This window comes from Pangasianodon hypophthalmus, chromosome 3 (genome assembly GCF_027358585.1).
Source record: "Pangasianodon hypophthalmus isolate fPanHyp1 chromosome 3, fPanHyp1.pri, whole genome shotgun sequence".
NCBI classification, from domain to species: Eukaryota; Metazoa; Chordata; class Actinopteri; order Siluriformes; family Pangasiidae; genus Pangasianodon; species Pangasianodon hypophthalmus.
Genome location: NC_069712.1, coordinates 34,556,113 through 34,620,237, shown reverse-complemented (window position 1 = coordinate 34,620,237; position 64,125 = coordinate 34,556,113). Strand labels below are relative to the sequence as shown.

Sequence of the window (64,125 nt, the reverse complement as noted above, 5' to 3'; positions counted from 1 at the left end):
AGCACTTAACCAGATAACACTAACACACACACACAGACACACACACACACAAAGTGCTTTATAGCAGAGCAGTACTGACAGACTGAACACACAGAAAGGAAACAAATCTGAACATAAATATGATTTATTACTCGAGATAGAGACACTGATATAGAAATAAATTCAGACTTAAAGACAGAGATACAGAGATAGACGGAGAGACAGACAGAGAGAGAGAATCATAGGCAGGCAGAAAAAAGGGAAAAGAGAGAGACATAAAGGGAGCAAGAAGGACCTAAAAAGAGAGAAAAACACTCTCACAGAGTGAAAAAACTATTCATTATGTGAGAGTGTTTTTCTCTCTTTTAACTCTCATACTGAACACACAGTGAACACACACAGTGAACACACACAGTGAACACACAGTGAACACACACAGTGAACACACAGTGAACACACTCAGTGAACACACTCAGTGAACACAACGTGAACACACAGTGAACACACAGGGAACACACAGTGAACACACTCAGTTAACACACACAGTGAACACACACAGGGAACACTCACAGTGAACACACACAGTGAACACACTCAGTGAACACACTCAGTTAACACACACAGTGAACACACACAGGGAACACTCACAGGGAACAGTCACAGTGAACACACACAGTGAACACACTCAGTGAACACACTCAGTGAACACACACAGTGAACACACACAGGGAACAGTCACAGTGAACACACACAGGGAACACTCACAGGGAACACACACAGTGAACACACTCAGTGAACACACACAGTGAACACACACAGGGAACACTCACAGGGAACACACACAGGGAACACACACAGGGAACACTCACAGGGAACACACACAGGGAACACTCACAGGGAACACACACAGTGAACACAAAGTGAACACACAGTGAACACACAGTGAACACTCGCAGGGAACACACACAGTGAACTCACACAGTGAACACAAAGTGAACACACACAGTGAACACACACAGGGAACACTCACAGTGAACTCACACAGTGAACACAAAGTGAACACACACAGTGAACACACACAGGGAACACACACAGTGAACACACAGTTAACACACACAGTGAACACACACAGTTAACACTCACAGTGAACACACACAGGGAACACACACAGTGAACACACACAGTGAACACACACAGGGAACACACACAGGGAACACAAAGTGAACACACAGTGAACACACTCAGTGAACACACACAGGGAACACACACAGTGAACACACAGTGAACACACACAGGGAACACTCACAGTGAACACACACAGGGAACACACACAGGGAACACTCACAGTGAACACACACAGGGAACACAAAGTGAACACACAGTGAACACACAGTGAACACACTCAGTGAACACACACAGTGAACACACACAGTGAACACACACAGGGAACACACACAGGGAACACTCACAGTGAACACACAGTGAACACTCGCAGGGAACACACACAGGGAACACACAGTGAACACTCGCAGTGAACACTCGCAGGGAACACACACAGGGAACACACACAGTGAACACACACACAGTGAACACACACAGTGAACACACACAGGGAACACACACAGTGAACACTCGCAGTGAACACTCGCAGGGAACACACACAGGGAACACACAGTGAACACTCGCAGTGAACACTCGCAGGGAACACACACAGGGAACACACACAGTGAACACACACACAGTGAACACTCACAGTGAACACACAGTGAACACACAGTGAACACTCGCAGGGAACACACGCAGTGAACTCACACAGTGAATACACACACAGTGAACACTCACAGTGAACACACACACAGTGAACACTCACAGTGAACACACACACAGGGAACACACACTCAGTAAACACACAGTGAACTCTCATAGTGAACAGATTTAAGCAAGTGAATAAGGCACTCATTGTATTGAACCTGATATTTTATGCAGTTTATTTAAATTTGCAGGACTGAAACTGAATTTAGCAAGATCAGAATTTTTAAAAGTGTAAAAATTTCGAAAACACAAAAATTTAGGAAGTTAAGAAAGATGAACGGATTCAGAACTGAAAAAAGCCATATTAATATTGCATACGCGTTTGAATGTTTTAACCAGCATCATGTACAACGTGTGAATGGAGTCAGTACCTTAATGGAACATCTCAGTAACTCCATGTTATTTTTATTGTTATGGTTGTTAAAAGTCATCGCTAATCCCAGAGCACGCTGTTACCACGGCGATGGGCTCAGGGTTAAAGTGATAAATCAATAAATCATCATCTTTCACCATCAGCAGCTCAAAACAACCTTCACTCGACTCAAACGTCTCATTACCAACCAGAGTGTCGGTCCCTGGAGAGAGAGAAAGAGAGAGAGAGAGAGACAGAGAGAGAAAGAGAGAGATAGAGAGAGAGAAATCTGATGACTAGTTACGTGTAATGACTGTGTTGGTGAGTGAAGCTCGTTTAGTGCTGAAGTTTAAGGTTGCAGGAAAACGGCTCAACAGGTGGAGTCTGTCTCACACACACACACACACACACAGTCATTAATATCACACACTCGCTGCTGTTTACAGAAACTTTTATTTACATACATTTCAGCAATAAAAATTAAGACACAATTTCCTCGTGTCTGTTAGTCATGTGCTGATAATCATAAAGCTACAATATCACCATGGCCCACAGTCCCCTCAGGAGGCTCCCTACAAAGGCAGCATGCTGATGCAGAGATAAAGTCTGTCTCTACGTGTTTATTAAGGATCCTATGTTTGGACATCAGTGTGTTCTCAGAGAAAACAATCCCATAATCAATAATCCTGATCACTGGACACGTGAGACACAGAAGACATTAATTAATCTATCCATCTGATTAATATTCATAACCTGGATCTTAATCTAAATATTTCATCACTGATTATTATTAAAACCGATGATCACAGTTTACAATAGTTTATCATGAGAGTTTCGCTCCATGTTTATATCTTCTGATTTTCTCATTATAATTTTAAACAGACATCGTCTGTGTCTCTTTCCACACCATCATCACTCGCTCACTTCTCTGCTCAGACACAAGCACCTCAGCTTTTAGTGAGTTAGCCGTGAGTTAGTGACTAGTGTTACTAGCTAATTGACTAACTAGTGCCTCATTCTTTTATGCTCTAGCTCTCACTGGTCAGCAGTTTAGCTGTAAATGAACCTCAGCGGCATCATTTCTCCAGTGCTGTCACACCTCGTTTAATTATAAAATGTCACTCACTAGTTACCTAGTTAGTTTCACTTTACCTAAACATGGCTCAGTAACTAGCATCATGATTTTACTGCTAACCAGCACAAACTGCACTGTCAACTCAGTAACATAGCAGGCTAGCTAACTAAGGCTAATCAAGGCTAACCAGCGCATTAAAGGAGGCTGCATAAAAGTTACATTAATTAATTAATGACTTCCAAAAGTCCTTTAACACAAACAACACTGTTAGCTTTGAGTAATTCACTGACACTGAATTTGTGAACAATATCCTCAAATGGTTCACTTACATTTGTAAACGACTCCTCGAGTGATTCACATATTATGCGATTGTTTACAGTGAGAAAGTCACATGATGCCCTCAAAGTAGGACAAAATGAGGAGGTTCCTCAGAGATTTCCCTCAGAAGTGCACTAAAGCTGCCTAAACATGCTGCCTACCTAGGGACACTACCTTCTAATTCCAACACAATGTAAACACACGCTCATTAACACACTCTCATTAACACACTCTCATTAACAACATGCTCATTATCACACACTCATTAACACACTTATTAATACACACACTACTTAACACACTCTAACATACACATATACATTAACACACATGTACTAATATACACACACACACACACACTCTTTTAACACACTTATTACTAGCCTCATTAACACATGATAAATAAACAGATTAACACACAGCGTGAATAAAGTGGTTTAATGTTCAGTGTCAATAAATTGTAGTTTTCCTCCAGCACGGTGAGTGTGCACTCTGTGTGTGTGTGTGTGTGTGTGTGTGTGTTTATCCATGAGATGAGAAGATGGGCCGGCTGATGGTGCTGTTGGTCGTCATGGCAGCCAGTTCCCACCTGCAGGAAACACACAGTGTACACTGAATGAAAGGCACACTACACTTATTATTAGGCTTGTGTGATATATGATATAATCGTCGATATTACACACAATATTACACGATATTACAAACAATATTACACAATATTACTGATTATATTACCAGACCTGCCAATAATTACACATTTTGTTCGAAAACATCACCAGGAGTGCACCAGTGTTAGAGTGTAAAGGGTTAATGTATTTTTAATCCGTTAGCCCGCATGTTTTATCTTTTGTTTTTGTCTGCGGAAGTAAAACCGAGTTGAATAAATGCCACAGCAGCGCTCTCTCCTGACTCAACACTGTGAAGGAAAAACACACGAAAATATGGAAATGACCCCAAAGTGGCAAAACGTTTAGTGCGCTCCGGCCCTGGAGCTCTTCGAGAACGGAGCCTGAGCAGGAAAGGTAATTAATGATGAAAATTAAAAAGTGATCAAACACTGTTTTGTTTTTTTCTTTTTGACCGGCGCTTTAGCGTTGAGCAGCGTCATCAGCGAGCGGGCATTTTGACACATTCCTCAACCCACATTCCACAAACACAACATCACACAAACACAACATCACACAAACACATCACACAACCCATCAGTAAAAATATTATTCTGAAAATGTACCGTTATGTTTTTTTTTTTACTGTTTAATGCACATTGCTGCAGACTCACTTAAAACTCCTCCATCCAGCTGAGTGTGTGTGTGATGGCTGCAGTTCTCCAGAGTTCAGCTGCTCACATTATTACACACTCCCCTACTCTCCTTACACCTGAACACGGTGGAATTGCGCACTTTACTGTATTTATTTATAACGGCTCTGGAGAATTAAATTGTTTATCATGGTGTCATCATCACCATCATCATCACCACCATAATAATAATTATCATCGCCATCATCATCATCACCACCATAATAATAATTATCATCGCCATCATCATCATCACCACCATAATAATAATTATCATCGCCATCATCACCACCACCACCACCATCATCATCATCATCATCACCATAACCATAATAATAATAATAATAATAATAATAATAATAATCATCACCATCATCATCATCATCACCATAACCATAATAATAATAATAATAATAATAATAATCATCACCACCATCATCATCACCACCACCACCATCATCATCATCATCACCATAACCATAATAATAATAATAATAATAATAATAATAATAATCATCATCATCATCACCACCACCACCACCACCATCATCATCATCATCATCACCATAACCATAATAATAATAATAATAATAATAATAATAAAAATAATCATCACCATCATCATCATCATCACCATCACCATAATAATAATAATAATCATCATCATCACCATCATAATAATCACCATCACCATAATCAGCAGCAGCACCATCATCATCATCACCGTAATAATAATAATAATAATAATAATAATACCATCATTATCACCATAATAATAATAATCATCACTATCATCACCATGATCATCATCTGTTTATTGTTGCCAGAGATTTCAACTAAGTCAGTGCTCTCTAAATTCCATCAGCAGGTGGACTTTGCAGTGAGAGGGGAGAAGACGCTGGATCTTGTTTACACAAACATCCAGCATACAGACCGCTCGTCAGACGCTCCAAACCGGTTCGGTTTGAGGCTCAGAATGACGTGACGGCGAGGAAGACCACTCCTCCTCCCACGACCAGGTGCTGTGTCTAACCACGGCTGACGTGAGAAAAACTCTACACAGAGGTAACCCACGGAAGGCTGCTGGACCAAATACATTCCTGGCAGAGTGCTCAGAGATGTGCAGACCAGCTGGCGGATCTTCAACATCTTCCTTCCAACATCGGGGTCTCTCTTCCCTCCATCAGAGACATTTACACCACACGCTGCATCATCAAAGCCACCAGCATTGTGGACGACCCCACACACCCCTCACACACACTCTTCACCCTGCCATCTGGCAAATGGTACTGAAGCGTTCGGGTCCTCACGACCAGACTGTGTAACAGTTTCTTTCCCCAAACCATCAGACTCCTCAACACTCAAGAGACTGGACTGACAACACACATGCATACATATATATACACACACACACACACACTCAACTGAATACCACTGCACTCCCTTTGCAATTTTTGCATATTTCTGTATTTACTACCAGCATTTTTTGCTGCTACACCAATAACTGCTATATCCATATAGGTATAAGTTTATCTACTGAATACTATATCATAGTTGGTATGTATCATAGTTGGTAATCTATTATATCATTATTCTTTTGCATTACCTGTTATGTACCTGTTATATCAGACACTTTCATACTAAAACTGTGTACTGGTTGGCCCTGCACTGTCTCTTACTGTGCCTATTGTCCTGTTTTAGTAGTTATTGTACTGTATTGTGCTGTTTGCGTCTGCACTTTATGTAGTAATGGGAAGTAATTATGTAGTTCTGTGTTGTTTTATGTAGCACCATGGTCCTGAAGGAACACTGTTTCATTTCATTGTGTACTGTACTAGCTGTATGTGGGTGAAATGACAATAAAGCCACTTGACTTGATCATCACCACCATAATAATAATCATCATCACCACCATAACAATAATAATCATCATCATCATCAAAATAATAATAATCATCATCACCACCATAATAATAATCATCATCACCACCATAATAATAATAATCATCATCATCACCAAAATAATAATAATCATCATCACCACCATAACAATAATAATCATCATCACCACCATAACAATAATAATCATCATCACCACCAAAATAATAATAATCATCATCATCACCAAAATAATAATAATCATCATCACCACCATAATAATAATAATCATCAACAAAATAACAATAACAATCATCATCATCATCGTCACCATAATAATAATCATCATCACCATCATTGTTATTGTGGTTGTGAGTATCAGTTATTTTTCACTGACATGTTTCCGTTTCTGAGTTTGGATTTTGTGTGTGTGTGTGTGTGTGTGTGTGTGTGTGTAATCTGATCTCTGACTGTGACCTGATGAAAGGTCAAGGGTTGAGGTTCAGATTGTTATCTCTGGCTCTGATTACACACACACACACACACACACACACAGCAGGCACAGGGAGTAAGTGTGTGATGGTACAAGGTGCTCTGGGGAGCAACAGGAGGCAATGAGTTCCCTAACCACAAACACACACACTTAACACACACCAACAACAGAAAGGTGTGTGTGTGTGTGTGTGTGTCTCACCTGATGTCATGTGGCAGTCCTGATTGTTCCAGACTGTACTGAATCACAGCTAATTTGCATAAAGTCTTCAGATTTGGACCTAAAATTAAAAATATCAAAATTAGGCTCAAAAACTGACATTTACACTACTTCAGAGTTACTTGCTTTAGAAGTTATGTATAACATGTATAAATATGAGAGATATCAGTGTGGCTCAACTTTCTGCTCAAATTTTAAAAAAAATTAAATTACACAACTACATTAACAGAGCCAGCAGGACGTCTCCTTATATTGTTATAAATTTATACTTTAAAATAATATAAATTCTTTTCTGCAAAAATTTTATTTTTAAATTTCATTAACCAAAATCACTATCAGAGATCATTTTACAAAAATCACTTTTCACTTTACTACGTGAACAACATACAAATATCACACTGTAAGAAAAACACCATTCAAAACACTCAGCTATTTTATTTTACAACAATTTGTTCTCTTTTTTTTCTCATGAGAACATGAAATTTATTATACACACCAAGCAGCCATGACATTATGACCATCTGCCTAATATTGTGTTGGTCCCCCTTTTGCTGCCAAAACAGCTCTGACTCTGAGGCATGGACTCCACTAGATCCCTGAAGGTGTGTGTGGTTTCTGGCACAAAGACGTTAGCAGCAGATCCTTTATGTCCTGTAAGTTGTGAGGTGGAGCCTCCATGGATCAGACTTGATGTTCAGCACGTCCCACAGACGCTCAATCGGATTGAGTTCTGGGGAATTTGGAGGTGAAGTCAACACCCTGAACTCTTTGTCATGTTCCTCAAACTGTTCCTGAACAGTTTCTGCAGTGTGGCAGGGAGCATCATCCTGCTGAAAGAGGCCACTGCCATTAGGGAACACCGTTACCATGAAGGGGTGTAACTCGGTCTGCAGGAATGTTCAGGTAGGCGGTACGTGTCAAAGCATCCACGTGAAGGCCAGGACCCGAGGTTTCCCAGCAGAACATTGCCCAGAGCATCACACTGCCTCCACCGGCTTGCCTTCTTCCCATAGTGCATCCTGGTGCCATCTCTTCCCCAGGTAAGTGACACACACGCAGTCAGCCTTCCACACGATGATACACAGCAAGCTGCACTGCACTGTGTGTTCTGACTCCTTTCTATCAGAGCAGCTTTAACTTTTCAGCAGTTTGTGCTACAGTAGCTCTTCTGTGGGATCGGAGCAGACGGACCTTCACTCCCCACGCGCATCAGTGAGCCTTGGGAGCCCATGATCCTGTCGCTGGTTCACCGGTTGTCCTTCCTTGGACCACTTTTGATAGGTTCTAACCACTGCACACCGGGAACACCACACAAGACCTGCTGCTCTGGAGATGCTCTGATCCAGTCGTCTAACCATCACAATTTGGCCGTTGTCAAAGTCTCTCTAATCCTTACACTTGCCCATTTTTCCTGTTTCCAACACGTCAACTTCAAGAACCGACTGGTCACTTGCTGCCTAATATATCCCACCCCTTACACAGGTGCCACTGTAACGAGATAATCAATATTATTCACTTCACCTGTCAGTGGTCATAATGTTATGGCTGATCGGTGTACATATATATATATATAGAGAGAGAGAGAGAGAGAGAGAGAGTCAGAGTCAGACAGAGAGACAGACAGAGAGACAGACAGAGAGACAGACAGAGAGAGAGGCAGTTTGAGTAAACAGAGTGTACAGAGGAAGTGCACTTGTTTGTAGTGCACACTTACAGAAGTCAAGGATGTAGAGATCTGAGTGATCCATCAGGTTAAACTCATCACCCATTCCCTGCTCCGCACACGGGCTGCAAATAAAAACACACAAACAACGCAATAAACACATACACACAAATAAACACACACAAATAAACAATAAACACCCCCCCCCGACACACACACACAAACACACACACAGTAATGATGACCAGTTTGACTGTTAATCAGCCCCATGAGAGACAAAAGAAAACAACAAATTTTTGATAAATATGAGCTGTTAATCAGCTGAAACACAATCCAGATGAGTCGTAACACAGTGTAGCTGAAATGTAGCCAGCTGTCAATCCGTCTCTCTCTTTATTTACTGTTTATTAGCTTAGAGAAAACTTCAGCGCTGCTGTTAAAACTAGACCAACTTTCTCCTGCTATGAACAAAGACAAAATTAAATAGAGTTCTAGAGAACATTCAGCTCCACACACACATCCTTCAGATTCAGCACAGAAACAAACACAACACAGACTCATATAATTCCTGTTTTAACTTCAGTTCACACACACACACACACAACTTCGTCTCCCACCTTCGAGACATTCGACATGCGAAGTGGAAAAACAATTCATGGACGCCTCCATGAAATGGCTATTGGTTCTGTTCTACTGTAGTGACACTGTTCAGTGTGAGCGGCCATGTTGATTTGACGTCACTGCGTAAACAGGGGAGGGACTGGAAGTGACCCCAAGCTGACCAGTTGAAATTTAACGTTTAGGAGTGTTTTCAGTGGCTTTTACCTGTTATAGTTGGAGAATTACCAGTTACAACTTCTCCTCGAATGCAGCACACAAGACAAGAGATTATATATTAAATAGTGCGAAGTTAAGTGAAGAGGTAGGTCTTTAGTCATCCTTTGAAGACAGCCAGTGACTCAGCTGTTCTCCAGCCAGGGGAAGTTCATTCCATCACTTCGGTACCAGAACAGAGAAGAACCTTGATGCAGGTCTTCCTTGTACCCTGAGAGATGGTGAGACCAGTCGAGCAGTGCTAGATGATCAGAGGGAGCGTGGTGCAGTGCGGGGTGTGATAAGTGCTTTAAGGCGTTTTTGGTGTTGTAAGTGAACATCAGTGTTGCAGTAGTCCAGTCTCAAGATGACAAGGGACTGAACAAGCATCTGAGTGGCCTGTGTGGATAGAAATGTCCTCCTGATCCTCCTGATGTGTAAAGAAGAAACCAGCATGAGCAAGTCAGGTTAGCAATGTGAGACGAGGACAGTTACCACAGACGACCAAGCAGGAAGTGGAGTGACAGCAATCTGGACATTTCCTGCCACCCTATGACTCTCTCTCTCTCTCTCTCTCTCTCTCTCTCTCTCTCTCTGCCCGTCTCTCTGGTTGTAGGGCTTTTACGCTCCTAATCTTTCCTAAATAAACACGTGAGTGTGTAAAGAGGTTAAGAGTGGCCGAGAGCACGAGTGTGAGAGTGTGTTTCCCCAAGGGACAGCTGGTGAACTCATCACACACACACACACACACACACACACACACACACACACAGGTTAAAAGGCTTTAGAAAAACACCATCAGCGCTGAGATGGAGAGAAAAGAGACACTGTGTGTTAAAATGTTAAAGGTTAGTGAAGATAAATAAACACAGAGGATTAGTGCATTGTAGTGGACTATAGTGGACTGTAGTGGACTCTGCGTTTAATAAAACTGTCCCACCACAGTGTACCTGCCAGGTGAGACTGAAGAAAGTCACATCTGGAACTCCAGTGGTCTGCAGGGATGTGTGTTCCCCCCACTTCTTTTCTCCCTCTATACTAACCACCTCCAAACACACTTCTGTTAAACTCCTGAAATACAAAGTCACCTGAGATGAGTCTGTATACAGACAGGAAGTTGATTTGAACCTCTGGTACTCAATACGCTCAAAACTGTGGAGCTAACAGTGGACTTCAGAAGGAACACCCCAATTCCCCACACACCACCACCACCCAGCCAACCCCATCACACCTCACTGCACAAGACTGCGATGGCTGTAGAAATCTTTAGGTTTTTAGGAATTGCTGTCTCTCAGCAGTTAAGGAGAGAAGTCAACACTGCCTGTATTACCAAAAAGGCCCAACTGAGAAAGTATAATCTACTCCAGGAGCCAACGCCCAGTTCTACAGGAGCCGACGGTGCCATCCTACAGAAACTGATGGCTAAGTTGTTCAGGAACCGGCAGCTACATTGTACAGGAAAAAAAATGGCTCGGTCCTACAGGAACCGGTGGCTCAGTCCTACAGGAGCTGCTCTACACAGAGCCATCACAGTCTCAACACCTCAGTAAGAGTCTACTTCAGCTCTGAAACCATTAATGTGCTGAAATACTGCAGAGTGACATCAGGTTAAAAGACCAGAGGAAGAAACTGAGAGAAGGAACAAGTGTTAGAAAGATGAATACAACATGTATGCAACGTTGTGATGTGGAGTTACTTTTATCATCCCAAAAGTGAAGTATTTTCATATAACCACATGGTCTGGAGTGTGTTATTCTACTTATATTAGAGTGATTTGCTGGAATTACAATGTTAATTTATTAATTAACAACATATTGCACAGTTAATGTTTAATGTCGTGGAACATCCGAAAGACAAGTTGGTTCCTGTTCTCGCTTACGTTACAGCCGTGATAAACAGTCATTGTTCACCAGCCTCTCCTTTTTTTCTCTTTCTTTCTTTCTCTCTCTCACAAAAAAAAAAAAAACATTTTAGTAAGAAACCAGAAAGTGTAAACTCATCTGTCCTGAAGACTTTCTTGAGCTGGGAAACTTTGACTGTTAGAAAGTCCTGACAGTGGAGACTCCTTCCATAAATGCTAAATAAATGTCTCCTAACACCACTTCAATGATTAGCTGTTTTACTTTGTTAAACACGCTATTTCATCTGTTTATTATTAGTCTTAGATTATGTGGAGTGTCTGCTGTACAAGTTCCTGTGAACGAGCTGTTACTATAGAAACAATATTAGAACGAGCGCGTTAATATAAACCTATTGCTTATGTTACGGCCAAAGCTACTGTCCGAGCCGCACCGTTATACAAAAATTATACACATCTTCTAACCAATCATATGCAAATTCAACTGCCCTGTGGTGTAGGAGGCAGATATTACAGTATAAAAATGTCACAGTGAAAATCTACACACAAACCCACACGCATGCACGTACACGTACACACACACACACACACACACACACACACACTCTATCTGAGCATGGATAAGCAGATCAATGTGGATTAGAGTGATAACACTATCAGCACCAGTAGCGCAGAGTTACCAACCGATCTCACACACACACACACACACACACACACAGACACACTAACACACTCACAGGCACACACAGGCACACACTCACAGACACACACACAGACACACACACAGCCACACACACAGGCACACAGGGCTGTAAAAGAGACCGTTAGATGTGAAATGGGGCACGGGGTCGTGCGTGGCTGAGCGGGAGTGTAGTGGGGGTTTGGGGGGTTATGAGTCTCCCACTGGGCAGCGAGTCGTCTGTGTTACACGACCCACACTGTATCAGTGAGAGCTTTAACCCCCAAAACACACACACACACACCGAGTTTATGGTGTGCCATGAGGTCTGGACATGTCCTAAAGTCTAGTGCACACTACACAGCTTCAGCTTCCAGATTATCCAGTCTGTCAGTGATTACTCGCTGTACGCTCCCACTATGAGACTCGTGTAGTGTGAATGGTCCAGCGAGGTGACTTTCTGTCTTTGAGTGATCACAGAGGCTGTGATATTTTTAAACATACCTGAGTTGATGGCAGTGTGAGCGCCTCTATAACATGCAGCATGAACAGCTAATGAAAGTCTGAGAGGAAATTAAATTCATCGCCTGTCATGCACAGCACATTCCTGAATCCAGTTTATCATCCCTCTATTAGTGTGAGAGAGCGAGGAAAAAAACGTACAAACAATAATGATGCTTCTATAAATACTTATTGTAATACTTATTCTTTTCACCATGTAAAAACAGCTACTTTTCTTTTCACCGTGTAAAAACAGCTACTTTTCTTTTCACCGTGTAAAAACAGCTACGTTTCTTTTCACCATGTAAAAACAGCTACTTTTCTTTTCACCGTGTAAAAACAGCTACTTTTCTTTTCACCGTGTAAAAACAGCTACGTTTCTTTTCACCGTGTAAAAACAGCTACTTTTCTTTTCACCGTGTAAAAACAGCTACGTTTCTTTTCACCGTGTAAAAACAGCTACTTTTCTTTTCACTATACCTCCAGTCAGGGGGCGGCTCGTATCAATGTTGTAAAGAGGTTTATTTTGGATTTTTTTTTTAACAGAGTGCATCAGCACCATCAGCGAGGCGAGGTTGTGGGCTAACTGTAACTAGCCCAGCGCTGTAGATTCAGCAAGCCTATCAGTGACAGTCGTGTCATGTGATTATACAGAGTGACACGCCCCCTAGATTTACCTCTATTTGAGCTATAATCTCTTTCTAACCCTAGCCTATTTCACTGACATTTTAGTAATACGTGGTGAGCAGGCGTGTTACAGACTCAGTCACGTATGTAATGGACATGAAGGAAGTGGATTATTTACTCATTTTATCATCATTTCCACCCTGCGGTTAGAGGAGAAAGTAAAAGTTGATCGATTAGTTCATAGAAAAGTTGATAGATTTAGTTGCCTAATTAAAGTACAAATTACACAAAATGACAGACGGCAAGACCGTACGTTCAGTGGAGTTTTTGTTTGAATGAAAAGGTTACAGCTTTTCTGTTTACAGTGTTTGCTATTCAGAGGAAAGGCTGCATGCTGTTGCCTCCGGTTCTCTTTGCAGAGCAGACGAGCCTCACTGCCTGCGTCCTTCACCACATTTTATCTTATTTCTCATTTTTGCTTCTTTCCAAAAGTCACATGATCCACAGCTCTCTGTTTATTTTGGTGAAAAAGTGTGATTTGGGAATCAGGTTTGTTTCAGGTGTGTGTGTCTCTCTATCTCTCTCTCTCTCTCTCTCTCTCTCTCTCTCTCACACACACACACACACACACACACACTCTCTCGCTCTCTGTCTCTCTGTCTCTCTCTGTCTCTCTCCTTCACACACACGAACAATCCATCGGAGAGTTTCGCTGGACATCTGTGTGTTCTGGACAAGTGTGGGGGACGGAGCCTTAAAACTACTGAATGAGAGAAAACAGCACTGTGTGTGTGTGTGTGTGTGTGTTGTCATCAGTAGTGTGTGAAGCTCTTCCTCTTCCTTACAGGAAATCATCATTGTGCATTATAACTTCCTGAGGAAGAGCTTATCATCTCTGTCCAGATGGACATAACACACACGCGCACACACACAGACACACGCACACACACACACGTGCACACACACACGCACGCACACACTGCATTGTGAAACAGGCGTTTCTTTAGTGATGGAGGACGTTGGAGTAACACAGATAAACACAACATCAAACACACACACACACACGTACACACACACGTACACACAATGGTAGTTAAGAGGGGTACTCAGGGGTACCAAGGGTAACTACTGTGGGGGTACTGAGGGCTACTGAGGGTCATTTCTGAAATGTACTGAAGGGTACTGAGATGTAGTGAGACGTACTAAGAGGTACTGTGGGCTACTAAGAGTTACTAAGATGTAGTGAGGGGTACTGTAAGGTACTGAGATGAACTGAGAGGTACTGAGATATAGTGTGAGGTATTGGTGGGGTACTGAGGCATACAGAGGGGTACTGAGGGGTACTGAGAGGTACCGAGGGGTACAGTGGGATACTGAGGGGTACTGAGATATAGTGTGAGGTATTGGTGGGGTACTGAGGCATACAGAGAGGTACTGTGGGGTATTTAGGGGCACGGTGGAATACTGAGGGATACGGAGGGGTACTAAGATATAGTGTGAGGTATTGGTGGGGTACTGAGGGGTACTGAGGCATACAGAGATGTACTGAGGGGTACTGTGGGATACTGAGGGGTACTGAAAGGTACTGTGGGGTACTGAGGAGTACAGAGAGGTACTGAGGGGTATGGTGGGATAATGAGGGGTACTGAGATGTAGTGTGAGGTATTGCTGCGGTACTGAGGGGTACAGTGGGATACAGAGGGGTACTGAGGGGTACAGAGAGGTACTGAGGGGTACAGTGGGATACAGAGGGGTACTGAGGGGTACAGAGAGGTACTAAGGGGTACTGAGGGGTACAGTGGGATACAGAGGGGTACTGAGGGGTACAGAGAGGTACAGAGAGGTACTGAGGGGTACAGTGGGATACAGAGGGGTACTGAGGGGTACAGAGAGGTAATGAGGGGAACAGTGGGATACAGAGGGGTACTGAGGGGTTCCGAGAGGTAATGAGGGGTACAGTGGGACACAGAGGGGTACTGAGGGGTACTGAGGGGTACAGAGGGGTACTGAGGGGTTCCGAGAGGTACGGAGGGGTACAGTGGGATAGAGAGGGGTACTGAGGGGTACTGAGGGGTACAGTGGGATAGAGAGGGGTACTGAGGGGTACAGAGGGGTACAGTGGGATAGAGAGGGGTACTGAGGGGTACTGAGGGGTACAGTGGGATACAGAGGGGTACTGACACATCAGATTTTATAATTTATCTTAAAATGCAGCTAAAATCATTAAATAATGTAAATAAAACTAAAACCATTAAATAAAGTAAATAAAACTAAAATCTTTAAATAATGTAAATAAAACTGAAGAAGTGAGACATTTTTTTTGTATAATAATTCAAAGTGATATCACTTTTTAAACTTTCTCCACAGGTTTTTGTTTATATTTGTAGATCAGGACATTTTCCTCTGTGGGCACGTTTCACTGCTCACTTCCTGCTTTTCCTCCACAACTCATAACCAAACAAACACACACACACACACACACACATTGTGAATGTAACAGCTTCATTTCCACTGAGAGATTAGTGACGTAGCATATTGATGCTCTGCTCTCTCAGTACTCTCTCACTAACACGCCTCACGTTTACACTATCACTCTGTCCTCCAAGTAGGTTTTTCCCACTTAGGTTTTTCCAGGAGCGTTTGACCGTTTCTCCTGAATTACACACAAAGTGTACTGAAAAACCTATAATGTGAATGTGTGTGTGTTTGTGTGTGTATGCATATATATCAGTGAGTCAGTGACATCACACTGTTTCTTGTCTCAGCATGACAATCTGGCACGTTCCTGTTTACTTCCTGTCCATTTTTGTCCCTCACAAAGAGAGAACACACACACAGTATCTTAGAGAAGTGTGACATAATTTATCACAATACTGATATTATATCCTCATATTGCCCAGTTCCAGGCTTTGTTTGTGATCCAAAAGCACTTTCTGAACGTGTATTCCATTCAAATTTTATACACAGCAGCTCACGTCAGAAACAAAAAATATCTCCTGGTCCTAATAACATCTCCTGAGTTTCACACATGGCGAAGAGATCACATTATTGTATAATGGATTTATTTACAGAAAACTACAATTAGAATGTTGTGGTGTGTGAATATAAGGTGTGAGTCTCTACACCGGCTGTAGTTCATTATAATGGTCAGTTTAATCCTGCAGAATCACACACTTTACTTTCTCTTTCCTCTAACACACGCTCAGCAAACACATAGCGCTGGTGATGTAAACCACTTCAATGTAATTATCTAATCTATCAAACTAAAACTCGTCTATACAATAAGTCTCACACACACACAATGGTTTTACTCAAACTGCTCCTGTGTCTCACTGCCTGCGTGTCTCACTGCTCCTGTGTCTCACTGTCTGCGTGTCTCACTGTCTGCGTGTCTCACTGCTCCTGTGTCTCACTGTCTGTGTGTCTCACTGTCTGCGTGTCTCACTGTCTGTGTGTCTCACTGTCTGTGTGTCTCACTGTCTGCGTGTCTCACTGTCTGTGTGTCTCACTGCCTGCGTGTCTCACTGTCTGCGTCTCACTGTCTGCGTGTCTCACTGTCTGCGTGTCTCACTGCTCCTGTGTCTCACTGTCTGCGTGTCTCACTGTCTGCGTGTCTCACTGCTCCTGTGTCTCACTGCTCCTGTGTCTCACTGTCTGCGTGTCTCACTGTCTGCGTGTCTCACTGTCTGCGTGTCTCACTGCTCCTGTGTCTCACTGTCTGCGTGTCTCACTGTCTGCGTGTCTCACTGCTCCTGTGTCTCACTGTCTGCGTGTCTCACTGTCTGCGTGTCTCACTGCTCCTGTGTCTCACTGTCTGCGTGTCTCACTGTCTGCGTGTCTCACTGCTCCTGTGTCTCACTGTCTGCGTGTCTCACTGCTGCTGTGTCTCACTGCTCCTGTGTCTCACTGTCTGTGTGTCTCACTGCTGCTGTGTCTCACTGTCTGCGTGTCTCACTGCTGCTGTGTCTCACTGTCTGCGTGTCTCACTGTCTGCGTGTCTCACTGCTCCTGTGTCTCACTGTCTGCGTGTCTCACTGTCTGCATGTCTCACTGCTCCTGTGTCTCACTGTCCACGTGTCTCACTGCCCATGTCTCACTGTCTGCGTGTCATATTTTACATTCTTTACCGATAAACGAATATATTTCTGTAATTTAAATTTAATTTTTTGTTGTAAAAGTAATGTTTGGAAATTTAAATGTTTTTTGGTACTGACTCAATAATGCAGGAATCATAAAATAAACATCTAAAACAAAATGTGTGTGTGTGTGTGTGTATGATGTGATCACAGTGTCGTGTTTCTCAGTGTGGGTGATGTGCTGATGTGCTCATAAATCGGGGAGAATTTCACGCCTCTCTGCAGCTCAGCAGGTCTGTTTACACACACACACACACACACACACACACACACACACACACACACTAATCTGAATCCCAGACACTCGCTCTGACAGCACACACTCTCTCAGAGTGCTCAAAGTGTGTGTGTGTGTGTGTTATTATCAGCATTACGTTACAGTGATGCTAAGCTGTAATTACGCTGATCAACAGGCAATAGGAATGTAATAACAATATAATAATAAAATTTATTGTGATAATTGCACTTACATCTGTGTGTGTGTGTAGTGCAGTGACACTGAATGTATGTAAACCCCCACACACACACACACCCACACCCCAACACACACACAGGGCTAACAGCTAACACTTCCTCAGAGCGTAAATGAGGCTTTATGGAGCTGTACAGCGTCCTGAACTAAAGGTGACAATGTTCTCACACACACACAAACACACACAGCTTTATGGTGTGTCACTAAGCCCATCCATTATCACCCACAGATTACTGCTTTAGGTAAATATCATAAACAACCGTGTGTGTGTGTGTACGTGTGTCTGTTCAGTATCAAACTGCACTTTCTCAGAAAAACACAATTAAACGCTATAAATCCCTAGCTCGTTTCCTACACACACACACACACACACACACACACACACACACACTAATGAAAATAAACACCCACTAACACCTCATTAACACCACAACACTAACATTCACAACACTCTGAGTGTGTGTGTGTGTGCGTGTGTGTTACAGTAAAATACTGAGTGTTGGGGTGGTATGATGAAGAGGAGTTACTGCAAGTGTTTTATTCCTCTTATACCAAAGCACTTTACCAACGATTATAATTTTTATTTATTAAAGAACAACACATCGTAATTTTTATCCTTTTATAGTTATGTTTAATGTTGTGGAACGCCCGCACCTCCCTTACGTTATAGCAGCTTTAACAGTCGTTCCCTCACCAGCCTCTCTTTTTCTCTCGAATATAATGAAGATGAAGATGTCAGAAAACTTCAAGTTACAGCTTTACCTCTGACTGATACAAAGCGCTGACACTGGAGACTCCTTCCATAGATGTTAAAGTAAATCACAGAAAACTTCACCACATCGATGATGTTTTAATCCGTTAATGCGGAGCGTCCGCTGTACACGTCCCTGTGAATGAGCTGTTACTATAAAAACAATAACGTATTAGAACGAGTGCATTAATATAAACCTGTGATTTGCACCTGCACTACTGTCAGAGCTGCTGTTAGAGAAAATTAATCAACATCTTCTGACCAATCACAATCCAGTATTCAGCAGCACTGTGGTGTAAAGTGATAAATTAAATCAGGATCTGCTTTGTAGAAATCAGTAACTCAGTCTCTGTTTCTATTCAGGCCTGAAATTAAAGATTTAGTGTTTAAAAAATGCAGCACTGTTGTTTCACACTCACACACACAGAGACACACACACACACAACACACGCTACACAAATAACACAACTCTACACAACACACACCACCACTAAATGACAGCACAGTGACGTTTATAGACAGTGGTGGTTTTTGTCCCGCTGGAGTGAGCACGTTGTTAAACTCAACACATCGAGTCAGCATCATCATTAAACCACTTTATAGAGGAATTCTTCAGAATACTGTACTGTGTGTGTGTGTGTGTGTGTGTGTGTACAGGAAGTGATGGCTGAAGGAGGATTTCCTGTTCTGATCCACACAGAGGAAAAACCATTAAAGCCACCATTAACAGTGTTTCACACCCTGTTCTGTCCTTAATCCTGATTATCCACACACACACACACACACACACACACACACACACACACACACACACACACACGTGTGCAGTGCCCCAGTGATTATTTCTCCTTTTGCTGTATTGAAGCAGTTTAAATCTATCAGGGGATGATTTCCTTTCTGCTCCTTTTTGAAGTGACTCTACAGAAATAAAATTAAATTATTTAGATGTCCTCAAAATTATTTAAAAAATAAAAACTCTAAACACTGCTGCATCGATAAATATTCAAGCCCTCAGTGTGAATCGTCCTTTTGCAGAAGTTACAGATCGGAACTGTCTCGGATGTGTCTCTCTGAGCTTTGCACATTTTGATTTTGGATTTTTTCTCATTCCTCAATGAAATTTTCTCCAACTCTCCCAAATTAGATTTTCAGTTCATCCACAGATTCTCAACTGCTTTTAAGTCTGGGGTTTGACTTAGAAGTGTGATGAAAAGTGATAAAGAGTGTGATGAAGAGTGTGATGAAAAGTGATGAAGAGTGTGAGGAAGAGTGTGATGTAGAGTGATGAAGAGTGTGAGGAAGAGTGTGATGTAGAGTGATGAAGAGTGTGAGGAAGAGTGTGAGGAAGAGTGTGATGAAGAGTGTGATGAAGAGTGATGAAGAGTGTGAGGAAGAGTGTGATGTAGAGTGACGAAGAGTGTGAGGAAGAGTGTGATGAAGAGTGTGATGAGTGTGATGTAGAGTAATGGAGAGTGTGATGAGTGTGATGGAGTGTGAGGAAGAGTGTGATGAAGAGTGATGAGTGTGATGAAGAGTGTGAAGGAGTGTGAGGAAGAGTGTGATGAAGAGTGTGATGAGTGTGATGAGTGTGATGAAGAGTGATGAGTGTGATGGAGTGTGAGGAAGAGTGTGATGAAGAGTGAGGAAGAGTGTGATGAAGAGTGTGATGAGTGTGATGAGTGTGAGGAAGAGTGTGATGAAGAGTGATGAGTGTGATGAAGAGTGTGATGAGTGTGATGAAGAGTGTGATGAGTGTGAGGAAGAGTGTGATGAAGAGTGATGAAGAGTGTGATGAGTGTGATGAAGAGTGTGATGAAGAGTGTGATGAGTGTGATGAAGAGTGTGATGAAGAGTGTGATGAGTGTGATGAAGAGTGATGAGTGTGATGAAGAGTGTGATGAAGAGTGATGAAGAGTGTGATGAAGAGTGTGATGAAGAGTGTGATGAAGAGTGATGAGAGTGATGAAGAGTGTGAAGAGTGTGATGAAGAGTGATGAGTGTGATGAAGAGTGTGATGAAGAGTGATGAGTGTGATGAAGAGTGTGATGGAGTGTGATGAAGAGTGATGAAGAGTGAAGAAGAGTGATGAGTGTGATGAAGAGTGTGATGAAGAGTGTGAAGAAGAGTGATGAGTGTGATGAAGAGTGATGAGTGTGATGAAGAGTGTGATGAAGAGTGATGAAGAGTGTGATGAAGAGTGATGAGAGTGATGAGAGTGATGAAGAGCGTGATGAAGAGTGATGAAGAGTGATGAAGAGTGTGAAGAAGAGTGATGAGTGTGATGAAGAGTGTGATGAAGAGTGATGAGTGTGATGAAGAGTGATGAAGAGTGATGAGTGTGATGAAGAGTGATGAGTGTGATGAAGAGTGATGAAGAGTGATGAGTGTGATGAGTGTGATGAAGAGTGATGAAGAGTGATGAGTGTGATGAAGAGTGATGAGTGTGATGAAGAGTGATGAAGAGTGTGATGAAGAGTGTGATGAGTGATGAGTGTGACAAAGATGAGTGTGATGAAGAGTGATGAGTGTGATGAAGAGTGATGAAGAGTGATGAGTGTGATGAAGAGTGATGAAGAGTGTGATGAAGAGTGTGATGAGTGATGAGTGTGACAAAGATGAGTGTGATGAAGAGTGATGAAGATGATGAATGAGGAAGAGAAGTCAGAAGAAATAATAAAGTGTGTGTACCTCGTTCCTCCAAACAGGATGATTCGATCTCCCACAATGCAACAGCACTGCCGTCTGCGGGGACACGGGAACTTCCCCTTCGGCTCCACCTTCTTCCAGCAGAATGCTTCTACACACACACACACACACACACACACACACAGGATTACTGAGCCACCACTCAGAGTTTATTATTATGACGTAATGAGGCAGAAGGGAACATACTGTATAAAACTTACAGAATAAATTGATATTTATTCACTTATAAGAAATATTTTTGAAATGTTCTTCTCATGCCAAAACAACTGCAGTTCTTCGTGACCTTTAGTCTCTCACTCAGGGAATGAACAGCATAAACCACGAGTGTTTCTCTGTGCTGTAGTGTTTCAGTATGGATCCGATACTCGCATTTTCATGAAACGTGTCAGTACTGCTCATAATCACACACTCACAGGGCTGGTGCTTAATATTCATATATAAAATACATTTCACTGTTTACACTTCGATTGTTTCATATAATTACAGTAGCTTAAAATACATGAAAGAAATGATGAAGTTTGAACACAGTTGTATGAATACATACAGAAAAGTAGCTGTTTTTACACGGTGAAAAGAAACGTAGCTGTTTTTACACGGTGAAAAGAAACGTAGCTGTTTTTACACGGTGAAAAGAAACGTAGCTGTTTTTACGCGGTGAAAAGAAACGTAGCTGTTTTTACGCGGTGAAAAGAAAAGTAGCTGTTTTTACACGGTGAAAAGAAACAAAGCTGTTTTTACACGGTGAAAAGAAACGTAGCTGTTTTTACGCTGTGAAAAGAAACGTAGCTGTTTTTACACGGTGAAAAGAAAAGTAGCTGTTTTTACGCTGTGAAAAGAAACGTAGCTGTTTTTACACGGTGAAAAGAAAAGTAGCTGTTTTTACACGGTGAAAAGAAACGTAGCTGTTTTTACACGGTGAAAAGAAAAGTAGCTGTTTTTACGCGGTGAAAAGAAACAAAGCTGTTTTTACACGGTGAAAAGAAACGTAGCTGTTTTTACGCGGTCAAAAGAAACAAAGCTGTTTTTACGCGGTGAAAAGAAACAAAGCTGTTTTTACGCGGTGAACGTCTGCGGGGACACGGGAACTTCGTCAGGAATGTCGTCAGGAATCATGTCGCATTTGTATTTACTTTTTGCCGTTCCTAACAGCCATTTTGTTTCACATTACAATAAGCATTTATAGAAATGTCATTATTGTGTGTATGTTTTCTCCACGCTCTCTCACACTAACAGACGGATCATAAACTGGATTCAGGAATGTGCTGCACGTGACAAGAGATGAACTTAATTTCCTCTCAGACTTTCATTAGCTGTTCATGCTGCATGTCGCATTGCACCATTCATCACAGAGAAAATCAAAAATGCTGAAAATATCAGAGCCTCTGTGATCGCTCGCAGATTGAAAATCACCTCACTGAACCTTGCGAGAAAATTAAAAGCCTAAAAACCAAGAAACTAAACTGTAAATTGTATAATGAAATTAACAACAACTTAAACATTTATAAGGTCTGAAATTAGTACAATGAGAATGTAATTTCAGACAAATTCAGATTTTTATTTATTTCCCCCCATTTTTCTTCCTATTTTTCAGTCTTGTCCAGTTCCCGCCCACCAGTCAGCTCTCCCCAATCACACGACAGCTACAGCTGGGGAGGGTGAAGGCTAACAATGCTTCTCGACTGCTTGCTGACGTGAAGCTGACAAATGCATGTTTTCTAAAATAAAATAACAAATTTAAAAAAGTATGTCTGTGTGCTGTTGTGTATAGTGTAGAGACAGTGCACCATTCTGTAATAACACTGCCATCTAGTGGACGATTCGCACACACACACACACACACACACACACACACACACACACACACACACACACACATTTAACGGACAATTCATACACTACACACACACATGCTATACACACACACAATTCATACACTACACACACACATGCTACACACACACACACCCACACACACACACCCCAGTTACAACTCTTAAGGCTGATTTATACGTCTGCGTATGCGTCAGGACGTCATGCGCAGGGTGAAGCAGTCATACTTGCATGGAACGTGAGCGTGCCCTCTAGGAGGCGCTGTCACATGAACTACACCAGAATTTACTTACTTACACACGAAGAACAGCTGAAAAACAATGCAAGTTCTGTGTTTAACTGCAGGAACAATAAATAGAACAGAACACGGACATAATGTTGTTCTGAAGCACTACGAGCAGTATGAGCACCTCGTGTTTAATCCACAGCTCTGTCCCTCACTGACTGACCAAGCTTTAGATTTGATTGTTATTGTGTTGCTGTGCTTTATGTCACCTACACTGTGTGTTTATTAGGAGTGTGTTAGAGGAAAGTAGAGAAAGTAAAGTGTGAGATCCTGCAGAATTAAACTGGACATTATAATCAACTACAGCCGTTATAAAGCCTCACACTTTATATCATATATTAATATTAACACACTATCATGAGTGTAGTTTTGTGTAAATAAATGCGTTATACTGTAATGTTTTCATGTTGCTGTGTGTGAAGCGAGCGTGAAGGACAGGGGAAACTCGCTGATCAGTGTGAGAGTTTTATCACAGAGGATAAGTGTTTATTAAAGACACTGGTCTGAGACACTCACACACTCAATCTGTTTACTCTGAGATTTATACACTGCGTGTTTCATCCGTTTCTGTCGCCAGCTCTTCTGAGGTTTATAACAGACTACACTTTCAGAAAGCAGCTTCAGAGCACAAGCTCATCTACAAAACAGAAAGTTCTGGATGCGGACTGGGAAATTTTATTGTTTAGCATTTTATTGTTTCACATGTACTTTGAAAAGTATTACTCTGATTTAAACAATATTAATCTGAATTCGATTAAACCTGGAGAAGAAATGTCACTTCCGTGTACACAATCAGACACGCCTCCCCGCCACCCTAATCAGCGATCGCCCGACGCACAGCACCGAAGAGACGCACAACGCGTAGTTAGCACGTGGAAGAACTGTGTGCTAGCATGTCTCTGTGTGTCACGTTTACCCATGATCCCCTCTCTGCGTCACGATGCAAAGACGCAATTACTCATTAACGCAGACGTATAAATCGGCCTTTACACTACACACACACACACACACACACACTCACTCTACACACACGCTACACACACTACATACACACACGCCGCCGTCTAGTGGACAATATACACACTACACCCATGCACTACACTCACAGAGAGACACACAGACACTTTACACTCACACCACCACCTAGCGTGTGTGTGTGTGTGTGTGTGCGTGTGTGTGTGTGTGCGTGCGTGCATGTGTGTGCACATGTGTCTCTGCGTGCATCTCACCTGGGTTAAACTTCCACAGATCATTAAAGTGTCGGTCCAGTCGAGCATTGTAGCCTCCGAATATGTACAGCTCTCCGTTATACGCAACTGAAATACACACAATAAAGCGTTCAGGTGTTACGCCCAAGACAACGATGCAGTTCATTATGGGTTAGCATTAGCAACGTATAGCAAAACTCACAAATGCTACATCTTAGCATTAGCAGTCTATGTAGTGCAAACACTAACATTGCTAGGTTTTGTATGGCTATCTGTCATAGTGACAGTGTCACAGCGTTAAATGTAACCATAGAAACCACATTAAACATTGTGATATACGATGAGCACACACTCTCTGTATTTAAATGCGCCGGGTATACTCACACGCTGAGTGGCTGCGCCGTCCCTCAGGCTGAATCTGATTGGTGGGCGTGTTGAGCCAGCTGTTAGTCTCCGTGTCGAACACTTTGATCTTATTGCAGTAAATCTCGTTATTGGAGTGAAACGGACCGAAACGATCGGCTCGTCCCCCGAACACAAACATCTTATTGCCGATAATCGTCGCCGAGTGGAAATCTCTCCACCTCGCCGGGGTTCCCTGTCACACACACACACACACACACACACACACACACACACACACACACACACACACACACACACATTTATAAAGCCTGTACTTAACTGTGGTTACACTGTGGCACTGCACTAATGTGCTAAGCTATTACACTCACTGTAGCTTTAATTAAACTCCAGCACATGTTGATCGAGTCCAGCTTGTGTATGTCATTGGAGAAGCAGTCAGCCTGTAAACACACACACACACACACACACACATTTAATAACATACCATGATACTTGTGGAGATATGTTAACCACCAGGTGTGTGTATTAAAGGGACAGTTCGAGTGATGACTCACCAGTTGTTCGTATCCCCCGAATATGTACATGTCTTTGTTGAGGACGCAGGCTGAGTGTCCGTCTCTCGCCCCGGGGACCGTCCCTGTGACCTTTGGTGTCCACCACCGGTGACTGCCTAACACACACACACACACACACACACACGTTAACATCATGTTATACTGCTTCAAGAGATCTTCTATCGTTCCTGTGGTCGAGGCATCCGCTCCAGCTGAGCTGAATGATTACTGTCCAGGGGCCCTGACCTCCGTGGTGATGAAGAGCTTTGAGAGACTCATCACAGACCTCATCTGCTCCTCTTTACCCAACACGCTAGACCCACTCCAGTTCGTTTACCGATCTAACAGAACCACTTTGATCTTATTGCAGTAAATCTCCTATGTCCTACACATCAACCTATCTCATCTCCACATGGGACGCGGGAACTATGTGAGACTGCAGGTCATTGAACACAGTTCAGCCTTCAGCACCACAGTCCCCCCTCAGGCTGCTGGGAAGCCCATGGAGCTCACGGAGCTGGGCCGGTGCTCTTCTCTCTGCCGCTGGGTTCTGGACTCTTTAACTGGTGGGACGCAGGTGGTGAAAGTTAGCAGCTTCACCTTCAACACCCTCACCCTCAACACTGGAGCTCCCCATGGCTGTGGTTTAAGCCCTATGCTGTACTTTCTGATAACATGAAGTTTGCGGATGACGCTGTGGTGGTAGGCCTGATCACCAACAATGATGAGAAGGTCTATCTGATGTCTATGTGGATGAAGTGGAGAGACTACACCAGTGGTTATTAGCCAACAATCTGTTCCTAAACATCAGCAGGACAATGGAACTGGTTGTGGACTTCAGAAGGGAACAGTAGAGGACATACACAGCTCTCACGATCAACGGGACCCTGGTGGAGAGAGTGAGCAGCTTCAGGCACCTCGGCGTGCACATCAGTGAAGACCTGTCATGGACTCAAAGGAAGTTCAACATCTCCTCAGCTATCCAGATGTCCTTCTACACCACTACAGAGAGCATCGTCACTGGGAACCTCGCCACCTGGTATTGGAACACCAGGTCAGCACTGCCCAGCCTGCAGGACATCTACACCAGGCAGTGCAGGACCAGGGTCAGGGTTAGGGCTATGTGTCCTAGGCCACGCCCCCTAGACTACACCTCCTAGGCCACACCTCCTAGACTACACCTCCTAGGCCACACCTCCTAGACTACTCCTCCTAGGCCACACCTCCTAGACTACACCGCATAGGCCACGCCTCCTAGGCCACACCTCCTAGACTACACCTCCTAGGCCACGCCTCAGCTGAGTTTCTGACATGTGTACGTGTGCATGTGAAGTGCAAGGTAACAATGTGTGTATGGGTGTGGTGTAGTGGAGCATGTGTGTATGTGTGTGTGTGTGTGTGTGTGTGTGTGTGTGCATATCCTTAGTCCTCACCAACATCAAAGGCGTACAGTACGTTACACGCCCCCTCTGTGTCGTTCCTCCCGCCCCAGATGTAGATGGTATCTTCCATCAGCACGGCTGTGTGTCCATAACGCATGTAGGGCACTTCACGAGCGTGTTCCCTACCTCCTGTCCTCACTGGAGGGAGCTTCGTCCACCGCAAGGACACTGACACACACACACACACACGCAGTGTTTATTACTTAGTAATAACATTAGTTAATTATGTAAAAGATGCGCTTTAATGTGTTGATAATAATGTCTATAATAAGAGAATAAAACGTGTGTATAATAATGTGTACAATGTTTATATTTATTGTCTGAGAGGTGCTAAAGATGTGCAGCTATATAGAGTTTAATAAATAAATAAATAAATAAATAAACAAATGTGAATAATTGTAGTACATGTCTGAGGTGATGATGTTACCGGTGTTAAAGATGTGCACATCGATCTGCCGCAGCGTCTCGTAGTCCTCCCCCGAGCAGTAACCTCCGAACGAGTAAACTTTATGTCCCACAGCCACGGCGGCATGATTCACCCTGCGGGGGCCGCCGTCCAAACACACCGTCCAGCGCAGCATCACACACACACACACTCACTGCCACCGCAACGCAGCAACTAGCACACACACACACCACCACTGCATCACCATGGCAACCAAACAAACTCCATCACACGTCCCACCTACAGACAGTAGAAACACACACACGGGCACGCATGTATACACACACACACACACACACACACACACACAGCATAAATATACAGCATATAAACACACACACAAAATAGAAAGCCTACACTCACAGCAACTGTACTAACCACAATGGGAAGTTCACCATATCCCTGTGTGTGTGTGTGTGTGTGTGTGTGAGAGTGTGTGCACGTGTGTGTGTTGTTTATCTGATACTGAGCTGTAAACAGAACTCTCTGTATGGAATAACTATGCATGTGCTATTTATATGTACAATGTTTTGGTCTCATAGGAACTAGTACCTTTAACCAAACACACACACAAACGAACGCACACATACACACAAAAAAACACACAAACCCCACACACACAAACACACACATACACACACACAAACACACACATTTAATTGGTTATTTATTTATTAAGCTCCATATAGCTGCACGTATTTAGCACTTCTATACATTGCACACATTATTATACAAACGTGTGTTATTATTTTATTAATACACAGCTACTCACGCCCCTAAACAGCTACACGCGCCCCTAAACAGCTAGGCACGCCCCTAAACAGCTACGCACGCCCCTAAACAGCTACACACGCCCCTAAACAGCTACACGCGCCCCTAAACAGCTAGGCACGCCCCTAAACAGCTACGCACGCCCCTAAACAGCTACTCACGCCCCTAAACAGCTACACGCGCCCCTAAACAGCTAGGCACGCCCCTAAACAGCTACGCACGCCCCTAAACAGCTACACACGCCCCTAAACAGCTACTCACGCCCCTAAACAGCTACGCACGCCCCTAAACAGCTACTCATGCCCCTAAACAGCTACACACGCCCCTAAACAGCTACTCACGCCCCTAAAAAGCTACTCACGCCCCTAAACAGCTACACACGCCCTTAAACAGCTACACACGCCCCTAAACAGCTACTCACGCCCCTAAACAGCTACTCACGCCCCTAAACAGCTACGCACGCCCCTAAACAGCTACGGACGCCCCTAAACAGCTACTCGCGCCCATAAACAGCTACACGCGCCCCTAAACAGATACACGCGCCCCTAAACAGCTACACGCGCCCCTAAACAGCTACTCACGCCCCTAAAAAGCTACTCACGCCCCTAAACAGCTACACACGCCCTTAAACAGCTACACACGCCCCTAAACAGCTACTCACGCCCCTAAACAGCTACTCACGCCCCTAAACAGCTACGCACGCCCCTAAACAGCTACGCACGCCCCTAAACAGCTACTCACGCCCCTAAACAGCTACGCACGGCCCTAAACAGCTACTAACGCCCCTAAACAGCTACGCACGGTCCTAAACAGCTACGCACGCCCCAAACAGCTACGCACGCCCCTAAACAGCTACGCACGCCCCTAAACAGCTACGCACGGTCATAAACAGCTACTCACGCCCCTAAACAGCTACTCACGCCCCTAAACAGCTACGCACGCAACTAAACAGCTCCGCACGCCCCTAAACAGCAACTCACGCCCCTAAACAGCTACTCACGCCCCTAAACAGCTACGCACGCCCCTAAACAGCTACTCACGCCCCTAAAGAGCTACACACGCCCCTAAACAGCTACTCACGCCCCTAAACAGCTACGCACGCCCCTAAACAGCTACTCACGCCCCTAAACAGCTACGCACGCCCCTAAACAGCTACTGACGCCCCTAAACAGCTACTGACGCCCCTAAACAGCTACTCACGCCCCTAAACAGCTACGCACGCCCCTAAACAGCTACGCACGCCCATAAACAGCTACACACGCCCCTAAACAGCTACTCACGCCCATAAACAGCTACTCACGCCCCTAAACAGCTACGAACGCCCCTAAACAGCTACTCACGCCCCTAAACAGCTACGCACGCCCCTAAACAGCTACGCAGGGTCCTAAACAGCTACGCAGGGTCCTAAACAGCTACTCACGCCCCTAAACAGCTACGCACGCCCCTAAACAGCTACGGACGCCCCTAAACAGCTACGCAGGTCCCTAAACAGCTACGCAGGGTCCTAAACAGCTACTCACGCCCCTAAACAGCTACGCACGCCCCTAAACAGCTACGCAGGGTCCTAAACAGCTACGCACGCCCCTAAACAGCTACGCACGCCCCTAAACAGCTACGCAGGGTCCTAAACAGCTACTCACGCACCTAAACAGCTACGCACGCACCTAAACAGCTACTCACGCCCCTAAACAGCTACTCACGCCCCTAAACAGCTACGCATGCACCTAAACAGCTACTCACGCCACTAAACAGCTACACACGCCACTAAACAGCTACACACGCCCCTAAACAGCTACTCACACCCCTAAACAGCTACGCACGCCCCTAAACAGCTACTCACGCCCCTAAACAGCTACTCACGCCCCTAAACAGCTACGCATGCACCTAAACAGCTACTCACGCCACTAAACAGCTACACACGCCACTAAACAGCTACACACGCCCCTAAACAGCTACGCACGCCCCTAAACAGCTACGCACGCCCCTAAACAGCTACGAACGCCCCTAAACAGCTACGCACGCCCCTAAACAGCTACTCACGGTCCTAAACAGCTACGCACGCCCCAAACAGCTACGCACGCCCATAAACAGCTACTCACGCCCATAAACAGCTACGCACGCCCATAAACAGCTACGCACGCCCCTAAACAGCTACTCACTCCCATAAACAGCTAAGCACGCCCCTAAACAGCTACGCACGCCCCTAAACAGCTACGCACGCCCCTAAACAGCTACGAACGCCCCTAAACAGCTACGCACGCCCCTAAACAGCTACTCACGGTCCTAAACAGCTACGCACGCCCCAAACAGCTACGCACGCCCATAAACAGCTACTCACGCCCATAAACAGCTACGCACGCCCATAAACAGCTACGCACGCCCCTAAACAGCTACTCACTCCCATAAACAGCTAAGCACGCCCCTAAACAGCTACGCACGCCACTAAACAGCTACTCACGCCCCTAAAAAGCTACACACGCCCTTAAACAGCTACACACGCCCCTAAACAGCTACTCACGCCCCTAAACAGCTACGCACGCCCCAAACAGCTACACACGCCCCTAAACAGCTACTCACGCCCCTAAACAGCTACTCACGCCCCTAAAAAGCTACACACGCCCTTAAACAGCTACACACGCCCCTAAACAGCTACTCACGCCCCTAAACAGCTACGCACGCCCCAAACAGCTACTCACGCCCCTAAACAGCTACACACGCCCCTAAACAGCTATTCACGCCCCTAAACAGCTACTCACGCCCCTAAACAGCTACGCACGCCCCTAAACAGCTACACACGCCACTAAACAGCTACTCGCGCCCCTAAACAGCTACACGCGCCCTTAAACAGCTACGCACGGTCCTAAACAGCTACGCACGCCCCAAACAGCTACGCACGCCCCTAAACAGCTACGCACGGTCATAAACAGCTACTCACGCCCCTAAACAGCTACTCACGCCCCTAAACAGCTACGCACGCAACTAAACAGCTCCGCACGCCCCTAAACAGCAACTCACGCCCCTAAACAGCTACTCACGCCCCTAAACAGCTACGCACGCCCCTAAACAGCTACTCACGCCCCTAAACAGCTACTCACGCCCCTAAAGAGCTACACACGCCCCTAAACAGCTACTCACGCCCCTAAACAGCTACGCACGCCCCTAAACAGCTACTCACGCCCCTAAACAGCTACGCACGCCCCTAAACAGCTACTGACGCCCCTAAACAGCTACTGACGCCCCTAAACAGCTACTCATGCCCCTAAACAGCTACGCACGCCCCTAAACAGCTACGCACGCCCCTAAACAGCTACACAAGCCACTAAACAGCTACTCACGCCCTTAAACAGCTACTCACGCCCATAAACAGCTACGGACGCCCATAAACAGCTACTCACGCCCATAAACAGCTACACACGCCCCTAAACAGCTACTCACGCCCATAAACAGCTACTCACGCCCCTAAACAGCTACGAACGCCCCTAAACAGCTACTCACGCCCCTAAACAGCTACGCACGCCCCTAAACAGCTACGCAGGGTCCTAAACAGCTACGCAGGGTCCTAAACAGCTACTCACGCCCCTAAACAGCTACGCACGCCCCTAAACAGCTACGGACGCCCCTAAACAGCTACGCAGGTCCCTAAACAGCTACGCAGGGTCCTAAACAGCTACTCACGCCCCTAAACAGCTACGCACGCCCCTAAACAGCTACGCAGGGTCCTAAACAGCTACGCAGGGTCCTAAACAGCTACGCACGCCCCTAAACAGCTACGCACGCCCCTAAACAGCTACGCAGGGTCCTAAACAGCTACTCACGCACCTAAACAGCTACGCACGCCCCTAAACAGCTACTCACGCCCCTAAACAGCTACTCACGCCCCTAAACAGCTACTCACGCCCCTAAACAGATACGCACGCCACTAAACAGCTACGCACGCCACTAAACAGCTACACACGCCCCTAAACAGCTACTCACGCCCCTAAACAGCTACTCACGCCCCTAAACAGCTACTCACGCCCCTAAACAGCTACGCATGCACCTAAACAGCTACTCACGCCACTAAACAGCTACACACGCCACTAAACAGCTACACACGCCCCTAAACAGCTACTCACGCCCCTAAACAGCTACGCACGCCCCTAAACAGCTACGAACGCCCCTAAACAGCTACGCACGCCCCTAAACAGCTACTCACGCCCCTAAACAGCTACGCACGCCCCAAACAGCTACACACGCCACTAAACAGCTACACACGCCCCTAAACAGCTACTCACGCCCCTAAACAGCTACGCACGCCCCTAAACAGCTACGAACGCCCCTAAACAGCTACGCACGTCCCTAAACAGCTACTCACGGTCCTAAACAGCTACGCACGCCCCAAACAGCTACGCACGCCCATAAACAGCTACTCACGCCCCTAAACAGCTACGCACGCCCCTAAACAGCTACGCACGCCCCTAAACAGCTACTCACTCCCATAAACAGCTAAGCACGCCCCTAAACAGCTACGCACGCCACTAAACAGCTACTCACGCCCCTAAACAGCTACACACGCCCTTAAACAGCTACACACGCCCCTAAACAGCTACTCACGCCCCTAAACAGCTACTGACGCCCCTAAACAGCTACACACGCCCCTAAACAGCTACTCACGCCCCTAAACAGCTACTCACGCCCCTAAAAAGCTACACACGCCCTTAAACAGCTACACACGCCCCTAAACAGCTACTCACGCCCCTAAACAGCTACGCACGCCCCAAACAGCTACTCACGCCCCTAAACAGCTACACACGCCCCTAAACAGCTACTCACGCCCCTAAACAGCTACTCACGCCCCTAAACAGCTACTCACGCCCCTAAAAAGCTACACACGCCCTTAAACAGCTACACACGCCCCTAAACAGCTACTCACGCCCCTAAACAGCTACGCACGCCCCTAAACAGCTACGCACGCCCCTAAACAGCTACTCGCGCCCCTAAACAGCTACACGCGCCCTTAAACAGCTACACGCGCCCCTAAACAGCTACTCGCGCCCCTAAACAGCTACGCACGCCCCTAAACAGCTACGCACGCCCCTAAACAGCTACGCACGCCCCTAAACAGCTACACACGCCCCTAAACAGATACACACGCCCCTAAACAGATACACACGCCCCTAAACAGCTACACGCGCCCCTAAACAGCTACTCACGCCCCTAAACAGCTACGCACGCCCCTAAACAGCTACTCACGCCCCTAAACAGCTACACACGCCCCTAAACAGCTACTCACGCCCCTAAACAGCTACGCACGCCCCTAAACAGCTACTCACGCCCCTAAACAGCTACACACGCCCCTAAACAGCTACACACGCCCCTAAACAGCTACTCACGCCCCTAAACAGCTACACACGCCCCTAAACAGCTACACACGCCCCTAAAGTAGGACTGGAGGAACATAATTCATACTGTAACTTGCACAATTGAAATTAAAAAAATTAACATTTTACTACAAAATCCCCCTGCAGTGGGGGTAACTAACGCCGCCTTCTGTAACTAACATGACTGTACGTAACTAACATCACTGTCCGTAACTAACGCCGCTGTCCGTAACTAACATCGCTGTCCATAACTAACGCCGCTGTCCATAACTAACATCGCTGTCCGTAACTAACATCGCTGTCCATAACTAACATCACTGTCCATAACTAACATCACTGTCTATAACTAACATCGCTGTCCATAACTAACATCACTGTCCATAACTAACATCACTGTCCATAACTAACGCTGCCTTCCATAACTAACATCACTGTCCGTAACTAACATCACTGTCCGTGACTAACATCGCTGTCCGTAACTAACATCACTGTCTATAACTAACATCACTGTCCATAACTAACATCACTGTCCGTAACTAACATCACTGTCCATAACTAACGCCGCCTTCCATAACTAACGTCGCTGTCCGTAACTAACGTCGCTGTCCGTAACTAACATCACTGTCCGTAACTAACATCACTGTCCGTAACTAACACCGCTGTCCGTAACTAACATCACTGTCCGTAACTAACATCGCTGTCTGTAACTAACACCGCTGTCCATAACTAACATCGCTGTCCGTAACTAACATCACTGTCTATAACTAACATCACTGTCCGTAACTAACACCGCTGTCCGTAACTAACACCGCTGTCTGTAACTAACATCGCTGTCCGTAACTAACGCCGCTGTCCGTAACTAACGCCGCTGTCCGTAACTAACATCGCTGTCCGTAACTAACGCTGCATTCCATAACTAACATCACTGTCCATAACTAACGCCGCTGTCTGTAACTAACATCACTGTCCGTAACTAACATCACTGTCCGTAACTAACGTCGCCTTCCATAACTAACATCACTGTCCGCAGCTAACATCACTGTCCACAACTAACATCACTGTCCGTAACTAACATCACTGTCCGTAACTAACATCACTGTCCATAACTAACATTTCCTTCCGTAACTAACATCACTGTCCGTAACTAACATCACTGTCCATAACTAACATCACTGTCCATAACTAACATCGCTGTCCGTAACTAACGCCGCCTTCCACAACTAACATCACTGTCCGTAACTAACATCACTGTCCGTAACTAACATCACTGTCCATAACAACATCACTGTCCGTAACTAACGCCGCCTTCCACAACTAACATCACTGTCTATAACTAACATCGCTGTCCGTAACTAACATCACTGTCCGTAACTAACATCGCTGTCCATAACTAACATCACTGTCCATAACAAACATCGCTGTCCAAAACTAACATCACTGTCCATAACTAACGCCGCCTTCCATAACTACCATCACTGTCCGTAACTAACATCGCTGTCCGTAACTAACATCACTGTCCATAACTAACATCACTGTCCATAACTAACGCCGCCTTCCATAACTAACATCGCTGTCCGTAACTAACGTCGCTGTCCGTAAGTAACATCACTGTCCGTAACTAACACCGCTGTCCGTAACTAACACCGCTGTCCATAACTAACATCGCTGTCCGTAACTAACATCACTGTCTATAACTAACATCACTGTCCGTAACTAACACCGCTGTCCGTAACTAACACCGCTGTCTGTAACTAACATCGCTGTCCGTAACTAACGCCGCTGTCCGTAACTAACGCCGCTGTCCGTAACTAACATCGCTGTCCGTAACTAACATCGCTGTCCGTAACTAACGCCGCCTTCCACAACTAACATCACTGTCCGTAACTAACATCACTGTCCGTAACTAACATCACTGTCCATAACAACATCACTGTCCGTAACTAACGCCGCCTTCCACAACTAACATCACTGTCTATAACTAACATCGCTGTCCGTAACTAACATCACTGTCCGTAACTAACATCGCTGTCCATAACTAACATCACTGTCCATAACAAACATCGCTGTCCAAAACTAACATCACTGTCCATAACTAACGCCGCCTTCCATAACTACCATCACTGTCCGTAACTAACATCGCTGTCCGTAACTAACATCACTGTCCATAACTAACATCACTGTCCATAACTAACGCCGCCTTCCATAACTAACATCGCTGTCCGTAACTAACGTCGCTGTCCGTAAGTAACATCACTGTCCGTAACTAACACCGCTGTCCGTAACTAACACCGCTGTCCGTAACTAACATCGCTGTCCGTAACTAACATCACTGTCTATAACTAACATCACTGTCCGTAACTAACACCGCTGTCCGTAACTAACACCGCTGTCTGTAACTAACATCGCTGTCCGTAACTAACGCCGCTGTCCGTAACTAACGCCGCTGTCCGTAACTAACATCGCTGTCCGTAACTAACATCGCTGTCCGTAACTAACGCTGCATTCCATAACTAACATCACTGTCCATAACTAACGCCGCTGTCTGTAACTAACATCACTGTCCGTAACTAACATCACTGTCCGTAACTAACGTCGCCTTCCATAACTAACATCACTGTCCGCAGCTAACATCACTGTCCATAACTAACATCACTGTCCGTCACTAACGCCGCCTTCCACAACTAACATCACTGTCCGTAACTAACATCACTGTCCATAACTAACATCACTGTCCATAACTAACGCCGCCTTCCATAACTAACATCGCTGTCCGTAACTAACGTCGCTGTCCGTAAGTAACATCACTGTCCGTAACTAACACCGCTGTCCGTAACTAACACTGCTGTCCGTAACTAACATCGCTGTCCGTAACTAACATCGCTGTCCGTAACTAACGCCGCTGTCCATAACTAACGCCGCTGTCCATAACTAACATCGCTGTCCATAACTAACATCACTGTCCATAACTAACATCACTGTCTATAACTAACACCGCTGTCCATAACTAACATCGCTGTCCGTAACTAACATCACTGTCTATAACTAACATCACTGTCCGTAACTAACACCGCTGTCCGTAACTAACACCGCTGTCTGTAACTAACATCGCTGTCCGTAACTAACGCCGCTGTCCGTAACTAACGCCGCTGTCCGTAACTAACATCGCTGTCCGTAACTAACATCACTGTCTATAACTAACATCACTGTCCGTAACTAACATCACTGTCCATAACTAACATCACTGTCCATAACTAACATCACTGTCTATAACTAACACCGCTGTCCATAACTAACATCGCTGTCCGTAACTAACATCACTGTCTATAACTAACATCACTGTCCGTAACTAACACCGCTGTCCGTAACTAACACCGCTGTCTGTAACTAACATCGCTGTCCGTAACTAACGCCGCTGTCCGTAACTAACGCCGCTGTCCGTAACTAACATCGCTGTCCGTAACTAACATCACTGTCCGTAACTAACATCACTGTCCGTAACTAACATCACTGTCCATAACTAACATCGCTGTCCACAACTAACATCACTGTCCGTAACTAACATCGCTGTCCGTAACTAACATCACTGTCCGTCACTAACGCCGCCTTCCACAACTAACATCACTGTCCGTAACTAACATCACTGTCCGTAACTAACATCGCTGTCCATAACTAACATTTCCTTCCGTAACTAACATCACTGTCCGTAACTAACATCACTGTCCGTAACTAACATCGCTGTCCGTAACTAACATCGCTGTCCGTAACTAACACCGCTGTCCGTAACTAACGTCGCTGTCCGTAACTAGCATCGCTGTCCGTAACTAACATCGCTGTCCGTAACTAACATCGCTGTCCGTAACTAACATCGCTGTCTATAACTAACATCACTGTCCGTAACTAACACCGCTGTCCGTAACTAACATCGCTGTCCGTAACTAACATCGCTGTCCGTAACTAACATCGCTGTCTATAACTAACATCACTGTCCGTAACTAACACCGCTGTCCGTAACTAACACCGCTGTCCGTAACTAACATCGCTGTCCGTAACTAACGCCGCTGTCCGTAACTAACGTCGCTGTCCATAACTAACACCGCTGTCCGTAACTAACATCGCTGTCCGTAACTAACGCCGCTGTCCGTAACTAACGTCGCTGTCCGTAACTAACATCGCTGTCCGTAACTAACGCCGCTGTCCATAACTAACATCACTGTCCATAACTAACGCCGCATTCCATAACTAACATCACTGTCCGTAACTAACGCCGCTGTCTGTAACTAACATCACTGTCCGTAACTAACATCACTGTCCGTAACTAACGCCGCTGTCTGTAACTAACATCACTGTCTGTAACTAACATCACTGTCCGTAACTAACATCACTGTCCATAACTAACATCACTGTCCATAACTAACATCACTGTCCGTAACTAACATCACTGTCCGTAACTAACATCACTGTCCGTAACTAACGCCGCCTTCCACAACTAACATCACTGTCCGTAACTAACATCACTGTCCGTAACTAACATCACTGTCTATAACTAACATCACTGTCCGTAACTAACATCACTGTCCATAACAACATCACTGTCCGTAACTAACGCCGCCTTCCACAACTAACATCACTGTCTATAACTAACATCACTGTCCATAACTAACATCACTGTCTATAACTAACATCACTGTCCATAACTAACATCACTGTCCATAACTAACGCTGCCTTCCATAACTAACATCACTGTCCGTAACTAACATCACTGTCTATAACTAACATCACTGTCCATAACTAACATCACTGTCCATAACTAACGCTGCCTTCCATAACTAACATCACTGTCCGTAACTAACATCGCTGTCCGTAACTAACATCGCTGTCCGTAACTAACATCACTGTCTATAACTAACATCACTGTCCATAACTAACATCACTGTCCATAACTAACATCACTGTCCATAACTAACGCCGCCTTCCATAACTAACATCGCTGTCCGTAACTAACATCACTGTCCGTAACTAACATCACTGTCCGTAACTAACACTGCTGTCCGTAACTAACATCGCTGTCCGTAACTAACATCGCTGTCCGTAACTAACGCCGCTGTCCATAACTAACGCCGCTGTCCATAACTAACATCACTGTCCATAACTAACATCACTGTCTATAACTAACATCACTGTCTATAACTAACATCACTGTCCATAACTAACATCACTGTCCGTAACTAACATCGCTCTCCATAACTAACGCTGCCTTCCATAACTAACATCGCTGTCCGTAACTAACATCACTGTCCGTAACTAACATCACTGTCCGTAACTAACGCCGCCTTCCATAACTAACATCGCTGTCCGTAACTAACGCTGCCTTCCATAACTAACATCACTGTCCGTAACTAACATCACTGTCCGTAACTAACATCGCTGTCCACAACTAACATCACTGTCTGTAACTAACATCGCTGTCCGTAACTAACATCGCTGTCCGTAACTAACATCACTGTCCGTCACTAACGCCGCCTTCCACAACTAACATCACTGTCCGTAACTAACATCACTGTCCGTAACTAACATCGCTGTCCATAACTAACATTTCCTTCCGTAACTAACATCGCTGTCCGTAACTAACATCACTGTCCATAACTAACATCACTGTCCATAACTAACATCACTGTCCATAACTGTAACCATCAGTGGACAGTGGATAGATTTTAACCAGCCGGACCTCTTGCAAATACTGTGATGAATTTATTGGTTGCACAATTGCACTATTTGTCCATATAGTACACAATAGAAGGGATTTATTTATAATTGCACTATCCGTTGCACCCAGATGAGGATGGGTTCCCTTTTGAGCCTGGTTCCTCTCAAGGTTTCTTCCTCATATCATCTCGGGGAGTTTTTCCTTGCCACCGTCGCCACTGGCTTGCTCATTAGGGATAAATTCACAGGGATAAATTTAAATATTTACAATATATTTTTGTGAATCCATTTATTTCTGTAAAGCTGCTTTGTGACAATGTCCATTGTTAAAAGCGCTATACAAATAAAATTGAATTGAAATTGAATTGAATAACTAACATCGCTGTCCGTAACTAACATCACTGTCCATAACTAACATCACTGTCCGTAACTAACATCGCTGTCCGTAACTAACATCACTGTCCGTAACTAACATCACTGTCCGTAACTAACGCCGCCTTCCACAACTAACATCACTGTCTATAACTAACATCACTGTCCATAACTAACATCACTGTCTATAACTAACATCACTGTCCATAACTAACGCTGCCTTCTATAACTAACATCACTGTCCGTAACTAACATCACTGTCTATAACTAATATCACTGTCCGTAACTAACATCACTGTCCATAACTAACGCTGCCTTCCATAACTAACATCACTGTCCGTAACTAACATCACTGTCTATAACTAACATCACTGTCCATAACTAACATCACTGTCCATAACTAACGCTGCCTTCCATAACTAACATCACTGTCCATAACTAACATCACTGTCCGTAACTAACATCACTGTCCGTAACTAACATCGCTGTCCGTAACTAACATCGCTGTCCATAACTAACATCGCTGTCCATAACTAACATCACTGTCCGTAACTAACGTCGCTGTCCGTAACTAACATCACTGTCCATAACTAACATCACTGTCCATAACTAACATCGCTGTCCGTAACTAACATCGCTGTCCATAACTAACATCACTGTCCGTAACTAACATCACTGTCCATAACTAACATCGCTGTCCCTAACTAACATCGCTGTCCGTAACTAACATCACTGTCCATAACTAACATCGCTGTCCGTAACTAACATCACTGTCTATAACTAACATCACTGTCCGTAACTAACACCGCTGCCCGTAACTAACATCACTGTCCGTAACTAACATCGCCGCCTTCCACAACTAACATCACTGTCTATAACAGTCCATAACTAACATCGCTGTCCATAACTAACATCGCTGTCCGTAACTAACATCGCTGTCCATAACTAACATCACTGTCTATAACTAACATCACTGTCCATAACTAACATCACTGTCCATAACTAACGCTGCCTTCCATAACTAACATCACTGTCCATAACTAACATCACTGTCAGTAACTAACATCACTGTCCGTAACTAACATCACTGTCTATAACTAACATCCCTGTCCATAACTAACATTACTGTCCATAACTAACGCTGCCTTCCATAACTAACATCACTGTCCATAACTAACATCACTGTCAGTAACTAACATCGCTGTCCATAACTAACATCACTGTCTATAACTAACATCACTGTCCATAACTAACATCACTGTCCATAACTAACGCTGCCTTCCATAACTAACATCACTGTCCATAACTAACATCGCTGTCCGTAGCTAACATCGCTGTCCAAAACTAACATCACTGTCTATAACTAACATCACTGTCCATAACTAACATCACTGTCCGTAACTAACATCACTGTCCATAACTAACGCTGCCTTCCATAACTAACATCACTGTCTATAACTAACATCACTGTCCATAACTAACATCGCTGTCCGTAACTAACATCACTGTCCGTAACTAACATCACTGTCCGTAACTAACATCACTGTCTTTAACTAACATCGCTGTCCATAACTAACACCGCTGTCCGTAACTAACACCGCTGCCCGTAACTAACATCACTGTCCGTAACTATCATCACTGTCCGTAACTAACATCACTGTCCGTAACTAACGCCGCCTTCCATAACTAACATCACTGTCCGTAACTAACATCACTGTCCATAACTAACATCACTGTCCATAACTAACGCCGCTGTCTGTAACTAACATCACTGTCCGTAACTAACATCGCTGTCCGTAACTAACATCGCTGTCCGTAACTAACACCGCTGTCCGTAACTAACACCGCTGTCCATAACTAACACCGCTGTCTATAACTAACATCGCTGTCTATAACTAACATCGCTGTCCGTAACTAACGTCGCTGTCCGTAACTAACGTCGCTGTCCGTAACTAGCGTCGCTGTCCGTAACTAACATCGCTGTCCGTAACTAACGCCGCTGTCCATAACTAACATCACTGTCCATAACTAACGCCGCTTTCCATAACTAACATCACTGTCCATAACTAACGCCGCTTTCCATAACTAACATCACTGTCCATAACTAACGCCGCTGTCTGTAACTAACATCACTGTCCGTAACTAACATCACTGTCCGTATCTAACGTCGCCTTCCATAACTAACATCACTGTCCGTAGCTAACATCACTGTCCATAACTAACATCACTGTCCGTAACTAACATCACTGTCCATAACTAACATCACTGTCCATAACTAACATCACTGTCCATAACTAACATCACTGTCCGTAGCTAACATCACTGTCCGTAACTAACGCCGCTGTCTGTAACTAACATCACTGTCCGTAACTAACATCACTGTCCGTAACTAACGTCGCCTTCCATAACTAACATCACTGTCCGTAGCTAACATCACTGTCCATAACTAACGCCGCTGTCCATAACTAACATCACTGTCCATAACTAACATCACTGTCCATAACTAACGCCGCTGTCTGTAACTAACATCACTGTCCATAACTAACATCACTGTCGGTAACTAACATCACTGTCCGTAACTAACATCACTGTCCGTAACTAACGCCGCTGTCCATAACTAACATCACTGTCCGTAACTAACGCCGCTGTCTTGATTTCTCAATGTCACTGTGCAGAATATCAAAGTGTAGGGAATACCAAAGAGTATAGTGTAGTGCACAGAGTACTAAAGAGTACAGAATACTGAAGAGTATGGAATACCAGAGTGCATGGAATACTGAAGAATAAGGAATACCGGAGTGTACGAAATACTGGAATGTACAGAATACTGGAATGTACAGAATACTGGAATGCATAGAACACTGAAGAGTACCGAATACTGGATTGTATGGAATATTGGTGTGTATGGAATACTGGAGTGTACGGAATACTGCATAAAAGCCTGGTAAATTGGGAATGTTAATAATAATCAGGTTGATTAAACTGGATAATAACTTTTAGAACAGTAGAGAGATGAAACACATCAACAACAGGAGTGTGTTCAGTGGAACAGCAGCATGATAAAACTCTCAGTAACACAGGGTTAGCTAACGAGCTAATGAGCTAATATGCTAATAAGCTAATGTCAGCAAATGTCACAGTTAGCTTTGGGCACAGTTAGCTTTGAAGCTGAGTCTGATTAGCATTAGCATTAGCATTAGCGAGTTAGTAAACAAAAAGGATCGAATCCTTTCCTACAGACACTCAGGCCTGTGACTGAACTCTGCTACTAATGAACTATTTTTCTGTGAGTGTGTGTGTGTGTGAGTGAGTGTGTGTGTGTGTGAGTGTGTGTGTTTGTGTGTGTATTAATAACACGTATAAAGCTAGCTTAGCTTCAATGCTAATTGTACAGGACCAACAAACAATCAGTCCAGATTCAGCAGCAAAAAATCTAAGGTCATTAATTCACAGAATTAAATCTACAATAATTATTCCTCTATTCCTCCACTCCTCTATTCCTCCACTCCTCTATTCCTCTATTCCTCCACTCCTCTATTCCTCTATTCCTCCACTCCTCCACTCTTCCATTCCTCTATTCCTCCACTCCTCTATTCCTCCACTCCTCCACTCTTCCATTCCTCTATTCCTCTATTCCTCCACTCCTCTATTCCTCTATTCCTTAACTCTTCTATTCCTCCACTCCTCTATTCCTCTATTCCTTAACTCTTCTATTCCTCCACTCCTCTATTCCTCCACTCCTCTGTTCCTCTATTCCTCCACTCCTCTATTCCTCTATTCCTCCACTCCTCTACTCCTCCACTCTTCTATTCCTCTATTCCTCTATTCCTCCACTCCTCTATTCCTCTATTCCTCCACTCCTCTATTCCTCTATTCCTCTATTCCTCCACTCCTCTATTCCTCCACTCCTCTATTCCTCTATTCCTCCACTCCTCTATTCCTCTATTCCTCCACTCCTCCACTCTTCCATTCCTCTATTCCTCCACTCCTCTATTCCTCCACTCCTCCACTCTTCCATTCCTCTATTCCTCTATTCCTCCACTCCTCTATTCCTCTATTCCTTAACTCTTCTATTCCTCCACTCCTCTATTCCTCTATTCCTTAACTCTTCTATTCCTCCACTCCTCTATTCCTCCACTCCTCTGTTCCTCTATTCCTCCACTCCTCTATTCCTCTATTCCTCCACTCCTCTACTCCTCCACTCTTCTATTCCTCTATTCCTCTATTCCTCCACTCCTCTATTCCTCTATTCCTCCACTCCTCTATTCCTCTATTCCTCTACTCCTCCACTCTTCTATTCCTCTATTCCTCCACTCCTCCACTCCTCTATTCCTCTATTCCTTAACTCTTCTATTCCTCCACTCCTCCACACACACACACACACACACACACACACGTGATTACATTAACTCGGTGTGTTTACAGCGCGCGCACACAGCTGTGCTCCTGCACTAGTGTCCGTGTTTAATGTTCAGCTCTGCAGCTGCAGCTTTAATCCTCACAGCAGGAGTGTGTGTGTAGAGTGTGTGTGAGTGTAGAGTGTGTGTAGAGTGTGTGTAGAGTGTGTGTGAGTGTAGAGTGTGTGTAGAGTGTGTGTAGGGTTGTTACTCACTGTGTGCTGGTGAAAAAGCAGTAAAATGATGAAATAATTAAAGCCGATGTTGAAGCGGAACCCGTGTGTGTCAAAAACACACCGCTGGACCTCTGTACTGCAACCGGATTGGCCCTGACTCAGTCACGTGACTCTGACTGCTCAGCGACCACGTGACTGCCCGGACTCCGGTTAAAGCGCAGTGTGTTTCATCGCGAGTGTGTAAAAGTCAGAGTTCAGAGGTGAGGAAACGGAAATAAAGTAATAAATAAATAATTCACAGCCCTTACACACACGGCTCATTTCTTCATTTCCTGCACAAACCCTTCGCGGAACTGTGTAACACACTCAACACTCTGAATAAACGTGGGCAGTGTTAAGCACTTCTACACATTAAAGTGTCATTTTTCCACAAACTGAACACAGCATGTGGATGTACAGCATGTGGATGTACAGCAGGGGAACATTTCCTCCGATTGCTTCTTGCATTAAACTGAAACTTAAAAAGCGACTAGTTTTCTGTTATTCGTGTCGGTGAGCGCAAGGAAGTGGATTTCAGCCCAAACCTCCATTTCATCATTATTAGGACTAAATAAAGCACATTAATTTATTATGAGGGGGTGGAGCTACATTTCTAAACGCCCTTCATTGGTCAGCCTGCACGAGCTCATCTTCCTCTTCCTCTTCTCGCACTGCGCTGCTGTAAGTTTCATTTCTCAGTAAGTGAGAGTTGGGCGTAAACACAGAGCTCCTGAGAAAACCCGAAACTCTGCTCCCAGAAGCTCTCCTCCATCTGAGCACTCAGCACCGACAGCGCTCATCTCCCAGCACAGGGTTATTACTCGGAGCACAGGGTTATTAAAAACACAGCACCATCTGGGATTACTCTTCTGTCTGCGCAGTGATTGGGACAGAGCTGTAGGTGAGAGGACAGAGCTGTAGGTGAGAGGAGCGCTCTTCACTGGATCTCCTGCACTTGATCAAATTCATCTACACCATTCAAGTAAGATTTCTAATCAGTTCACATAACGAAAGATTTTAAATTAAATCTAAACAAAAAACGGAAAAAAATCTTTTTCCTGTGCAAAGCACCGGATGTTTTTGTGTTTTGTGTGTGTGTGTGTGTGTGTGTGATAGCGCATTAATAACAAGTTAACGCGACTGGTAATGGCACTGCTGGGTGCTGAGCAGGTGAGCAGTTCTCTCAGCTGAGGAAAAGCATCCCCACAACGTGATGCTGCCGCCCCAGTGCTTTACTGATGGGATGGTGTTTGTTGAGGAATGGGCAATGTTACATTTATACCATACTTAGCATTTTAATTTTGTCTCATCTGAGTACCAAACCTTCTCCCATATTTTAGCTGGGTCACTCTGATGCTGTCTGGCAAACTCCAGACATGCTTTGATATGTTGTTTTCTTCAGTAATGGCTTCTTTCTCCATACAGACCAGTTGTATGCATTTTACAATACATTTCCTTATCCAGAGCAACTTATATTTATCTCATTTATACAGCTGAGCGTTAAGCGCCTTGCTCAACCGCCCAGCAGTGGCAGCTTGGCAATGCTGAGATTTGAACTCACAACCTTCTGATCAGCAGGTCAACATCTTAACTACTGAGCTACCACTTCCCACAATGTAGAGCACTTGACTCTCAGCCACTGAACTCTGTAACTCCTTCACTGTGATTTATGGCCTCTCTGTGGCTTCCCTCACCAGTCTCCTTCTTGCTCTGATGCTGAGTTTTGAGGGAAACCTTGTCTAGGCAATGCCTGGGTGGAATGATGCAGCTTCTTCACGACTGATCCAACAGTGTTGAGTGGGATATCGAACACTAAGATATTATTTTGTAGACTTTTCCTGTCTTGTGCATGTCTATAGCGTTAACGCTTTATTTCTTTAGAATGCTCCTTGATCTACATTTTTACAGCTTTCCTTCATGTTCACAGTCTGACAAATGGTACTTGAATTCAGGAGTTGAGCAGTTGAGCAGTTCTCTCCCAGCAATCAGCGCTGGAACTGGGGCTGATAGATACAGGACAAGGTCATTTGAATGTCATATCGGGACTATGGATAGATACCATTTACAAGCCACACCCGAGCTTCAGCAGCCAGTGTGAAAGCCCTGTTTACAGCAGACCACAAAGCTCAGGGCATTTTTTGTGAGCCTTTATCTGTGAGGTGGGTGTCAGGTTGCAGAGACAGTTGCAGGTTAAGATTCTTTACTTTAACACAAGGAAACAAATATAAAAGGTGGAGCAGATTCACCGAGAGGGATAATGAAGTGTGGAAATAGACATAGAAGGAAAAGTTTGCTTATATTTTTTTCCATAGAATGTCTTGAATTCATCAGTAATCTAGAAGACGTTGGGAAGGTTTGAAGTTTAAAAAATGATGGTAAGGAGCTTGCATAGATCAGATGCAGATGATCTTTCCTCTGTAGAAAGATGGCTTCAGAGCAGTCACATCAGAGGAGAACTTAGATAGGAGATCTCCACATTCTCTCAGCTGTTCTTAATTCTCTCAGCATTTTACACCTCACACTTTCTTGGTCTGGAAGACAGAGGGCAGAGGAGGCCAATGAATGAAGAAAGAAGAGATGTCAGGTGAAAGAATATGACTAGTGATGCAGTTCTTCCTTGTAGGTACAAGTGCCATATTGGTGTATGAATTGCTGCTGTGTGGAGATTAAAAACCACCATACATCCATTTCTCTTTAGGTTTTCTGCAGCTTGCAGACGGAGCAGCACTGAAAATGAGAGGACTTTTATCCTGCTGAAGTAAATATTATATTCCTTCATTTAAATTTTCCTCTGTTAAATTTCCATTATATTGAAGTTTTGAGATTATTTATAACTATTTTTGTTGTTGCTTCAGATGGCTATATCATAGAACTATCAGTTCAATACCCCAATATTCCCAACATTTGAAGAACTACATTCTAAATATTTTAAATATTACTAAATATTTTAAAATATAACTAAATATTTTAACATCGTGAGGTTAAAATACCCGCCATCCGATTACCAATTATCTCAATTATACAGCACTAAATCTTCACAGTTATTGCTCTTAGTCAATTAAAATAAGAATTAACTGAGTACACTGCAGAAAATGACATATTCTGCAGTTTGAATAAAATGGGCAAGACCAAACAACACATAAAGAATTGTCTAGAATACTTGAAACCTGTTCTGTCTTCTTCAGGTACCTTGATCTGAAACAAACTGATGACGCTGATTATCCACAAGAAATAATGGGCAAGTATCACATGTACATTTATACAAATTCATTCAAATTCAAAATATACTTGTACAAAATTCATTATTTCTCAGCAGATCTTAAAGAAATTTAAAACTGAAAAATGCTGCTTGCATAAGTATTCACCCCCTTCAGACGAGTACTTGGTAGAACCACTACTGTGTCGCTTTGGCCTTGTGCTTGGCATCATTGTCCTTCTGAAAGGTGAAGTTTCTCCCAAGCTTTAGTTTTTTAGCAGACTGAAGCAGGTTCTCTTGTAATACCTCCCTGTATTTTGCTCCATCCATCCTTCAGTTTGAACAAGAAGTCCAGTCCCCGCTGAGGAAAAGCATCCCCACAACATGATGCTGCCGCCCCAGTGCTTTACTGATGGGATGGTGTTTGTTGAGGAATGGGCAATGTTACATTTATACCATACTTAGCATTTTAATTTTGTCTCATCTGAGTACCAAACCTTCTCCCATATTTTAGCTGGGTCACTCTGATGCTGTCTGGCAAACTCCAGACATGCTTTGATATGTTGTTTTCTTCAGTAATGGCTTCTTTCTCCATACAGACCAGTTGTATGCATTTTACAATACATTTCCTTATCCAGAGCAACTTATATTTATCTCATTTATACAGCTGAGCGTTAAGCGCCTTGCTCAACCGCCCAGCAGTGGCAGCTTGGCAATGCTGAGATTTGAACTCACAACCTTCTGATCAGCAGGTCAACATCTTAACTACTGAGCTACCACTTCCCACAATGTAGAGCACTTGACTCTCAGCCACTGAACTCTGTAACTCCTTCACTGTGATTTATGGCCTCTCTGTGAAGGTTAATGACCCCCGCAAACGAACTGACTACGAAAATCACATGTTTCTGCGGCAAGCTGTGCAAGAATCCATCAGGCCAGAATAAAATGTTTGGAACGGGAGCGCGAGGAGCAACGCACAGGTCCTGGACCTGGTGAGACGCAGGAGGAGCCCGGCCAGGAGGCACCCCACAGAGCCCAGTCCCTTCACGCACCAGAGCCTCCCAATCCCAGCAGAGTAATTCCACAGCAGCGGATTAGGTGGCCCCCAGCCAGCAGACGGAGCGAGTGGATGCAGTTTGACGAGGATGTGTCCAACATCATCCAAACCACCAAAGGTGACGTAGACAATAGACTCCAAGCAATGACTACCATCATCGTCAGCTATGCCTCAGAAAGATTCGGCCTGATCAAGAAGGGTAACTTCAAGACCTCCCAATCCTACACCATGAACCGCAGAGCCAGTAAGATACATCACCTGCGCCAGGAGCTTCAAACCCTCAAGAAACAGTTCAAAAGAGCTCCTGAGGAGGAGAAGCAACCATTAGCAGACCTGCGTAACATCCTGCGGAAGAAGTTGTTAACCCTCCGTAGAGCAGAGTGGCATAGGAGGCGGGGAAGAGAGAGAGCCAGGAAGCGCGCTGCCTTTATTGCCAATCCCTTCTGTTTTGCTAAACAGCTGCTTGGGGACAAGCGCAGTGGCCGGCTTGAGTGCTCAGTAGAGGTAGTAAATCGCTTTCTTGAAAACACCATGAGCGATCCCATGAGGGAACAAGACCTGGGTTCCAGCAAAGCCCTCACCAACTCTGGCCCACCAACAGTGGAGTTCAAGCTGGCGGAGCCAAGTCTGAAGGAGGTAGAAGAGGTCATCAAGGCAGCTCGATCAGCTTCTTCACAAGGCCCCAGTGGAGTACCTTACCTCGTCTACAAGCGCTGTCCAGAGCTTCTAAGGCACCTGTGGAAGATCTTAAAGGTGATTTGGTGAAGAGGGAGAGTGGCTGACCAGTGGAGATGCGCAGAGGGAGTCTGGATCCCCAAGGAGGAGGACTCAAAGAACATCAACCAGTTTCGGATGATCTCACTATTAAGTGTGGAAGGGAAGATGTTTTTTAGCATTGTCTCCTGAAGGCTGACCGAGTTCCTCCTCAAGAACAACTACATCGACCCTTCAGTGCAGAAGGGTGGAATCCCTGGAGCCCCCGGCTGCCTAGAGCATACAGGAGTAGTTACGCAGCTCATCAGAGAGGCACACGAGAGCAGAGGTGACCTCGCAGTGTTGTGGCTGGACTTGACTAACGCCTATGGGTCCATCCCTCACAAACTGTTTGAGCTTGCGTTACATCGCCACCATGTTCCCGGTAAGATCAAGGACCTGATCCTGGATTATTACAACAATTTCAGACTCAGGGTCACTTCCGGGTCAGTAACATCAGACTGGCATCGCCTGGGGAAAGGCATAATAACAGGGTGTACCATCTCTGTGATCCTTTTCGCCCTCGCAATGAACATGGTGGTCAAGGCTGCCGAGGTGGAATGCAGAGGGCCCCTGTTGAAGTCTGGCGTCCGACAGCCCCCGATAAGAGCGTTCATGGATGACCTCACCATTACAACAACATCAGTCCCAGGGTGCAGGTGGATCTTGCAAGGTCTGGAGAGTCTCATCACATGGGCGAGGATGAGTTTCAAGGCCTCTAAGTCAAGATCCATGGTGTTGAAGAGGGGGAAGGTGATTGACAAATTCCGTTTTTCCATCTTAGGAATAGCAATCCCATCCATCACCGAACAACCTGTCAAGAGCCTGGGAAAATTCTTCGACTCCACCCTGAAAGACACCACTGCCATTCAGAAGTTCAGTGAAGAGCTTGGAGCTTGGCCGACCAAGGTGGACAAGTCAGGCTTGCCTGGTAGATTTAAAGCCTGGATCTACCAGCACTCCATCCTGCCCCGAGTTCTTTGGCCCCTCCTCGTCTATGCAGTCCCATTGACAACAGTGGAATCCCTCGAAAGGAAGATCAGTGGCTTTCTTCGGAAGTGGCTGGGCCTTCCCTGCAGCCTCACCAGAGCTGCTCTGTACGGGACGAGTAATACCCTGCAGCTGCCCTTCAGCGGGCTCACTGAAGAGTTAAAGGTGGCACGCACAAGAGAATCCCTACAGTACAGGGATTCCAGGGACCACAAGGTGTCATCAGCCGGGATTGAAGTGAGGACAGGAAGGAAGTGGAAGGCAGAGAAGGCAGTGGAGGTGGCAGAGTCACGCCTAAGGCAGAAGGCCCTGGTGGGGACCCTGGCAACAGGAAGAGCAGGCTTGGCCTACGTCCCAAAGATCCAGGTCAGCAAGGCCCGGGGCAAGGAGAGACACCAGCTAGTCCAAGAAGAGGTCCGAGCAGGCCTGGAGGAAGAGAGAGTGGGCAGGGCAGTTGGACTCCGGCAGCAGGGAGCGTGGACAAGGTGGGAGAGCGCATTGCAGCCCAAAGTTACCTGGTCAAACAAACTGGTCTATGACGCCCTCCCAAGCCCAGCAAACCTTCACATCTGGGGGAAGAGCGAGACACCCTCCTGCCCCCTCTGCTCTGGAAGAGGCTCACTAGAACACCTCCTCAGCAGCTGCCCAAAAGCCCTGGCTGATGGTCGCTATCGGTGGCGCCATGACCAGGTGCTTAAAGCAATTGCGGAGAGTATAGCCTCAGCCATTAACATCAGCAGACACCATTGCACTCCGAGGACAGTCCCCTTTGTTAAGGCCGGAGAGAGACCTACGGCAAGGCCACAGGCAATAACAGGCCTCCTTCACACAGCCCCCGATTGGCAGCTGCAAGTGGACCTGGGAAAACAGCTGAGGTTCCCACAGCATATCGCTCCAACATCCCTCCAACCAGACATGATCATAACATCTGAGGCCACAAAGCACCTGATCATGATGGAGTTAACTGTGCCATGGGAGGAGAGGATCGAGGAAGCCAATGAGCGGAAGCGTGAAAAGTACCAGGAACTGGTGGAGGAGTGCAGCGGTAGGGGCTGGAGAACAGTCTACGAGCCCATAGAGGTCAGCTGCAGGGGCTTTGCAGGACGTTCACTCTGCAAAGCCCTCGGACGGCTGGGTGTCACAGGGACGGCCAAGAGGAGGGCCATTCAATCGGCTAGTGAAGCCGCAGAGAAAGCCACAAGGCGGCTATGGATTAAGAGGGCTGATCCGTGGGCTGCTACTGGGACGCAAGTCGGGGCTTGATCACCCCCCGGCTGGGTCGCCTGGGTGAGGGTGTCTGTTGCAAGACCCGAAACACCCTATGACCCCAGGGAACAACACTGATGATGTGTCCCAGTGCATCCAGGAGATGTTTCTTAAAGAGTTGGCTTCCCTCACCAGTCTCCTTCTTGCTCTGATGCTGAGTTTTGAGGGAAACCTTGTCTAGGCAATGCCTGGGTGGAATGATGCAGCTTCTTCACGACTGATCCAACAGTGTTGAGTGGGATATCGAACACTAAGATATTATTTTGTAGACTTTTCCTGTCTTTAACGCTTTATTTCTTTAGAATGCTCCTTGATCTACATTTTTACAGCTTTCCTTCATGTTCACAGTCTGACAAATGGTACTTGAATTCAGGAGGAATTTTATCCAGAAAAGGTGAATTTTTAGATGATTCACTGGTAGAAGCCAACTGTGTCCTCTTTAGGGCAATACCTTTCGTCAAACTTGGAGTTTCACAGCACAGGCAGTGAATACTTATGCAAACATAATTTTTAATTTATTTATTTTTAGATCTGCTGAAAAATAATAAATTTTGCTGTTTTTTTAATAAATTTACTTTGAGAGCATGTTGGTTTGCAATTAAAAAAAAAAATACTGGCTGGGACAATCTGTGTGAGTGTTATTTGTAATATAGACACATCTGATGACTTATGGATGTTGAATACTTTTGCAAGGAACTGTAAATATCTATCTTGTCATAACTTACATGCCTTTTGTCAGTAAGTTTTTTTTATGTTTTTTTTTTATTTATAGAAGAACTTCACAGCACTCCAATTGAAAAATGGACAGAAGATATGGTGAGCGTGTGGTTGGCTTCAATAGGAGTGAAAGAAAATTACATTAAAACTCTTCATGAACAGGAAGTAGATGGCCAGGTCCTTCTTAAAATCACAGAGGAATTTCTGAAAAAAGAGACTGGAATGAAATCTGGTCCTGCACTTCTGGTAATAGAGAGTAGAAATGAGTTAGTTAAGACTCAAAAACCTCAGAAGCAGCAGAATAATGCACATAAAAGGACTGCTAAAAGTACTGACCAAGGAGCATCATTCATCCAGGACCTTCCAATATCCAGCAATTCCCAGAAAGAAGAACAGATGAAACAAGATGCAGTGGCTATAACAAGAAAAAGAGATTCAAAGCCACGACCTTTTGGCAAACCGGGCATCGACTACACCTATGTAAAGCATGAAGTTCTTCCGCCTGAAACAGGTGTCTTTGATCTTACAACTCCATGTCATGAGTACAAGTCATTCAATACAGCTGCGACTTTAGATCGCCAAAGACTTCAAGCCAAGCTGGCGTGTGAAGTTCTTAAATTTGCCACAGGATGCATGAACATGAGATCAAATGGCACGATACACTTCGGTGTAATGGACAGCAGAGGTGCTTCTGGCTATGCACACGGTGAAATCATTGGCATTCCCATTAGAGAAAAAGACATGTATACTGATGCACTGGATTACATTGAAAGATGTTTTAAAAGTTACAGTGAGCTTGTACGCCAGTGTATAAGACCACCTGAGTTCATTATGGTAATTGAACCCAACCGGAAAGAACAACACTACGTGGTTGAATTTGATGTTGAACCTTCATTAAGCTTAGTGAGAAATAAGGTGTTTTCTGTCACTTTGCCAAAGTTCAAGGAGAAGGCCAATAAAACTGAGTTTGAAAAGCAAACAACATATCACAGAGTTGGTGCTAAAACAGAACCAGTTGATAATATAAATAGATTTTACGAAGGAGTTGTTAGCAGAGATACACAAAGAGAGGCAGCAGAGAAATCACAAAGCTTCACAAGTCCAGAACCTTGCGAAGATCTTGGAAGAAAACTCACCATGCTTATAACAGGTGGGAAGAAACAAATAGAAAAGGAGAAATGGTACATACTTGTTACAAACAAGTTTTCAGAGGAAGATCTCCAGCACATAGATTTTTTGTTGAACATGAAATTATTCTGTGTGTTTGACTTTGACCCAGATTCCATGGTGTCTGGATTATGCCATGAATATGATCAACACCATGCAGTGAACCTTCATTTCATGCAAAACTACAAAATTCCAAGTGACAAGAGCATCAAAGAATTTGAGGGTCATCTACATTTGTTTGAACAAACAAGTTGGATATTTTGTAACGGACGAAATGATTTCAGTGGGAATGAGACTCCTTGTGATGAAAATACATGGTGTAAAACAAGGAGGACTTTCCTAAAGGATTGTGTGTCATTGATCTGCAAGGATTTCTTACCCAAGGGAACCTTCCTTGTGATCTTCCTCCTCACATCTCCTGTTGAGACACCTCTACTGAAGACATTCGATGAGTTTTTCACAGACATGCAGGGTCATGAAGACATTATATGCATCTCAGAATCAGAAGGGAACTTTCAGAAATGGCAGACTTTTGCTCTTGAATTCTGTGACGAGGAAACAGTGAACAGGTCATGTGTAGTAGGTTTGAAAATGAGCCACATCGATGCAATTGTCCAGCAAGTCCAGAGCCCCAGTACTCGTGTGAACAAGCTCTTACCTGTGTCTGCCAAAGCAAATTGCCATCTTCTGACACGTAGTGAGGAAACGATGTACTCCTTGGAGATTTTGTGTGTGAATCAATGTGAAGACAGTGCACTGGACACTGAGTCAAAGAAAGTGGAAATAGAGAGAGACTTTTATCGAGGAGGAAAAGTGACATGGGAGAACTTCTGGCTTGCAGAGAAAAAGTATGTTGGGGAAATGATTCAAAGAGATGCCTATCATGAAGTGATTAATCTTCTGGAGGACTCTCTTAAATGCAGTTCAGATCAAATGCCTGTCAAATGCATCAACATATACCATCAGCCTGGCAGTGGAGGGAGTACAGTGGCAAGGCAGGTTCTGTGGAGGTACAGAAAGGATCGAAGGTGTGCAGTTGTGAATCCATCATATGCTGTTAACAAAGTTTCACAACATGCTGTAATGCTTCGGGAGTATGAGGAAAAAGATCCACAGAAATGTCTAACTGTTCTCTTACTTGTTGAGGATTGTGATAATGAGTATATAGAAGAGTTGAGGAATGAATTAGAAACAGCCGTCAACACAAAAAAAATTGCACACGGAATACCGTGTTTCATTCTCCTCCGTTGTAGACGATCCCACAATCCAGAGAAAATGTCGAGGGACTCGCCTTTACTGAATGTTTCTGTGACTCACAAACTTTCACAAGAGGAAAAAAGACAATTTGCAGGAAAACGAGAAAAGCTTGAGCAACAGTTCGAGCCAGAGTTCATTCTGACATTTGTCTTAATGAGTGAAGAATTTGAAGATGAATATGTGAAAAAGTTTGTACGGAATTTATTAGAGGATATTGATCACGCATCTGCCGTCACCCAGCTGATTCGATACGTAGCTCTGCTCAACACCTATGTGGAGAACTCTTTCATTTCTCAGTCACATTGTGAAGCCCTCCTTTCTCTCCAGCTCTCTATCTGTGGAGACAGATTTCGACAGCACGCATTCGAGAGTTCTCTGAGTGAGCAGGCTAAACTGGTCTTTATATATTTGAGAGATGAAAGAACCCACATTAACTCGATCAGAATCATCCACCAAGTGGTGGCAAAGGAAATTCTCCATCAGCTTTTGGGAGACAAACAACAAAGTGAGCTTGCGCTTGAACTTCTCAGCAATGATTTACTCTTTAATCACAGATTTGGGGGAGAAGAGTACAGGAAGTTCCTCCGTGAACTGTTCATAAGACGCTACAAAATCAGCAGAGGTGATAAATCAGACACTTTTTTCTCACCCCTCATTGAACATGTGAGACAAACGGAAAAGCCAGAAAATGCTATTAATCTTCTCAGTGAGGCATACAATAGATTCAACAAGGATGCATATTTCGCTCAGCAGCTAGCTCGTCTCTTTTACTTTCATGAAAAATTTGAAAAGGCAGAACAATGGGCAGAAACTGCAGCAAATAAATTGCCTAAGAACTCCTACATTCTTGACACCAGAGGTCAGGTGTACAGAAGATGGTTCGCGACAAAATGGAAAGCAATGGAAAAGTCTCCGAAAACACCAGAGTCCACAGCAGATGCCATTGAAACAGCTTTTAAAGCAATTGAATGTTTCCAAAAATGTCAGACGGTAGCTGTTGAAGAAACTGAGACAATGAACAACTCAGGATTCTTTGGAGTTGTAGAAGTGGGGTGTGGCTTGTTAGAGCTAATTTCTTCACTTGATGTTTTCTCAAATAAACCTAGGGGTCATTCTGAATTACAGAAGTACTTGCTTACAGAACACATTCCCAAGGAAATTGAAGTACCATGGAAGCACTTTCATGACAAACTCAAAAGCCTTCAGCCCACAATGAACAAGGCTTTGGAATGGGTATCAGAAGAACTGAGTTACTTCCAGAAAAACCTGGATACAGATGAGGAAGAAACCTTCAAGACCTCAGAGCTGACAATACACCGCCCCAAACATTGGTTGGTTGCCAAGTCCTCTGTTTATGGCAGGTTCTTCTGTGAGGTTTCACTCAGCAATACAGCCAGCAACTGGCAGTCTAATTTAGATAAAATGACTGACTTCAGCAAACGCATGGCTATCTACCAGCTTAGTGGGGGAAACTTCACAACAATCTTCTCCATCCTGGACCAGAAAAACAAAAACCAAGTCACAACTTTGGAGAATATAATTTCACTGCATCCAAAGGGTGCTAAAATGGATAAAGCAGATCTTATCAACTACATAGCATCACATTTTGCCTTAAGTGCAATCTCTCCTGGGTCACCTAAGCTGGCTCCCTTCAAGGATCTGCAAAAGTTGAGCCGCTCATTTCTTCAAGACAAACTAAAATGTCCATCAAATGCTCTCTTTCTGTGCACACTACTGTTCTGGCCAGAAGACCATGACACTGATCAAGACAAGGAGGACAAATATAAAACTATTCTTACTGCTGTTAAATTCCTCCAACAAACATACAAGACCAAAATGAAGGATATCCTTCCGAGAAAGAGACGGATTTTCACCCACTTCTTCCTGGGAAATGGACATGGATATTACAAGTTTGTCCATAAGAGTAGGATTAGAAACTTCCCCTCAGTTTCAGAAAAGCGTCTGAAATGGGTAGAAGGGGAAATGTTCAAAATACCAGAAATTGAGAGAGAGCTTAAGCGTGTAAACGGCTGGACAGAGGATGGAAGTGTATACCTTGAGGGTCCTAAAATGGAAAAGTTTTCCATCCATCCTCTTAATGAAAGTTCATTGCCTGCTGGAAATGAAAACGTCACCTTCTATCTAGGCTTCACATTCAGGGGACCTGTTGCATGTGGCATCACAATAAGAAAACAGTCAAAAGTAAAATGACTAAGATGGAAACCATAAAGAAACAACTCACTGATGTGAAGAATCACATTCCCAGCTTGTAGTATAATACAACTGACAAAGTAAACTGACAAATAACTTAGACATGATAGCTAACCTTCAGCGAGCTGAAATACTGCAGAAGGTGGAGTGTAAAAGGCCATTTTTGTAAAAATGTTAACAGAGGATCTGGGTTTTATATTCTTGTGTAATTGACTGTGTATATTTTTATGATCCAGCAGACCTGCCAACCTTTACGTATTTTACAAAGGAACTCTGTATTTAACTCTGAGAATACTGCTACGAGTTATCACTCAAAAATACAGAATACAAAAAAGTGCAAAATACTTTTTAACTTTTTAAAAAGTATAAAATACAAAAAAAGAGCAGTCTTCTTATTTCTCTGAAAAAAAAACAGCAGATAAGCCAACTGACATATGAATGTGGAATGACTGACATTTGTGTAGGTGTTTTGAAGTCACCGATATTTACTGACCCCATGAGAGCCCCGCCCCCTTCCCTCCATCTCTCGTTTCAGGGTTAGATGCTCTCGTCTTGATTTTCTCACTTGAAAGATGTCTCGACATGGCGTCCTTGATTTCTGTTATGGCAAATGGAGAATGTTTTGAGTTAATTAATGTAAAATAAAATCAGTGTGTTCCATTTAGCTAACACTCGACATGTCTATAGATAACATCAGTTCATTAGATTTATTAGAGATGGAACTCAAATTTTAGCCACCAGAAATTTCCGACAAAGAAAAAAAAATTTATAAAAAAAAAGACTAAGTAGGCCTACAACAAAGTGTCAAATCTAAAACTGTACAGCTGGTTAGATGCGTTCAAACAGTTTGAGCAGCAGATCAATAACATTATCCTTTTCTGGGTTGGCAAGTCTGGCAGAATGAACACACAATCTGTGTGTTTAAGTGTGTTTTCTCTCTTTAGTCTGAAAGAGCCTTTTATTCAATTATCTTAACGCATGTTATTCAGTATCTAATGTTAAACTAATAGGAAAATTGTGAAGTAATAAGAGTGAGAGGTGTAAATCTGGACTCACTGATGAGTCATGAGAGTTTAAGGGGTTAAATCTAAAAGAAGATGGCAGATAAGGAGGCAGGGTCATGTCATGCATTTACACTGAGAGATTACACAGTCCAGGAAGATTTCTTTTTTTTTCTTTGCCAGATTATTCTTATATATTTTTTCTATTAATGTATGAATTAATGCCTCATAAAATGCACTTGCTGTCACTCAATAAACTTGACAAAGTCAGTTTTTGTTTTTTCGATTCATTTAATTCTGTAATACTTTAGACTTGAAGGAAAGATTTGCCTTTTTGTTTTATTTATATTAAAATTGATTTTGTTAATGAATTCCTCTGAATTCATGATCATTTTCTTAAAGTCTCTGATTCTCTGTGTTAAATATGTGGAATATGTCGTATTTGTCACTCTTTTAGTCTTGGTTTGATCTCAGAACGTAAGAGGCGACCCACCGTCACACTCAGCCAGCTTCTCTCTTATCTCTCTCTTCCTTCTCTGCTCTAAAGATAAACGTGTCTCTTGGTCTCAAAAGCTGATCTATAGATACTACTCCTAACAACTCAGTCCCGTAACCTGGGTGGCACACTAACACCTCTCTGGTGAGATATGCCATTATTTACAAAACAAGAGAAAAGTTGACTGGGTTCTTTTCCTTGTCAGACAGGAGAGACGGAGTCAGTATAAGAGAGATCGTCTGAGGGACTGAGAGAGTTGTTTGTGCTGCTTTACAGCTGCTCTCGCCTGGCTATTTATCATGTTACCTCACCATGACTAGGGCAAGATCCGGTGAATTTACGGATAGATGCCTGGAAATCACTTAACTATAAAATCAGAATGTTAGTTAAGGGAGGCCAGAAATTCCTGACTGGACTGAGCTACAATTTAAAGAGGTAATAGATAATGTTCTGAAAACGCATGTTCATGATCAAAAAAAGGATTTCCTGTAGACAGAACATGGACTCTTGAAGAGTGTAAAAGGCTTTAGAGTGTGATTCAAGCAGGATTCTTTGGAAGAACATCTTCAGGTTATTAGACAGTACTGGGAATAGAAATCTTCAGAAATTGAGGAGCATATCACTAGATGTGAACAGAAAAAGAGTGAATCAGATTTTTGTGTACAGTTTGAGAGAGAGCCTTCCTGCAGCGCTGTGGCATGGAAGCTGGCTGATTCATTACGGCCTCCATCAAAAACTGGTAACTGCAATGACAAACTGGAAAAGGTCAAATGGTCAGAGCTCCAGCAGAAACCTGAATGTTTAGATGTTAGTTTACAACATTCCAGCTAGGAGTGACACAGTGGGTTACAGAGGGTGCAGTGGACAGCTGAAGATTAGAAATAAAAAGAGTTCTGACACCAGATGGCGCCGCTGATCTGCAGAGTGAATTTATCCTCACTGTGATGAGCAGAATGTGGACTTTTTCATACTGATAACTTGTTCTACAAAAAAATTGCATTAGGAGTGATTTAGTTTATAGAGTTGGAATTAAGATGATAATTGCTACCATCAATACCGAGGTCACTTTTTATTAATGTTCTTTCAGATGGTTCTTCTGATGTTGAGTAGATTTACAGTCGTGTTTATAATGTCTATTATTAGTTAGTATTATTACTATTGTTGTTATAATGTCTATTATTTAAAGCTTTAAAGGTTTTTTTTGGATTTGGGGTTTGAAACATTTAACACACAGTTAACACACACTGGGTTAGTGCAGCTACATTTTCTCTAACACACTGAGAAGAGAAACTTTGAACAGATTTCTTTGTGCAGATTGTCTCAGAGCTTTAAGCTGCAGCGAGCGAGTCGAGGACACGGTGAGACGGAGCTCAGGGGAAGAAACCTGGTGAGGAACCGAGACTCAGCAGAAGGACAACTTTCTCTGAAACGTTCTGTGACTCAGAAGTTATTTTAGTATCACGTCATCTGGAAATTATACAGAACAGAAATTTGAGTTAGTGATACGGATATGTGGGAATAAACGATGAGTTGTATAGTGAAAAAAGAAAAGTAAGTGAGAAGTCAGAGAATGACAAGCAGACTGAAATGACACACACACACACACACACGCACGCACAGCATTGTTACAGACCCCGAGAGCTCATTTCAGTCTGTAATGACATCGTATACTGTGTTAAAGTCTTCACAGTGTGTATATGAAGTGAAAGTGGGCGGGGCTAATCTGGGGTAAAGCATATGGAAGCTCTCACCAATCACAAGGCTGATATTTATTATTTTCCTATAACAGCACCACACCGAGGGATTTATTCCCCACTTATTCCAGTTTCTCAGAATGATGTGGCAGTGTTGTGTGTGTTATGTGTGTTATGTGTCTGTGTGCCGTGAGTGTTGTGTGTGTTGTGTGTGTTGTGAGTGTTGTGAGTGTGGTGAGTGTTCTGTGAGTGTTGTGTGTGTGTTGTGTGTGTGTTGTGAGTGTTGTGTGTGTGTTGTGAGTGTTGTGAGTGTGTTGTGAGTATTGTGAGTGTTGTGTGTGTGTTGTGAGTGTTGTGAGTGTTGTGAGTGTTCTGTGAGTGTTGTGAGTGTTGTGAGTGTGTTGTGAGTATTGTGAGTGTGTTGTGAGTGTTGTGTGTGTTGTGTGTGTGTTGTGAGTATTGTGAGTGCCGTGAGTGTTGTGTGTGTGTTGTGTGTGTGTTGTGAGTATTGTGAGTGTGTTGTGAGTGTTGTGAGTGTTGTGTGTGTGTTGTGTGTGTGTTGTGAGTGTTGTGAGTGTCGTGAGTGTTCTGTGAGAGTTGTGTGTGTGTTGTGAGTGTTGTGAGTGTGTTGTGAGTATTGTGAGTGTGTTGTGAGTGTTGTGTGTGTTGTGTGTGTGTTGTGAGTATTGTGAGTGCCGTGAGTGTTGTGTGTGTGTTGTGAGTGTGTTGTGAGTATTGTGAGTGTGTTGTGAGTGTTGTGTGTATGTTGTGAGTGTGTTGTGAGTGTTGTGTGTGTTGTGAGTGTTGTGTGTGTGTTGTGTGTGTTGTGAGTGTCATGTGTGTGTTTTGAGTGTGTTGTGGGTGTTGTGAGTGTAGTGTGTGTTGTGAGTGTGGTGTGTGTTGCGAGTGTGTTGTGTGTGTTGTGAGTGTTGTGTGTGTTGCGAGTGTGTGTGTGCTGTGTGTGTTGTGAGTGTTCTGTGTGTGTTGTGTGAGTGTTGTGTGTGTTGTGTGAGACAGCAGTTTTATTTTCATTCTCAGTTAGATGTTGTGGTTTTGCCACTAGAGGGCGCAGCGGATCTCACATTTCTATTAGAGCATTAAAGCACACAGTGAAATTCTCAATAACGCTGACTCTGCACTCACACTCTCTTCAACACACACACACACACACACACACACGTGTGTTTATTATAATTGATGTTATTGTGTTATTATTCATCTCTCTCTCACACACACGTGTGTATTTATTATAATTGGTGTTATTGTGTTGTGGCTGGAGTGAAAGGGAAAATGTTATTGTGTGTTAAACTGGTGCACATTTCATTACTGAACTGATCTGCTCCATTAAACACACACTTTATGACTGAGTGTGTTACTGAACGCTGCATTTTTACTGCTGGCTGTAAAATTGTACATCATTTTTAACACAAACACCCACATTTATATTTTACTCTAAATAACAATAAAAATAATTTGAAACAGCCGCGTCACTCTGTGCTTCACATCAGCTGTACACTGGAGTGTGTGTCGTACAAATCACTGATTACTTTTACTTTTTAATTTTATTGTTTATTAGAGTGCGTGTAAAAATCACACTTACCGTACACAATTCATTCAACAGTTCACTGCGTGTGTGTGTGTGTGTGTTTGTTAGAGACGCTCGATAAAGTGTGTAAACAGTAAAATTAATGGATGGGGCTGTTAGTGTGAGGATGGATGAGGACAATTAATGTATAGCAACACACACACACACACACACACACAGGCATTTTAAAGGTGTGGTTCTGAGAGTGTAAATCTGGGAGGGGTGAAGGGATTAAATTAGGATTGAGGATGTGTTTAGCTCCACCCACTGCACCCCCTATGCCACGCCCCTGGAATAGAACAGTAATGTAGATCTGCACTTCTCCTCATTCTCATTGTTATTAAACGTTATTTAAATACTGATCAGAGAGTGTGTGTATGTGTGTGTGTGTGTGTGTGAGAGAGAGAGAGAGAGAGAGAGAGAGAGAGAGTCCAGCAGTATAATTTACTGCATTACTGAAGTGATGAGGCTGAAAACACACAAACACACACACACACACACACACACACACACACTGGTCGGTGATCAGTAAACTGTAATGTGTGTATTGACAGGAGGAAGAATCGCTCACACACTCCAGCATTAATTATCCATCACGCTCAATAAACACGTCCACTTCCTGTGAGGAAAATCACTAATGCACAAGCAGCTTCACCAGAATAACTTCTTACATCTTATTTTATTTATTTCTTTATTTTTCAAATCAACTCTGTACTACTGTAAAGAAAACCCTGAGGAAAGGATTTTTTCAGGTTTTTCTTTATTTTATTTATTTGAGATATTTATTAATGTTAACATTTCAGATATAATATAAATAATATGTACAAATAATAATAATAATATGTAATATAAAATAATAGAAGAATTCTTTAAATTAAATTAGAAAAGTGTTTTAGATCGACTGAAAGCCGTTTATCAGCAGCTCACTGATACACAGAGAGGAGACTGAGGAATAAATTCCTAAAACACCTAAAGTTAGTGTGTGAGAACATCACTCTGTGTGTGTGTGTGTTTTAATATTTTCTCGTGTTTACAACGACAGCACAACGACGACCAAAATCTAATCTAGAATAAATGTTAAAATCAAACTGTAACGTAAACTCTAATGTACAGATCATCGGTTCTGCACTTTACTGGTTTCTAATTGGTGGATTTGCTTAAAAAAACTTTAACTATAGTAAATTTTTTTTATTTTAAGAACAAAGAGCAAGAAAGTGAATTTATTTTATTTTAGAAATTCCTCTGTGTGTGTGTGTGTGTGTGTGTGTGTGTGTGTGTGTGTGTGAGTGAGTGAGTGTGTTTTTGAACTATCAGCAGTAAAGTGATGAACCTCCTGTCCCTAGTTGTGAGTCGCTGCAGTAACCAATAACACACTGAGGAGCGCGCACACACACACACACACACACACACACACACACACAGAGTCTTCCAAACCCTCAGCTCATAAATATGAATGAACCATTAGCTCTGTTGCTTAGCAACGCTCATCAGCATATGACCTGCTGAAGTTCCCCAGAGAATCCTACACTGAACACACACACACACACACACACACACACACACACACACACACACACACACACACACACACACTCTCTCTCTCTCTCTCTCTCTCTCTCTATCTCTCTCTCTCTCTCTTTCTGATCATTGCAACTTTAACCCTTTAATCCTTTAAAGGCCAGCATGGCTGCCTGACTGTCTCTACAGCTACATCACGGGTCACGTGTATCTTACATGTATTTTGTGTGTATTTTTATTGCACGAGTGTGTTCACATGGTGAGACTCGGTGAGGTGTAATGCACTATCTACACACACATGATGTGAAAAAACCACAGATAAACAATGTGAGGAACATGTTTACACTCAGCAGGTGCAGACTGTTGTGGGTGGTGAAGGGGGCGGAGTCTTCACAGCTCACCTGTGTGAAGTGTGTATCTGTGAAGGTGTAACAGACTTTGATGGGAGTTGTTCCCAATTTCTCTATTTGTTTTGTGTTGCTTTTGATGTATTTTGTACGTTAAGGATTGCTTAAGGATTTTTAAGGTTTATTTTTTTCCGTTGTTTACGGGGGACTTTCATTTTGAAATGGAATCTGCTTTCACGGCTAAGAGATAGTAATGAGAAAAATGGTATGGAGAGCAAACTATTTACAACG

General features: G+C 43.8%; 2 protein-coding genes across 2 annotated transcripts; one reads left to right on the top strand and one right to left on the bottom strand.

The window, feature by feature from the left end:
• Positions 1-3,959: 3,959 nt before the first annotated feature.
• klhdc3 (kelch domain containing 3) lies at positions 3,960-44,715 on the bottom strand. The gene is made up of 11 exons (XM_026911643.3): positions 44,580-44,715; positions 27,743-28,000; positions 27,307-27,483; positions 25,874-25,989; positions 25,688-25,759; positions 25,338-25,551; positions 24,975-25,061; positions 21,612-21,720; positions 9,138-9,211; positions 7,406-7,484; positions 3,960-4,125 (listed from the first exon to the last, which is right to left on the bottom strand). The coding sequence occupies exons 2-11, from the start codon at positions 27,894-27,896 to the stop codon at positions 4,059-4,061; spliced, it is 1,149 nt and encodes a 382-aa protein (XP_026767444.1). The 5' UTR covers positions 27,897-28,000; positions 44,580-44,715; the 3' UTR covers positions 3,960-4,058.
• A 108-nt stretch (positions 44,716-44,823) lies between these two features.
• LOC128318017 (sterile alpha motif domain-containing protein 9-like) lies at positions 44,824-58,464 on the top strand. The gene is made up of 4 exons (XM_053232595.1): positions 44,824-45,561; positions 47,278-47,337; positions 47,765-47,817; positions 52,614-58,464. Exons 3-4 carry the CDS (start codon positions 47,814-47,816, stop codon positions 57,191-57,193), a joined length of 4,584 nt encoding a protein of 1,527 aa, XP_053088570.1. The 5' UTR covers positions 44,824-45,561; positions 47,278-47,337; positions 47,765-47,813; the 3' UTR covers positions 57,194-58,464.
• The last annotated feature ends 5,661 nt before the right edge of the window (positions 58,465-64,125 follow it).

Excerpts from the sequence above, each read along its gene's own strand:
- klhdc3 (XM_026911643.3), bottom strand. The coding sequence starts at position 27,896 with ATGCTGCGCTGGACGGTGTGTTTGGACGGCGGCCCCCGCAGGGTGAAT. Across the intron at positions 27,484-27,742 it reads TGTGCACATCTTTAACACCG|TGTCCTTGCGGTGGACGAAG; the intron begins GTAACATCATCA and ends TGTGTGTGTCAG. Across the intron at positions 9,212-21,611 it reads ATCCTGTTTGGAGGAACGAG|CCCGTGTGCGGAGCAGGGAA; the intron begins GTACACACACTT and ends TTTTATTTGCAG.